The sequence below is a fragment of the Corvus hawaiiensis genome, chromosome 11 (genome assembly GCF_020740725.1).
Source record: "Corvus hawaiiensis isolate bCorHaw1 chromosome 11, bCorHaw1.pri.cur, whole genome shotgun sequence".
Lineage (NCBI taxonomy): Eukaryota > Metazoa > Chordata > Aves > Passeriformes > Corvidae > Corvus > Corvus hawaiiensis.
Window position 1 is genome coordinate 13,202,336 of NC_063223.1, and position 60,948 is coordinate 13,263,283.

At 45.9% G+C, this 60,948-nt stretch overlaps 1 protein-coding gene and 1 long non-coding RNA gene across 9 annotated transcripts; both read left to right on the plus strand.

Annotated features, from left to right (window-relative positions):
- The first annotated feature begins 11,617 nt into the window (after positions 1 to 11,617).
- LOC125331660 lies at positions 11,618 to 16,110 on the plus strand. The gene is made up of 3 exons (XR_007206150.1): positions 11,618 to 11,789; positions 14,681 to 14,892; positions 15,582 to 16,110. It is a non-coding gene; the product is annotated as an uncharacterized LOC125331660 (long non-coding RNA).
- Positions 16,111 to 31,483: 15,373 nt separating this feature from the next.
- On the plus strand, positions 31,484 to 57,683 carry SLC41A3 (solute carrier family 41 member 3). Of its 8 annotated transcripts, none has more exons than XM_048315933.1 (11): positions 31,484 to 31,554; positions 33,391 to 33,707; positions 43,972 to 44,079; positions 44,897 to 44,968; positions 45,768 to 45,912; positions 47,976 to 48,122; positions 50,704 to 50,848; positions 51,559 to 51,638; positions 53,373 to 53,507; positions 54,301 to 54,449; positions 56,751 to 57,683. In XM_048315933.1, exons 2-11 carry the CDS (start codon positions 33,417 to 33,419, stop codon positions 56,934 to 56,936), a joined length of 1,458 nt encoding a protein of 485 aa, XP_048171890.1. In that variant the 5' UTR covers positions 31,484 to 31,554; positions 33,391 to 33,416; the 3' UTR covers positions 56,937 to 57,683. The 8 variants fall into 8 exon arrangements, with proteins under 8 accessions (XP_048171890.1, XP_048171887.1, XP_048171888.1 ...); XM_048315930.1 differs by lacking the exon at positions 31,484 to 31,554 and adding an exon at positions 32,259 to 32,346; XM_048315931.1 differs by lacking the exon at positions 31,484 to 31,554 and adding an exon at positions 32,454 to 32,711.
- Positions 57,684 to 60,948: the final 3,265 nt, after the last annotated feature.

Sequence of the window (60,948 nt, forward strand, 5' to 3'; positions counted from 1 at the left end):
TGAAATGGCCACTTCTTAGCATCTGGCTTTCACAGGGAGCCAAATGCAAGGAGGGTCCTTTCCAGTACCCAGGGAAGCCAATAGAAGGACATAATTTGTTTTTGATTTGAACCTCAGACAAATCAAATGAGGGGGTACATCATGTGGCACTGTGGCATCTAGATTTCATGGTGATTTGTTTATTGTAAATACTGCAGAATAAAAATAAAAAATAGCTGCAGGCAAATTCTGTGATAGCTGTAAATTAATCTCTTTCAACCACACAGATGCAAAAGAACATCTGGAAAGAACCAAGTGTTCCACAAGCAAGAACTGCCTAACTAAATCAGAGGTGCAGTATGAGTCAGCCTCCATATTATCAGTTGAATTCTCAAGATCAGTTCAGTGGCTGGAATTATCTGCCCCTTCTCTTGGATGTGCTCTCTGTGTTTGCTTTTGCAGTGTCATCTTTGTCATTTAGATGCCAATTTTTACTCAAAAGTCTTACCTCTCTGAGATTTTTGTGATCACTGTATTAGGAACCCTGGATGGAAAACAAAAAAATAATGAAAACTGGTTTTTTTTATAACTGAGGACTATTTGGGGATAATTATTGCTATTGTGGCTCTAGAAGGTTTGCCCAGAAAAAGGATCAGGAATCAAATCCAGTAAAATGTGCAAACACCTTTGCCTTGTGTAATTGCCCTTGTAGCTATGTAAATCCAGTAGCAACAGCTCCCTAAAGGACAAAAAATTAAGTATTTATGATTTCCTATGGGCTAACATAGGCAATTCTGCACTGCATAGTGGCTCTCATGAATTTCGCTGTTGTACGTGAACCCATCTAACATCTACCCAACAGTAAGCACTGCAGAGATGGCCTTTGTTGTTGGGAAACAAAAGGTAAAATTTTCATGTTTAGCAAATGGATGAACAGGCAGAATAGTAGAACTGCATTCTGGCACAGTGTGTTCTGAAAGGAAACACAAATTGATTAGGAAAGCTGTCTTTTAAATTATTACTCAGGGAATCTGCCTTTAACAGCACTATGCATTTATTCTTGGAAGGTTTGCCCTCTTAGGGGGTTCCAGGTTAGATGCGCTGAAATTAAGTCACACTCCCCTTAGCCACATATTGTGATTTTCAAGTGAAATCTTGATGTATTTATAACTGGGGGAGGGGGAGCCCAAACCCAGCTGCGACAAATTGTTCATTTCATGATACAACGAAAGATAAACTTTAATTGGTTTATGGGTTTGCTTCCCCCTTGTCACTTGGCTGCTTCTCAGGGTCATAATCAGCACCTTTTAACACCAGAATGGAGCAGATTTGCTCCATATGTTTCATACTGAATATTGCTCCACTATCTGCTCTAGCTGTGCCCATAGCCCAGTGACTCCCATGTCAGTGCTGCAAGAGCCAGTAAACTGCAAGCTCTTGGCAATAGCAGCAACTATTCCCCCTGAAAATATTGCATTATATTCCCTGGCAGAGGAGAACATCTAATGGAGTACAGATGATGTGAATTAATCTTTGAATTAGCATTTCATTTGTTGGCCAAGATCTGATTGCCCTTTTTTTTTGTAGTATCCTCATAATGAACATAAAAAGATTACAAGATTTGTGAATGTAGTCAGTCCTCTGGAAGCTCTGGCAGCTGGCTAAGCTTTGACTTCTTTTTTTTTCCCCTTAGTAATTAAAAACGCTTCTACAAACTCAGAACACAACCATTATTAAGGGCACTTCCAGGACAAGTTGTAAGATTCAGAACTAAATCACTTCAGTTCCTTCTTGCCAGAGATGCTAAAGGAAAGTATCGTCCTGAGAATTTGTTTGAAAAATGTATTTCTTGCACAGGTCATTAGAATTGAACATGTTGGCTTGTCTACAAACATATGAATTAAAAGTATTGCTATAGCTGAGATACAGGACACTTAAATTAATCCTTCCTCTTGGGTAAACCCTGCTTTCACTAGGCTCTACACAGAACACACTGCCATGGCCTAGAATCACTCTCACTCCCAAACCATTTCCAGAATGATGCACAGGATAGTGAGAATAGATGCTAGTAGTTACATAAAGCTTTGGTTAAAAATACTTTGAATATATCTGAGTATTCACAAGCTCTTTCCCAGAGCAGAAGAGGAAGACCCTGTGTCTTTCTGTACAATGGAAAGGTCTTGCACCAGCAGTGCATTTGTGTCATGATGAAGAGTATTAGGGAATAGAGCGAGCAATGAAAGAGAGAGGAGTAAAAAATCCAAAAGGACACCAGAACCAAAGGGACATAGGCAAGACATTGGAGGCAAGGTTTGTCTTGTGTCAAAGATTTACTGGTGAAATCAGGGGGCTGTGGGTGCTGGCCTGGATCCCACTAGCACTATTAGACTCCATCCTGTTACGTGTGGGATCTCATATTCCTGATGCAGCTGAATCTGCAAGGCTCTGATCAGGGTGGGACTGGCCCTGGTCTCACCCTTCCATGTAGGGTAAGGAGGTGGAAAATTACACACTGCACCTGGTAAGGTCAGTGCCGTGGGCAACTGGGGAGGCTCCATGGAAGAAGTGGAGTTTGCTGTTCCCCATGGCCAGAAGTGATCAAGGCCTGAAGGAATGGGGATGCAATCCAGATCTTGGCATTTAAAAAAGGAGGTGGTGACAGGAAGATTTGCAGACAACAGATGTGGAAGGAGAAGGAGAGTTCAGGGACAAGGAGGACGGTGCAGTGGGTTCAGGTGCAAAAAGAAGATGGCTGGAGACAGCGTGGTGGGAACTGGGCCACTTTTGAAAGTGTCTTCTCAAATGGCTGTGGATTTTCTTTTTTTTTTTCATTGTTAGTGCACGTGGCAGGTTGGCAGAATTCAGAGCTGTGTTTACAGCCCGAGGGCTCTTGGTTGCAGAGGAAGTTTCTCTTCTTGAGCACATGTCTGCAGGACTTGTTTTAAGAGGTGAAAAAATATGGCCTTGGGCTAAAGCCAAGGAGTGGAGCAAAGATAGCTGGGGTTTATATCTGATTCCAACACGAGCATAAAGTTTGCAGGAGTCATTTAATCTTCTGTATCCCTTAATGTAAAATAGAATATCTAAAAGGATCTTTTAAGTCTTAATTCTTTAGTAAAGCACTTCTAAGGTAAAAGCTTCTGGTGAGAGGTGAAAAGCTTTGAAAGCACTGTTAATACACCCAGGAGTCCTGTCTTGGACTTTTAACTCTGCCCCAAAGGACATCCACATTTTGACATCTGTCCTCCTGTTTTACAATGTTTGTGCAAGTGTGTTTGCTGTTTTCCTTGACGTGTCAAGGTCAGATAACTTCTTGTCTGATGCAGAAATGTCAGACCGACTTTGACAGCAAACTGCAGCAGGTCCCAGCCAGGGACATCAGGTGCCTTCCTACAGATCTCCCCACTTTGTGGCAGAGTGTTGGGTATGACACAACTAGGTCTAGTTTTGGGGCAGTTTAGCTGACAATTAACTGAAAACATTGAGGAAAAGGAAAACTAAGCAGCTCTTTTACAGCAGGTAACAGTGACAATTTACCTATTTCCCCTGTGAATCTCTTAGGTCAGAAAAATTCCCAGAGGATGCGTGATTTTGCGGGATGCTGAGCACCTCTGTTTCCTTTTCCTTTCAACAGAGAATCAAGCCATTAATTTGTTAACTGATAGACTGATTTCTAACAGGAAACTACAAGGATGAGAAATGCAATGGCACCATGAGTTTCACATGATGCATTGACATGATGCAGGAAAATCTTAAACCTTTTGAAGTCCTCTTTCTCTGTCAAAATTAACATTTTTCGTGTTCACCACGGTACAATACAGTTTGCATTATACACTTTGGTTTGTGTACCTTACATCTGTCAGATATCTGTCCTCTCCCAAATATGAAAATGGCTTCAAGTACTGACTAGACACTCTTGTGTGTCAGGAGTGGTCAGTGTTGTGCTGGGCTGATAACCTCAATAGATCAGAGAAGCAGCCTGAGCCAGAATGAAGCACTTTTGTTCCTGTTATATAAATGGGAGAGAAAGGCCCAGAAATTGTGTGACTTTCTTGGGATTGTGCTGGATGCATGTGGCAGAGCTGCACTATAATCTTGACCACTGGGACCCAGCAATTTAACTCAGGCACTGAACCATACTTGGTCTCCCCTGCAGCCTCAGCAGTGGCTGGTACTTTAAAATCTTTATTCAAAACAGTTTGATTAAATTCCAGCTATCAGTATCTATTTGGCTATTAGTAGAGCTGCTAAGTGTTTCTGTGGGATTGCTCTCCTCTCTCCACCCACCCTGGATTTGCTGTGTGCAGTTACGTATCCCTTAAGTTTTCCTTGAAAACTCGGATTCATTCAGTTCCATGAATGCACGATTCACAGTGGAGCTGACACATTTCATTAAGCTCAGCACATTGCGTAGAAGTTTGGCAAAGGGTCCCTGGGCTTTATTCAACCCAGACACACTGTGTGACCAGCTGTCACAGACTGGTCGTAAAATTAGAATAAAACCATAAAAAACAGTTGAGGGAAGGGAAAAAATTGCCCCTCTCTGGGGACAGCACTTTGAGCTGTGACAAAAGATTCACAGAGCACATCAGACACAGACACACACAAAAGCTTTGTGCAGAACTCAGCTGGTTTCATTTTTCATGCTTGCACATTGTACCGTGAGTAGGTGCCATGGTGTAAAGGATTCACCTTGTTCCAGCTTCAGCACGAAGCTCTGCTTTTAGCTCAGCTGCCCAGAGCACATTCCGTCTTTAGTGGAACAGTGTTTCCTTTTAGCCAGGCTACAGGACTGAAAACAAGCGGTGAAAACTTGCTGTGTTACATGAGAGAACAGCACAAGAACGGAGAGCTGTGCAGCACTTTTTTACATAAAGGAACTAAAATCTGTTCTCCTTGGACCTGTCACAGCCCGTGTGAGGCAGACACACACACACTGTCCCTGTTTTGCAGAGCTTTCTCCCCCCATCCCATGAGGCAGCACACTGTGGATTTCCTCACCATAAAGATGCACCTGGGGATGGTTTTTTTTGCAGCTCCTCCGGCCTCAGGGCTGTTAAGTGGCCCAACCCCAGACAAAGGTATGACCCCTTGTTTTGTCTCCACAGAAGCTGGGTGGCTGCTGCAGTGCATTTAATGCATGGGATGTTGCATCAGGAAAGAGGGATCTGCACTGCAGCTGTTCCAGGCACCTTTTGGGGGGAACATCAGGCAGGAACCAGTTGGTGCATGAAGTTTAATATATCTACTTAAATGGCTAAAGAATCATTACAGAGTTGAATTGTAGACTCTCTACTGCATTTGGGAGCTCACTTGGAGGCGTATCTGTATTTTCTCTTGATGTCAGATAGAGATCTTGATTGTCTGAAACAGGAATTCCCAGATTAGTGGATATGAAGAAACTGTGGCCTGAACTGGCTACAAACAGCAAGTGAGAAACAGAGCTGGGGCAAAATTCCCATTTCCTGACTTTCACTGTTGCAGTTTAACTACCAGGTGTGATTTTTATTGTCACTGTTAGGTAATTGGATGATGTATAAGTAGGTCATAACTTTGGCAGAGAAATAATTGGAGACCTCAAGGCCCTGTTAGATGACTACTCTAGATGCTAACAAAATTAGTTAATCAACAGTGATGAAATTATATCATCATACAGTAAGTGAAGCATGCAAACAGCACGACTGGAGCCTGTTTAACGCCTGCTGTTTACCTTGATTCATGCCAATTTATAAAATGGGTTAAGCTATTTCCATTCCAGCATCCTGTTCTCCATGTGGGAGAAATCTTGTCTAATGAAATGCGTTCAACTGAAAAATTGTTTTTTGAGGCTCTTTAATCTCTTTCCTCTGTGATGAGGAGATGCAGTTCTACATCCACGCTGAATCCTGACCCCTCTGGAGCAGAGAGGGTGGCAAAGCACACAATATGGGAATTAAATGAGTGTTAAGTTCTTATTTTCTCATGTTTCTATGTGCTTCATGGTAGGACTGGTTCTGCTCTGGGATGGAGGGATGGATGGATGTATGGATAGATTTGGGCCTGGAAAAGGCCAGGCAGCTCTATTTCAGCAGGTACCCTGCATTTTTCTCTTCCTAGATGTAGCAAGAAGCTATGAATCTAATTGACAGCAGAATTTATTACGCTAATCCTGCATGGTTCACTCTGTGGGAACAAATGTGGCTTTTTGCAATATATAGACAGAGATTCCACTTACAGCATTATTTTATTCATAAATTTATTACAAAATCCCCACAAACCAAACAGAACACCTCTGTGACTGGGAAGCAGTAGGCTGGTACCTGACTCCAAAGCAAGCATCTTGAATGTGAGCATGGGGCTGATAATACAAGGAAAACTAAATTATGATCCTGGGGTTTAAACTGGCTTATTCAGAAGGAGGTGACAATGTTCAGTACCTCACAGGATTTAACCCAGGAAGAGATATCTGGCATTTCTCATCATTTCTACTCTGCTTCTATAAATCCTGAACATAAGAGTTTTTTATAAAAAATTTTCTTAATTGCTTTTATAAGAATAAATGTCAGGAACAGACACATTGATGCATTCAGAGACACTTTTCCCTAAGGAGAGCTGGGATTTCATGGCCTTTTTTTTTCTTTCCTTTTTCTATTTATTCTTTTTCCTTTTTTTTTTCCCCCCCTTATTCCAGCCGGGGATCTGAGGAACGAGGCTGTTTGTCAGGCAGTGTTTTTGTCTAACGTGGAATGTGACTGGCCTTCCCAATGAAAGGCTTTCAAATGGGCTGCCTGGGGGATCTCACAGCCAACTCACCCTCACTGCAAGAGTGAAAGAGTGGCTCTGCTGTAGCTGGCCTGGCGGGATGGATGCACAGGAGTGCAGGCTTGTGAGGGAGTGAAGCCAGCTGGAGTGTTCTCTTGACTGAGCAAATCCTAAAGGGAGTCCTTATTCTGCTGGGAAGAAGTTGTGGGATTGGCTTTACTCCCAGCCTCTGGCAAGAGGGACGTGGTGGTGTCAGGGGAGGGGTTTGTCCCTAAGCTCTTGTGATATGGCTTTGCTCTGTGTCCAGGACAGAGCTGTCCTGCCCAGGAAGGGGACTAGGGGAGACACTCTGGAGGCACGAGTGGCCCTAAAATTGCTTCAGTGGCAACATGAGCTCAACCAGACCCCAAATCTGAGGAGTATGGATATAACTTTGTGTTATTTGTCCTTCTCTCCTTTGCCTGTTCTTCACTCCCTCAGCATTTCCAGAAATCCCATCAGGCTTTGTGTCTTACTGTCCATTTGCTGCTCTTTACTTTTCCTGACAGGTGTTGTATGGATTCTGATATGATCAAGTGCTTAGTGTCATTCCCAGTCCTGTTATTAGGCATTTTTAAGTGCATAAAACGGCCTGCCTGGCCCGTGCAGCATTGCATAGCCTGTAGATTCGGACGGGTTTTTTGCATCTTCTGAAGCATCTTCCCCAAGTAGGTAGTAGATGCACTTTTCCCTTTAAACAAATAATACCTCCAGGAAAAAAAGGAAAATGCTAATGCTGCTGTTCCCTTAGGGTTTTATATCCTGAAGGGCCCCTCACCAAACAAACTACTGCCAGGCTGGGCAGGAGGGTTGGACCTTCAGAAATGTGATGGCTTAGGCCTTTTAAATGCAAATCCATGTTTCTGGGATCCCATTTAACAGAAAGAGCTTGTGTGAAAGCACCATCTTTAAGTATGGTGCACTTTTTAAAATCTCTTCACTTGAAGAATAGTTTAGCTTTGGCAATTTCTTGTTCATATGACAGTTAATACATTTTTCATGGTAATGGCTATTTTCTTCAAGCTGGACAAAAAATGTCATCATACATCTGTTAATCAGGGATACCACAGACTCAGTCTAGTGTATGTAGACTTGCTGATTTCTCAGAGACTTTAGCAAAGGACTGCTTTCTGAACTGCGAATTGTCACTAGCATTAAAGAATACTTGACATGAAATTCTGCTCTCAGTAAATTCAAGTCCTGAATATAGAGAATGACAGACAACACTTGACTTACTAATTGCTGTCTAAATAATAATCCCACTGTGCAAAATTCATGGGCACAAAATCATTTGCACAGGCCTTCAGTGGGAGTAAGGTATCCCTGGGTGTGCAAATTGCCCTAAGGCAAGAACACAGATCAAGGCAGGGCAAATGCACGGGAAGCCACGAGCTACACCTTCATTCAGCTTTCTATACCTCAGTCTTTCAATTTGTGATCTGGGAACAAGGAACTCTGCACTGCTTAGAACTGCTGTGAAGCTTCATGGATGAGAGTTTATGGAATGATTTGAGTCCTCTCCAGTGGGGTGGCATGTTATTAGGATCGGAACTGTGCCAGATACTGAGTTCATGCATGGGCCTTGGGGACCATTGCTTGACTCAGATGCTGTAGGTAAATTTAAATCTGTGCCACAGTTGCTACGTCTGCAGAGAATGGCTGTTTTCCTTTTAATCTGCTGTTCTTCAATGGGTTTCCAGCCTTTGCTAGCCTGTCTTTGTGAAATGAATTTTCACCATTCAAAAGCAGCAGTGTTTTATTTTTGTTTTAGCTGTGCTTGGGAATGCAGAGCAATTCAATCAAGAGGAAAATACACCATGAAAAGCTCTGAAAGCCCTGAGGTCAAGGATCTGAAGTTACCCACAATATTAATGACAAACCAGTGGCTGCACCATGGCAACGGACAGAAGAATACGTGGCGTGGAAACCATAAGTAGTTTGGGGCTTTGAAAGAGCACAAACGGGAGAAAAATGGAAATTACATCATGTTCTCTCTGTTCTGTGCTAGGACAGCCATGTACAGTCTAATCCCCAGTGCTGGTGAGTCCAAGACTTTCAAGAGGGCCCCATAAGAGAAAGAGAAAGGCTTTGGAGCTAGAATTAGACCAGTGAAAAGTTTTATTGAAAGGGGGAAAGGTTTGGATGGAAGCAAGTTAGATGAAGTTACTTGAAAAAAAGGATGCTGGTGCTATGGGATCTCCACTCCTGGGTTCTCCTCTGGGTTTCCCTGCTGGGCCCAAGTGAAAAATCAAACATTGGTGGTGAAGTTGATTAGAAATAGGAGCCTCAGCTCCTTTGCCTGAGCTGGGAATTAGTGGCACTAGGTTGTGCTGTTGACTTCAGAGGGTGCTGTTTCCAGATTAAGAAGTGAAGGGATTGTTTCCAAAAACTGCTCTAGATAGAATAGCTCGTTATTCTTTATTTTTACTAGAACATTATGTTTCTGTGACCATCCCTGCTGCCTGGTGGTACATGAGATAATAAAGAGCTGAAGATACGGAGGGCTGAACTGTCCAGCTCTGGCATCTTATGGCAGTGCTATTGAGCAGGGATGGGGGAGAGAACTGGAAGAGTAAAAGTGAGAAAACTTGAGCTGAGATAAAGGTGGTTTATTAAGTAACCCAAAAGCTGTGCACACAAGCAATGCAAAACAAGGCATTTGCTCACGACTTCCCGCAGGCAGGCAGATGTTCAGCCATCCCCAGGAAAGCAGGGTTCCATTGTGTGTGTGATGGTCACTGGGGAAGACAAGCACCATCACTCCCAGTGTCCCCCGTTCCTTTTCCTTCCTTGAGTTTTGTGCATTGATCACAGTGCCATATGGTGTGGGATATCCCTTGGGTCAGCTGGGGTCAGCTGTCCCCTCCCAAATTCCTGTGTACCCCCAGCTGATTTACTGGTGGGCTGGGGTGAGAGACAGAAAAGGACTTGACTCATGTGCAAATGCTGCTGAGCATTAGTGAAAACATCCCCGTATTATCCACACAGTTTTCAGCACAAATCCAAAACACAGCCCCATACCAGCTACTGTGAAGAAAATTAACCCTATCCCAGCCAAAACCAGCACACCATGGTAGAACTGAGCTCTACAAACCAATGATGATCCCCATTGCCACACTTGGCTACCCCAGTCTTGAGTTAAGTGTGGATTTTTGCTGTAGTGCAGCACGTGCTGAAGCTCTGCCCAACCCTCATGTGGCACACATTAACATCATGGCTTGGAATCAATGCTGGCAGCTGCAGCTCTGCATCTTATTTTGCACAAATGCCTTTTTTTCCCTTTTTCTTACAGCTGTACGAGCACTTCAGCCATAGAACCATCCACAGAGCTTTCTAAAAAAGTGGGATTTTTCTTCTTTTAAGTCAAGCTCCTACATTTTGGAGCACTAGTGGTATAGATGGTGACTCAAAACTGGGTCATGATAAACTGCATCACTGAACACCCCACAGTTCTGTAACATCTGTTGCTGCAGCACTTGTTGTGTACACTTGCAACCAGATGACCTAATTTTCTACGTGGGAACAGGGAGTGCACTTGGGTAGGGAGAGGGCTGAGAATATTTTGAGGAGAGCCCTATGCAGGAATCTGTCCATTCAGTCTAGCTGGCTAGATTGGAACAACTTCATTGCAACAACTGAAGGAGATGAGAGGCATATAAGGCAGCAAGACTTCATGGAAGAGCACAAAACATTGCTGACGGAGTGGGCAAGGGAAGAAAAGCCATTTAAAATCAGAACAGGAAGATTTTAAAATAAAAACCAAACTTCCCTGGATAAAGGCAAGAAAGGGATGAGCAGTGAGCTTATTGCAGTAAATGCTGCAAACGATCACTTACTGCCTGAAATATACCCGTAAGGCCCTTTTAATGGTATGAAAGGCAGTAGCTCAAGAGGTGTTAAATTTGAGACAGGAGGGCTGTAAAGCTTCTGGGCACTCTGGTGAACAGTTTCCTTTGAAGCACTCTGATGGCTTGGGAAAAGCTGGGATTAAATGACAGAAGGGGACAGAAAGTTCAGCTGCTGGGACATGGGGCTGACAAATGTGACTGTGTTTTCTTCAGTTGGTTGGCATTTCTTGAGTACCTTTTAATTTCTTGTTCAGTGCATTGTTCAGAGTCTATTCAGATGACCTTGAGTGTTTTACTTCTGAACATGAGTTGCTTCTTTTCATACTTTCTAATGCTTGTGGTGCTGTAGCCCCACAACAAAGAGAAATGAGATGCAACTGCCTAGTCATGAGTACTCCTATTTCCTGAGGGCATTCTACTTTTCCAAATATATATAATATAATCCAAATGATACCAATTTACCTCTTTTTAAATGCCTTCTTTACATGGATCATTTTCTCCTCATTCTTGTTTAAATGCCTAACATGGTTGTGAATAGATAGGAATGGAGATGAAGAGCGAGTGGAGGAGTGAGGGGGAAATGTCCATGTGTGCAGTCAGGGTGATCCAGACTTCAGTTTCTGTGGGATTGTTTTACTGACTAGTGTCTCCAGGCCAGGGCTGGATTCCTGCTCCCTTTCTATGACTCGCCAGAACCAGTTGGCAGCAGAGTTTGGTCCCCTCTGCAGGAATTCAGCATCTGCCTTAGAGGGAATGAGCAGGACAAGACTGATGGCCAGGTTTGGGGCAGAAAAGAAATGTTGTCTATTGTTGTAGGAACCTGTGTGCGTTTTGGATTTTTGTTGCTTCCAAAAATTTTTAACAAATGGGTCTTCTAGGAGGGAGGAAGGTAGAAGTAGTGGTTTAAGCCCCATCTTAAATGATTCTTTGGAAAGTTGTAACAGGGAAAGTGGGGAGAACGTTTTGTAACATCCTTGTTCTTTTTTGCTCTTGCTTTCTCTGAGGTCTGTTTTGCTGTCAAACCAGATATTGAAAACTCCAAGCTACTCTCCCCTCAAAATTGGCCCAGATGTTCCACTTGGACTAAGAAATACAAATCTGCCTCTCTCTGGCTTGACTCCCCTCATTAATGCCTTGATCTTTCTCAAGATGGTTGTGTGGCTATGGAGTCACAGCTGCCTTGTAAGTACAACTCCTCACGCATTGATTGTGTCACATAACCAGCAGTGGGGGTCTGTGGGCCTCTGAGGGCTTCTCTGTGACTTCAGATCTCTCTAGCAGTCAGCTAGGAGGTGGCTAAGCCTGCTATTCACTACACGTTCAACCTGGTGCCAACACGCACGAGAGCAGTGAGACCCCAGTGAAGCTACTATCCTCGCCTCTCCGAGATATTCCCAGCCTTGCAGAATGTGTCTTGTGGCTGTTGGCCATGCAAAACTTTCAGTATGCAAAGGAGGGTTGGCCACTGCTCCTCCAGCTGTTCCTAAAGTGTTCCATGTCAGTGGTAACCCTGTGTGTAATATCAGAAACAGCAGCTACAGATGGAAAATCACCAAAGTGCAAGTCGTGCTGACATGCTCAATGCCTGACATCAGATTCCTCAGAAAGGATCCTGAGGAATCTGGGAACTGTGGCACATGATGGATTATTTCTGGTTTGTCCTGTCTCCTCTATGCAGCTTATTTCTGTCAGTCTCTGCTCCTCTTGACAGCTGGAGGGTTGTGGAAATGCAGCTTGTCTCTCGCTGCCTTTACTATTCCAGCTCTGCTAACAGGCTGGTGTAAGTCTGACTGTGACACATACGAATGGTGATCATATGTCCTAAGGTGACTAAGTCCTGGAGTACAGTCTGCTCTGTTCTTTCCAGCAAGGATGCAAAAAATAATCATGCTTGTTTTCTGGAAGCAAAAGACATGAAAAATGCCAGCCGTTGTGTCCCTTCAGAGTTTGTAAGCAATTAAGCACCAAGAAAAACAGCTTACACAGGTTACAGAGAAAAGACAGATTTAAAGTCCATTGCTATCTTCTGATCCCTGACAATAAAACCTTCAAGCTGCTTCCAGGCTGTTCTAGCTCATCAGGGGCCATGTTCCGAGCTCTCCCATCCCAGTTCTTTCCCTGACCTTGTTGTTGCAGTCAGATGTTAGCAGTCTGCCCAGGCAGCATTGGGCACAGCTTGCAAATTGTGGAGCACGAGGTCCTCTGCCTGCCAAGCCCTCTGCAAGGCTCTCAGCACTGTGTAAGTGTGGGGTGAGACACAGGGAAAGATGTTGTTCTGTGCAAACTCAAGCTTAGGGCCCAGCCTGTCAAAGGCTAAACGCTCCCAGCTCCTCAGTGCTGCCACTGGGGTTCAGGATATTCAGCACCTGGTGCACAGAGTGGCTTGCTCAGATATAACAAGAATGGGTTTTATTCTAGGCTTGAGTGATCCTATTTTAATATGGGAGAGATGGTTTAGGCAGCTTCTTTTCTTCCAGCCTGTTTCCAAAAGGCTCAAAGAACAATACTACAGCTCTGTGAAGTTCTTGATGGTTCAGCTTTCACCCTCTAAGAATGTCTAACAGCAGGAAATAATCTGCCCAAACCTTATCCTGAAGCACAGATTCTAAAAAACATTAGAGAACAAGCAATGTTGCTGGATGATCCCACATCTGTAGTGGGTCTAAACCCAGGGTGGAAGTGAAGTTCGTAGTGGCATCTTCAGATCCAAGTTTTCTTTTAGAGTCCTATGTTTATATAACCTGAGTATGGTGGTGGATGGACTCACAAGAGGTTACCCAGTAGCTATTTTGTGTAGTTAATGCTGGTGTCAATATTAAATAGTCAGTCCCTTTTAATAACATTGAATTTTTCACTTTACTCTGCCTAGAAATTTATCCCACGGCCTATGGCTCAGTGAAGGGGTCAACCTATCTTTGAACTCATTCTCTACAGTGTGGTGCTTTTCTAGTAGAGATCACAGGAAAATAATGGCACTTGGGGGAAGGGTGATGTCACCTCGAGGATTGTTGGATCCCATTCACACAGGTAGAAGGAGAGGAGCTCACTGCAGAGACCAGTATTTTCTGGGCACTGGGGCCAAATTTGTTCTGTCAGCAAATATGCTCTCGTAGCACATGACACCTTCTAGGTATGCAAAGGGGGCAAGACAAGCCAGTAGCTCCTGCATGAATTCCAAAAAAAGAGCGAAACTCCTGCACCGCTTGTTCACGGCCTCCCTGGAGTCTGCACAGGGGAAATCTAGTGCCATTCCCCTGCCATCTTGCTTCCCATGAGTACCTGGCAAAGAATGCCTGATGCAAAAAATAAACCATGGCAAATGCCGTCTGTTTCCATTACTGTATGGGGAATGACTGGCTTATGTAATGTGCAACATGAAACCACTGCAGGGGTCAAATATAAATATTGCCCTATTGTGGAATGTACTGGCGGCATAGCTCATATTTTTATGGCTGATGAAAAAGCAAAGCTCATTATCACTCCTGAGGTTTGCCCTCTCTGTGCATGTTGGTGTGTGGGTCTGTCTATTTCTGTGTATTAAAGGCTCTGGGTCGAATCCTGATAATTCTGAGTCTATTTTTACTTTGTCACTACTCAGGCAAAACTTTCATTGACACTAATTGGAAAGCTGCCTAAGTAAAGGGTGCTGAGGGAATTGAGAAGCTGGCTGAAACTTGGCTTGACTTTAGTTTCTGAAAATCCCTTTCTTGAGATTTACTTTGTAAAACATATAATTGTTAATGCAAAAATCAGTGCAAATTTACACTGCACCACTGGAGCCACACATTGATTTTTTGCAGCTGGGATTTCATTTGCTCTGCATTTAGGGTGTAGGTGTCCTGTGTGTCTGTGGATCTGCACTTTGTAGGACTTTGCCCATGGAAGGGGCAAGGGTTTGAAGTCATCCACATGGCAGTGGAGCAATGCTGACTTTCACTGGCTGTAGTTCTGGCATCCAGAGCATTTATCTTCTTTGTTTTTTTCTTTTCCCCCCTTCATCACTGGAGTTTGATGGAAGGGATTCAAACAAATCCCCTTCCATCTCAAAGTTTTTCCTGCTCTTTTCCTTCCAGCCTGCTGCTTCCAAGCTTGTTCTCTCTGAACTGCTGCCACTATCTCACACAAAGGTGGCAGTTTGTCACTTGGCATGGAAGACCCCACGTGAAAGACACCTGGGGAAGAACTGGCTTGTGGAGTGAAATGCATATCCAGCAGATGAAACATGAAGTGCATATCCAGCAGATGAAACAATCCTCTGACAAGGAGTTGAAAATGTGTCTGCCAGGTGAGAACTCTGAATGAGGGACAGTTAGAAAGATGGATTTTCTTTTATCATTAGCCTGGTTTTTGATTTTGGACTCTCTCAAATCATGTACTTGCTTCTCAGGAAGAACTTGGTTTGAGGAAAAACAGACAAATCCATTCTGGACAGATGGTGCTGCAAAAAAGGGTGGCAGAGAGGTGGCATGAAAGCAAATGGAGGAGGGGGTGTGAAAGGAGGATGGAGAGAGGGAGTATGTCTGATACAGGCTCAAGCAAGTCTGTGAGGAATGAGGTAAACCAGCCCCTGAAGTGAGCCAGGGAGCTCGTGGCACATGAAAATCATGTCAACAAGGAGAAACTTGTGTGAGTGCACAGAGGCTTTCTTTTCCTTTCAGTGGCACTAATGAGAGTCGTCAAGTTGCAGCTACTTCCTGGACACAGTCACAGGCTTTGTTCTGGTCTTTTTCTCCACATCCTGAGCTTCCCTTTTTTGGTGCTACCACTCAGACTAGTTCCCAAACTCCCCTGGAGTCTGGGAACTTGTGCACAACCCATCCAGTTCCTTTCTTACCACCCTATGATCCAGCCTATGTTTTAACCAATTGGGTTATTTTCTAACTATTCCTAGAGAGTGTGGGTGAGACCATGCTTTGAGCCACATGGAAAATAAGCATGGGAAATATTCTGATTAATGTTATGCTTTGCTATTAGGGAACCAGCGGTGGAAGAGTTGCCAAGAGCTTACTGCTGTCCCTGCAGAGGAGAGATTCCCAGATTGCACGGTGACATTTAGTGGTAACCACAGTCCTCTTTGCTGGTGTCAGGCCTCTGAATCTCTCCAGAAAAGGGGAATATCCAGCCTGTGCTCCTGCATTTACAGAAAGGTGCCATCCTGCCAGAACAACCTTTGAGAAGAGGTGGTGGATAGACCAGGAAATAAAAAGGTTGGTTGTTGTCAGTGGCACATGAAGCTCTCTGGAGACAGCAGAAGGAGGATCTCTCTTCTGAGAGATGCTTTTACTTTGGCAATATCCATAGAACAAGAAATTTCTTCCTTGTCAATCAGCTTTACCATCAGACTTCAGGTTTATTACTGTTTGATGTGACGTGTTGTCCCAGCTATTAGCCCAGACTGCTGATTCAGCTGCAAAAAGATAAATTAGGCTTGAGATGCAGCCCTGGACTTCTGGGGAAACCATGCTGCCTTTCCTGGGATACCTGTAGGAACAATAAAATGCAGAAATCCCTTTGATTATGAGCCTTTTTCATGAGGTTGCTGACTGACTATTTGGAAAACTGAAAGGACTGTGTAATTTGGGTAATTTTGCATATGAAGGCTCTCATGTTTCTCATCTTCATTCATTACTATACTTAATGTCTAATTACAGTCAGCTATTAGCCATTAGCAGTTAATTCCCTGTTACTGATGAAGATGGAATTGATTTGCCACTTCCAAGTGTCTTATTTCATGCTTCTTAGTGTCTGAGCCTCCTCCAGAGGAGCATCTCTGAAACATCTCTGTAGAGGAGGCAAAGCATGACTTTCCTAGAACTGGGGTGGAGTTGTGTTGCAACCTAAATAAACAGTCAGTATTCAGGATTTTCTTTCAGTTTTTCATTTCACAACATTTGAAGATGTTTTGGAACCCTCCAGGAGGCTCCAGGATTCAATGAGCTCCCCAGGCAGGTGGTTTACCTGGTGTGAGGAGGGTCATCATGACTTTCTGTGTTTAGAAACATCTGTGTATGACTCCAGTTTCAAAGCCAGATTTTCATGCCAGTGAGAAAATATAAAGGAAGATGTGGTTTCCATGTGGAGCAATGACTGGATTGATCACTCCTGAGGAATGACTTTGCTTTCCTAAATTACCCTGTTGAAAGGGCTTCCAGATACAATGCTAGGGAGAATTTTGCTGATTGGTGCTAGAGGGAGAGACTCAATATATATGCACAAATCCCTGATAAACTTCACATATTCAGGTGTAAGGAGCCCTACAGAGCTTCAGTATCCAGCAAGGCTGAGTGCCTGTGAGCTCCTGTTCCTTGGGATTTATCAACAGAACTCATGACTGTGCCCACAGAGAGTTAATTATGGTATATTTGACAGGACTCATTATACACCTGAGGTGCAGGCCTCGATGGGCTTCCTCCAGATCTGTCAGTCAGACGGAACAACCCCCCAGTGCTGCAAGGTCACAGCTCTTCAGGAAGGTACATTCACTACTAACTGACACTGGAGCTCAATAAATCCACTTCATCCAGCACTGGAAAAAAATCACCAGTTGCCTTTGGATAATGAGGTGTACTTGAAATCAGGCCTGTGACAGCCTCTGCACTATTTCAGGGTGTTCCTGCTATAATTTTCTGTTCCTTCCATTCTCCAAGGCATGATGGACCCCTTGTTTTGTTATGAAAAGAGCTAGTGCCACAATGGAGACCAGATGACAGGACTAAAGGAAATTATTCATATATTAATAGATGTTAGGGCCAGAAGGGACCATTGTGACCAAATCCTCTGACCTCCATGACATAGGACAAACAATCACATCCAAAAATTCCTGGAGCAAGTCCTCTATTTATATGGGAGCTATAAAGATACATTTTAAAAGAAGGGTCGTAATTTAAATTACCACAAGTGATGGAAAGTCTCTCTGATTGTAGTAATTGCCATGAAACCATGACATCCCTCTGCCCCCAACCAAAGTGCTCAGGGGCCAACCATAACCTGATCATTTAACACTGCACCCTTCCAGGAGGAGAAGTTCAAAGCAAACCAGCAGAGTTTCAGGAAGGAGATGGCTGTGGATTGACTGTAGCTCAAGAAATCAATGCAAACTGCCTATGGAAAGGAAGGAAATGAGATTGGTTAAGTTCATGAGACTATTTCAAATTATCTAAACTTGGCTGTGATATAAGCAGAAGAGCCTGTTGGTCTTGAGCTAAAGACAGTACAAGGAGCATTGTGAGGTTTTTCCAGCCCACAGTGTGTATGTGATCCACAGGAGTCCACTGAAGAGTAAACACATAACACAGCTCTCTGCACTGAGAAAAATCCTAAGGGTGTTTTGCCCCAGAGTGAGCTTGATCCTTTTAAAAACAGGTATGTGACATGTTTAAGAGCAAAGAAAGGACTGGACATCAAATGCTTTAGAGCCTGACCCTTCCAGGAAACATGTTCCTGCAAAATACTGGGTGACCTCCAGTCACTGATGAGTGTGAAAGCCAAAGCTCTATAGCACATAGCAAGATCAGCTCCTTTGTCAGAGTGGGGTGATGTGTGTCGAGCAAACTTCCCCTTCCTGAGCCAAGAAGGAAAGGAAGCATCTTCTGCAGGCATCTCTTGCACTCTGACACACTCATTCTGTATTTCTTTATGCACCTACTTTGATCCTCTGGACAAGAAGTTTCCGACTTAAAAAACCTGAGCCTCTGTTCCCAGTCTGGTTGCTTCACAAAAAGCTCCTTCCTCTCAGGCTGCTCAGAAGAGTGGCTTTTCTGATCACTCATTTACTGGGATTGTGCCAGCCCTTTAAAGGGTTCACGTTCAATTACTCCTCTGTGCCACTTTCTGGTCACCAAGGAAATGCCTCCAACAATCAAGGAGGCAGTGCAGCTGATGAGAATGTTTCCAGCCAAATCCCTCAGCAGGAGGGTAAAAAGACACACAAGAATTGCTCAGAAAGCCACACACAAAGTAAGAAATGATCACTTTAGGAGTATCCATTCCCACCTCTCCTCCAGCTTGCCTCTAGATCATAACAATACCCTTTAAAAAAATGTATTGCTGCTACTGTTGTTTGGGGAATCTAGCAATTGCAGAAACTCTAGAGCAAAATAAATCTGAATATACCTATCAACCCCACGGGCTATTTTCATATGTAGCTTGCAAAGATGTTGTATGAATAATTGATGGCATGGTTCATATTGTGCCACTGATTAGCTAGGCACTGACTGAACCACCCACCCCACCCTTTAAGGCTGAAGCGCTAGATATTTTTGTTGTCATTATCATAATTCTGGCTTTCTCTTCCATGGACAAGGGCCAGCACTGAAACTCCAGCTCCAGCTACCCCAAACAGGGGTGGTGTTAGGAAGCTGACCATGGTGTTAGGAAGTGTGACCATCCTGGGGTCAGTCTCTGGCCTCACTTGACTCAGACTCAGTGGTGTTTTTGCCAGTGGCTAGCTTTGGAGACAGGAGTGCTGGCTTGTGAGTTTCAAGCTAGGATTGTATTTACAACTTGATCTTATCTTGAACTGGGACAGGAGGAGAAAATGTTCCTCAGCTTATACACTCTCATAAGGACCTAGGTAGAAGCAGCTAATTAAAATGTTGTCTTAAGTGTCTTGTTCTCAGCTATTGGGGAAAATGTTATGATCTTGTGCCCCATCTTCCATCCCTGTGGGATGCACAACTCCATTATTAGATGTTCTCACTGCAAACGGTTTAGCAGGTTAGCCCATCATTTCTGGAAACATGTAATGAATTTTATGTTCTGAAGGACATTTATCCCTTCAGCCATCAATGTTCCTCCGACAGCAGGCTTCCACTCTTCGGGAAATGAATGAGATGAGGGTGGAAGTCCTTAAAGGGAATGTGTTTTGAGAACCTCTGCCAGAACCACTGTTGTCTATAGCTGGTTGTAGTCAATCTAATCTGGCAATGTTGTCCTGCCTAGGGACAGGTCAGGCTTCTCTGTCTGAAGAAGACCCTTGAATTAAGGTGACTATTTTATTCTTCATCTCAATACACAGAGGATGGAGGTGGAAAGAAAAAAGAGCTACTTCCTGCAACCACCTCTGTTCCTTTTGCACTTGCTCTGTAGCCAAACTTGAGTGACTGTAAGCCACACGCGCTGCCAAAACACACTGAGTGGCCGTGCTTGGGAGCGCAGGGAGCCGGAGCCAGCCCTGCACCAGCTGTGGAGCAGCTGCTGCCCCGGGGCGCGCTGTGTGCCTGCCGTGTGACAGTGCCGGCTGTGACCGCAGCGCAGGGCTCTGACATCCAGCCCGCTCTGCAACACCAAACCATGTTAGCCCACCCCTTTCCAATTTTGCTCTCCATTTCCAAAGGCTTAAATCTTGTGATTAATTTCGAGCTTGAGGATTAATTTATTTGGGCATAGGTAATGGAGAAGTAACGCACTGAAAAATGAACGTGGTAGGAAAGGGTCAGTACTACTTGTGGAGAGGATGGATTTGTAAGTAAGATTTCTACTTGTAAGTAGACAGAGATAGACAGTGAACTTTCTGCTGCCTGGGACAGGGCAGGATATTGGGCAGATACTGGCAAGCAAAACAGCTGTGGGACAAGGAAGAGTAAGTGATCTATATTTTACTCTGGGAAACTCAACCAAGCCACATCAGTATATCTCATCATAGGCTTTGCTTTTTCCTTGCTCTAAAAGGATCACATTGTGAACATCAGGAAAGGAATGCTAAACACTCATATTTCAGTGTCTCCTTGCGCAGAATCCATTGCCATATGCAAAAGACAAAGTGAGCTGAGGCACTTACAGTGTGAACTTTGAGGATTAAGGCTGTAATGTGGGAAAATGCTGGGCAGGTTTCCCTTGAGAGGCTCTCACAGTGTTCTTCTGAATGCAAACCTCCCTGCATAGCTGCAGGGCTGAGATAAGCAGTTCTTCCAAAAGAGTAGTTAGTCGGATGAGAAGAAATCCACCTCAGTCCACAGGCATGAACCCCAAAGCCACTTGGATCTTGTGTTCACTGCAGTCTGAGATAAAAGCCTTCCTCCTTGTCCTTCCTTAACTAAAACCAGCACATCCATGTACAAGCAGAGAGGTGGGCAATGTTACTAGGCTTTGTCTAGTGCTGAAGATTTCTTCCAAGACTCATGTTGTCTGTTTACTTTAAAATTCAGTGTTTAAGGCAGATTCCTTCTGTAGCCAGCAGAGAACAATGAGCACTTTTACTGGGTCCTATCTGAAGAGATGTGTTTAAGATGGATTTGATGATTTGCTCCCTGGCTCTCTAGCATTCCTAATGTTTAATGGGTTTGATCCAGCCTGTTTCAATTTTGACATGCAGTCAGGGACTTTAGCATTACTCATCTGGGTTAACAGTGCTCACAGCTTACATTTTCCCCCTTATCTGTGAAAAGCAAAGATTTATGTAGCTCAGCTGATGTGCAGTAGCTCAGTAAACCAGAGCAACTCAACTGAGTGTCTGAGAATGAGAAAGGCAGTCAACTGCAATTTATAAAATACCAAAGGATGTATTTCTAGTTGCTTACACTTCATTGCCTTCAGAAAGTGGATAGTCGATGTTTATCATAGCTAATTAACAAACTGTGGAGTGGGAAGGCAACTCTAAAAGCCTGCTCATCCATCCTCTACTGCAGCTACCTGTGTGTAGATGTTTATGTCTGTAAAGATCTCAATTACTGGAGACATGCTGGCCTGATGCTTCATTACCTCTGTAGTCTGTAAACTCTTCCTAAGCTGAAGCCAAATTTACCATGTCCTTCTGGGTACTTGTTACCATTTCAGCATAGGTAATTAAACTGATGTATTTATGAACAACAAAATAAAGCAAAAGATCCCACAGGATGTTTAAGTGGACAAAGAAGGAGAAGGGAGGTTGCAGTACATCTGCAGACATAACTAGATTTTGACAGTGAGAAGATAGTCACTGTCTATAGTGTTAAAGAGATGTTCTAGGAAGTGCTCTGTTTGTGGAACATTTACCTTTATTTAAGCCAGTTTGCTTGGAAAAAGTGCAAGTGACTTTGAGAGCTCTTCCAGTTCAAGTTAATGAAGTATATTTGATTATATAGCAATCTGAAAAGTAAGGAGAGCTTCGGCAAGATCTTTTTTTCACCTGTACACAAGACTCTCTCCAGTACTTGTGACGTGGTATTTGTTCAATCAGAGTGATAGTCCCTTGGTGTTATAGATGGGAAGGAAGTTGTTTTAAAGCTCATTTCCAGCCAGAGTTTTCTGGAAGGGTGCAAATTCTTCAAAAGCTCATTAAATTATTACCTTCATCCTGGAGTGCACACTGCGAAACATTTACCCCTGGTCTTAATGTCACCATCCATTCAGGCTTATTATTACAGGGCAGGTCATGGGACATAATGTGCTACTGACAGTGCTGCACAGGCTCCACACACCTCACAGATATGGAAAGCTCAGGCCTCACATACTTATTATGGGTCCCATTACTCCAAACCACTTTGCTGCCAGGTCAGAGCTTCCAGGCAGGGCAGGGCAGTGTCTATTCACCAGTGTCTGTCTCTCGTGGCACAGGAGAACATTAAACACATGGTGCTCAGCAGATTGGTTCTCCTCAGCAGCTTGGCTCTCCACAGAGAGAAACCTGTTTGTCTGTCATTTCAAGGACTCTGTTTTTTTGCTTAGCACACAGATACATAAATAGATCTCATCTTAAGATATCAAAGCTGGTTTGGGTCCTATTTGTGGTAAAAGCTAACTGCTAATGGAATGAAAATCCATAAATGTTGTCGGCAGCTTTTATCACCCAAATGTTTAAGAAAGCTTTACCACAGTCTGTGCTCAGTTGTTAACTGTAATTATCTTGGTAGCATACATGAGAAGACTGAGACACAGGAGACTAAAATGCTGCTCACACAAGCAGCACATGCTAGTTTACTTTGCCTCTTCCAAACTTGCTTTTTCAGCAGCTGGGCTGTGCTGCCTCTGAAGTGCCCAGCACTGCCAATATCCTTCAGAGTCATATTAAAGCTTTTGGTAAATAGATTGAAGAGCTACTTAGCATATATCATGTGCTGTGGCTGCTCATTGTTTCTGAATCAGAAGGGCTCTGCATCTAATATAAACCTCTCACTGCTGATGCGGGCAAGCAATGGCTCTCCCTGTGGCCAGGAGTGTGTAGAGGATGGAGTAAGACTGCAGGTACAGGTTCTTGAAAAGCCAAGGCATGTGATGGCTACTCTCAGCGTGCTGGTATGAGACTTGAAGGCAGCATGTGGGTTGTACACCCCTGGGCAGGCCCCTCTCTGACCAGGCACTTCTTGCATTCAGGAACTGAGAATTTCCCTGCACCAAGTGTGAGTGGTGGGACGCAAGCAAGAACAGGCAGCCTTCTCCCTTTGTCCAGGCTGCAAACGAAAGGAGAACAACCAAGATTTCCTAGAATTATATTTATCTCTGGTGTTGTAATGTTACAAATATACACACTTGTATGTAATCAGATTTCTAAGCTACTTTGACAGAGTATTTGGGCTTGCCATGTCGGGATGAGATCTCTTTGCATGGTGGGGTATATGAACAGTCCAGATTAGAGTCTGAGTCTGGAAGGATGTTCCTAATATTAGGGAGAAGAGACTGGAGAAGAAGAGGTTAGAGAATAATGAAAAGTGGTACAATCTAGAGGTTACAGGGTTTTTTTTCTGCTTGGAGTCTTCTACAGATATGTCCATAGCTTTGTGTGAGTTAATTAGAGCTTCTTGTGTCTCAGTTTCCTTAATGCACCACAAGAGAAGTGCAGCCTAAGTTGGAAAGGGAGATCTATGTGTAGGTTTTATCCAAATATCCCCAAAGTCTCTCACAAATAGAAAGTCCGTTTCAAAACAAGCTCAGCTGGTCTGTGCAGAAGGAAATGCACAGAAATAGTGTCTCCTGCTCCTGGAATGTACCCATGTCTGGGACTGAATGTTACAGCAGTGCTTTTTTCACAGCCTGGCACAGCAGTTCACAGCAGGGTAGAGGGATCATGCACTGCATACCTTTGAAGAAGAAATGGTGAAGCAAATTTGAAGAATGTAATCTACCCAGGCTGGAACTCATAGATCATCTGTGTAAGGAACTTCTTTCCTTCAGTTTGCACCCATGTTTGACAGCCCTTCTCTCACAGTGTCTTTTGCCTTTGTGCTATGGTGGCAGGAGACTGGTTGGAAAGATGCTGTGAGGTGTTGGCAGGGCAGCTCCAGCAGCAGCTGTGAGTGCAGTGTCTGCCTGCATCCAGCTGTTTTCTGCACATGGGCACTGCAGCTCCTGCATCGCCTCACTGCATGGAGCTACTGATGAACACATGCTCAAACTTACTTTGAAGCATACATCCGCCCAGAAGATATTTTGCAGTGCTTCTAAACTTGCTGTTTAGGTGAGAATGTGCCCTTGAGTTTGGCCTCAAAAGGCAGAAGTGATCTTACTACAGTATCACAGGACAGGGGCTCATGTGGTACTGATGGCTGCAGCACAAAGCATCAAGTGTATTCAAACACTAAATCTCTTTTTCAAATATAAAATAAGAACTTGGCAAACCTTGAAAGTTACTGTCTTCCTTCCCTCTCGACTGTACAATTCTAAGTCTGGATCTTCTGTCAGGTTAAGAATAAACTATCCCCTCTCTAACCAGTAAACAATTATGCTATTGGACTCCACTCTGTGGAGGATTAGACCAGGAAATATGGTAAGTATAGTAGATAATGCTCAAATAGAACTCATCATGTCCCCAAACCCAATACTACCAGGGTTAATCTTCTGGGAACACTTTCTATTAAATATAGAAACCACTTTTCCATCTCACAAGCCAGTTATAAATAAATACCTTTTCCTTTTTTTTCTTTTCAGGAGAGCCTGGCATGGCCCCAGCGAGCCTGATCAGCCTGTGTTGTGGAGCTGAGGAACAAGCAGCTGCAAGCCTACTCAATCCATGACCAGGCTGACATGCTGCAGCCCAGCTGCAGAGCAGGGACACAAGTTTTCCCCCTCATTTCTCTCTGCCTGTGGCTGACGTGCTCTGAACAGGGCTGCAGTGCCTAAGGATGAGCAGCAATCCCTTTCTCCTGCCTGTGGAGAACACATTGATGGGGAAAAGAAACTGGGTGCTTTCCTTGGTGTGTGGGAGAAAAAGGAGAAAAGTCATGACTGAAATAGAACTGAAAGTGCTGAAAAGGTTGTTGCTGATGGTTTTCAGTGAGGAGAGTTCGTTAGATTAGGATTTGCACAAATAAATGATACCATGAGCAAGAGTTTGCAGGTGTGCAGGCCTACAGCCAGGGAAGTACCATGTGAGTGCATGGTAACTGATGGGGAGAAAAAACCCTCACTATCTGCACTTTGAAGGGGACTGAGTCTGGTTTCATAACCTGCCGTTTGGGGCCTAATAACAGCAGCATCAGGACATTTATGTAACATTTATCATCTTTTCAGAATACTACCTAACAAATAAGTCTGCTTGAGGAAGCTCGTAAATTGCTCAAGGATCCTTGGAGGAAATATGACTCTGTTTTTCTCATGCTGCTGAAATGTCTTCCCTGCCACCCAACCCACAAGCAGATTCTGCTGTTAGAAGGTGATCTGTGACACCTGTGTGTGTCTGTTCCACAGCAGTGGTAGGACATTGGTCCCCCAGGTGCCCAAGGGCTGGCTGAGTAAAGAGCACAGTCTGAGGGTGTTGTCAGAGGTGTGTACCCAGACCTTGGTGCCTCCCGTGGTTTCCAAAAGGTCTAAATGCTGTCTTATGGGAGTTTTGCATTGAGACGTCTGGGGATTAAAATATATTTGCATAATAACGACATGCAGTTTGCATATTCATTTGGCAAGTCTTGAGACAGAGTACACAAAATGCACCTGCCTTGTTAGACATTCCTTTGGAAAGGTGTCCCTGAAAGCCTGTGGCTATAACCATGGCTTTTAAGAGCCTGGTTTTGGTAATGAGTGTGTCCATACTCAGACTTCATAGTCCTCTTTACACCCCGAGTTTTCTGCTAAGACTGCCAAGCTTGAGACCATTTCTTATGGTGATCTTTGGGATACTTTCAGTGCATATTTTGTTTTGCTAAACAATATTGTTTGGACTTCCCAGATCCTTTCTCAAGAAAGATTCAGCTTTTCTGGAAAGAGTTCAGAGAGGAAAGTTTGTTGCTATTTGCAGCAGCAAACAGCTAAGAAATCAAAGGCAACAATTCATAATACAGATCAGCAAAAGGTAAGAATGAAACAGTTTCCTGAGGAAATATCCTAACAAACCAGAACATTTCAAAATGATCATTTGTAAGTCATTTACTAAAATTCATTGCAGTACAACTGTGCCCTAAGGAATAAGTGTCTATATTTAATTCCTCTTAAGCAAGAGGCATTTATCTGTAGGGAAAGGTTGCTTTGTTCGTCTTCCTTGGGGGCAGTGACACAGCTCCAAATATATTAAATAGTACCCAAGTTTCTGCAAAACTGACTGGTTTTGAAAGACGGTTTATTTTAAGAGCTATAAAAAAAAGAATTGAGTACAAGCATAGCTGCCTTACTTTAAGGTATCAGTTCCAGGCAGAACTGAATAGAAAAAATGATGCTCTTGTTACTTACTTTTGGAGCTGCTACATCCCAGCGAAAGATTTCCTCCTGCCAGCTCCGTCATACTCAGAGCACCTAAAAAACCCATCATGAGGCTGTGTTCTGTACCAGGGCACTGGAAGTTTAAGTATTCTTGAATGGTTCCTCAAGGTATCTTGAAGTGATCACTACAAACTGGGAAACAGAGATACTGAGTACAGCTTTTACCTCATGCTCTGGTGCGAGCTACAGGGAACTAATTGCAGTGCTCAGCATAACTACAGCCATCTTGTTTCTTAGCAAAGGTGCAGTTATGCTAAATTAAACATGCTGAGATGACTAAGAATAATTATTCATCATGTTATCTTACTGAGTTTCCAGGGGTCAGGAAGATGACTCCCTTTTTAATACTAAAAATAGCAGTAACTGAACAGAGCATATTTGGTGTTGCCATGAGTAAACTTGGGAGGTGAAGCAGACTGAGTAACTACCTTTTGGTAGCTAGAAAAAAAACTCTGCCCATGGCAAGGGAGTTGGAAATAGATGATCTTTATGATTCCTTCCAACTCAAACCATTCTGTGATTCCATGAAAACACTGATTTTATTTTTTTTTTCTCGCTCTTACTCAGTAGCCTGAGCTGTCGGTGGTGGTGAGAAATGGACCCTGCAGGGGCAGCAAAGCACAGGTATGTTCCAGGAGAACAGGAGAAAGGCCATGCTGTGTGTCACTGTTTGTGACAGTCTTATTAGTCAAAATAATGGGAGAGCTCAGAGGTGACTCATGAATGAAAATAACTGGGTAATTGACGCCAGTGAACATTTATTTAGGAAAAAACGGGTCTCTTCAAATTAATCGGGGTAGGCTGACTGGTTACAGGCAGAGATCTATTATTGATTGGCTGAGGTGACACTGTTACACACTGACAGGCAAACAACCAGCACTCAGTTATGAAAATCCATGGGCCAGTGTGCCAGTCTTTAAAGGTCTAGCAGGGCTAAAATGGTGGCTGGTTTGACAAACAAAGTCGTTTGCTGGTGCAGATAGTTTGGTTCTCTCTGGATTCAGCATTACTGGCCAATACTGGGCCCCGTTGTTTTGCACACTGTGGAAAGTTGTTAGTTAATTGGAGGAACTTCTGGGGAGAGCCAAACGAGTGAGTGGAAGCTGATCTGCTTGCCCTAATGTGAGGGACTCAAGGAGAATGGCAAGAAGGGAAAGGGCAGCTTGGAAATGAGCTTATGTAGTCATACAGACGTAACAGCATTCAGGGGCTGAAAGCTGAAATGGGTCAAATTTAGCCTCATAGAGAAATCCTAACAGAATTTCTAACAGAAATGCTCCAGTTCAACCAGGAGCTAATCTAAAGACGTGTCCTTGGAGTCACACAGGACAATTGTTCTCTCTTGCCTTGCAGGATAGCAAACATAGATGGGCTGATACCACAGAGTTCCAGTCTGGGATCTGAGCCGTGTAATCAACTTGGTGAGGTTTGGGTTAAATAAAATACAAAATGAATACATTATAATCTGTTTGTTCCTCCCATTTTGCTTCAGGACACTAACTGTGGGAAAATCCCAAAGTGCTTGGCTTCTTCCTGAGCTTGGGCAGTAGCCCACATCTCAGAGGCAAGATGGCACATGAAACATTTCCTCTTTCCAAGCATTCCCCATTGGGCTACCAGGTGCCTCTTTCCTGCAGTCCTGTAAGCTGTGCTGCTAATTCAGCATGGGTAGCACCTCAGAGCTTGGTGAGGAAGGACAGATTCCCTAATGCATTTCTGTGTTCTCCTTACTGTACTGCTCATGATACTTGAGAGAGCCCAGTGATGTAAACATACCCAGATGTGTGAAACATGCCCTTGGCCTCATCTGCCATCCTGCTCTGGGAGTGCTGTGCAGCATTTCCATTCTGGGTTCCCAGTTTCCATGGGAAGGGGGCTGTTTGGGGGAATAATAACCATGTATGCAGCAGGCCTGGGTGCGTGTCCTTGGAATGAGGCAGCTGGATCCCATCCCTGGCTCACACCGGCATTTTCTGTTGTGTGGTGGCACTGGCACCATGAAATGTCAGGTCTCAAAATGGAAATGGCTGGCATTGTATAGGACCGATTCCAGCAAATGCCTTTTGGATAGAAGCACTCTTTTGCTGCCCCTTCTCCATGACCTCATGAGGAGAAGTATCTAAAATAGGTCATTGTTATGCTCGGAGAGAACCCTGTTCCCTAAGCTCCCTTGGTTTCCAAGTAAACGAGCTTTGGAGGTAAGTTAGCAAAGGAGGCTGATTCATTAGCAGCAAGGGAAATCTGTGCGTTGGAGGGGAGCCCAGCTGCCCAGAGGGATTTACGTAGTGACATGCCTCTCAAATCTTTATAGAACAAGCTGACTGATACACTCACAGGCTTGAACTGTATCATGATCACATGCTTGCTAGGCTCATTTCTTATCTCATGGGTTTCTCTGGAGAGTATCAGTTGCTCCAGTCCTTCACAGGGCTTTAAGTTTGTAAGGGAAGAAGTCACAGTGAGGTATCCTCTAATGTGAGAAAATTCTATATCTGTTTTCTTTTCCAAATTAGGTCACCTTGTAAGGCAGTTCTGGATGGAGCTTGTCCCCACAGTTACAGAGGCCGTAAATAACATAGGTATTACAACATGTTTGACAGGATTTCATTGCGCCATCACTACTCTCTCCGAATATCATGTCTCAAATTAATAACAAATTAATTTTATCTGCTGAAAGACCCCAACTGTCACCCTCCTGTCCGGAATGAGATAATTTTGGGCAGTTACTCGCTTAGAGGAGGAATGGGGCCAGCACATTCTTCTGGCATCATTACTGAGGGCAGGCTTGTGCACAGGGATGAGTGCTCCCCTTTGTCCAATCATATGGAGTTCAGGGAGGAGAATTCAGTCTCTTTGGAGCATCTTCCGCCTCTTTGTTGGTTTGTCATCACTGGTGCCAATTAGTGCCAGTGATGAGAAGGGCACTCGTCCATAGGATCAGAAGCGGAAATGCACAAACTGCTCTCACAGAGGACACTGAGCAGCTGTCGGATTATAAAGATCTCTGGCCCCTCCTGACCTGGGCCAGATTTGAACCATTGACCTAGAAGTGAAAAGCTTGAAATCCCTGCAGAAGCCACGGGATAAATAGGAGTTGCAGAGCCTCATTCGCATTCAATTGCTGCCATCTAATGGCAGATGGAGAGTGGGAAGGCCTCAAGCAATAGAAAGCAACATAAATATCACCCTTGGGATTCTAGTAGGTGGTAGAACCTGCACAGACAGTTCTCATCAGAGAGCTGTGGAAGTGTGGTGATTTAGGCTGGTTTTATTCCTCCAAAGAATAGTCTGACAAAGGGCTGCTGCGCTGCAAGTCAACACAGAAGTGTCCCACTACAAACACCAGGTCTTCACACTGCTGGGTTATTTCCATACAGGAAACCTGAGGGAAAGTCTGTGGTTGTAGCCTGGCTTAACAACTGCCCCAAGGGCAATGGCAATTGGGTGGTGAGTGCCTGTGACAAGGGGAGGTGATGAGAGAAAGAAGGTAGGAGATGGCACTTATAATTTCTCTTAGTGTCACTGGTGCACACAAAACATCTGGACTTCCCAGAACTTTGTATCAGAAGGAGAAGAAGGTGGAGATTAGAACAAAATTAACTATCTAGAAATTATTTGGCCTGGCCTAGCAGACAATAAAGCTCACTTTCCTTCAAATATTACATAAAGGAAAAGCAAAGAGAAGAGATGTCTCCTTCTCTCCCTTTACCGCCTCCAGGAAGTTTCTTCCTGCTGTTTTCTGTCTCTAAACCATCAGATTTATAATGCAAAAAGTATTGATCATGTATCAGTTTTGCACTGCCTGTTTCTGTCTATGGACAAGTCTCCAAATAATTTTTTTAAGCCATGCTAACACTGTCTCACAGAGGAGAAAGGCTAGAGAATGCTTATTCCTTTATGTATCCTTGAGCTGCAGCGGGTGGGCATCCAGAGGCATGTCCCATGATGGGAATGCAGCCTGATGAGCCATGGAGTAGTCTCCAGCAGCCTTAACACAGCCCCAGTGGTGACATGGGAGCTTGCATGGCCCAGTAGTCCAACTAAGTCTGTGACCAGGGCTAACTGAAGTCATAAATCAAGATTTATATTTGAGAAAGGTCTCCAGAAGTCCCTAGTCACCCAAGAAATGTCATTTTATAGGAGAAAACTGGGAAGGGAAAAAAAAAAAATCATGTCTTGAGATGGAATACCGGAAAAAGCTGTAAAATTCCGCTCTTCTTGACTGAGGGAATAATTGCTGGAAAGAAAGTCCAGTTGTGAAGCAACATGGAAGGGACGAAGGGAATACCAATCTTATTCTTTTTTTCCTGCTGAAGGAAACAGTCTTCAAAAGCACTGTGGAGAGAAACAGAAATGAGTGTATTGAGCCCTCAAATGCCCTTGCAGCTGCTGGTGCTACCTGCACAACTGCGAGAGAGCAGAGAAAAGCAGCACACGTGAGTTGTAGCTCAGGGGGGAGATAAAACATTTTAGCATGAGGCTGCTCAGCTTTGTGCCAACAAGCACTTCCCAGGCTGCAAGGAGCAGCTGAGCCATCCTATCTGAAGGGTCACGGGAGCTCTGTTTGCAATCAAGGTCCAGCCACCGTTCCCTTACGTCAAAGCCGGGACCTATCCAAACAGGGCTGCTGCACTTCCGAGAAAGTGCAGCTTTCTGCCGCTGCTGAAAGGCAGCCCACTCAAATAAATACCCGCTGGGGATGCTCCAGGGACTGCAGCCTGGTGCATCAGATCATGGCACAGGAGCCAAACAGGTCCTCTGCTCACAGAGTGAGCTCTGGCAGGGAGCGGGGGGGCTCTCGTTGTGGCTGCTGCTCAGACCCAGGTGTGAGAGCCCTTGCAGAACAGTTACATTCCTGAGCTGGAAGCATTACCAAAATGCCCTTGTCAATCAAGTTCCCCGGGAGACTTTGTGCTTGCTCTGCAGATATTTTTCTTTGAAGCTCAGTGGTAAAATGATGGGAGAATATATTTAACAGGTCTAAAACTGTCCTGGCAACATTGTTACTTTTTAAAACCGCGTTCCTTCACCTCTTATTTCTGACACCAAGACGCTGTCTTCTTGCCACTCTCAGGGAAGCATCGGTTGCAAAGTAAAGACGTAAAATTACACCAAGTGAGCTGAAATTTAAAGCCTTGCCCTTATAGAGTGACGTTCAACAGTGACCGCGCACCCTCGACACACAGCAGCTGCAGGGTTTCATTACTGCCACTTACAGAAACCTTCAACTCCTTTTGGTGCGCCCTGCTTTGAGCCAGAGGCACCATTTTATCTGTAAGAGCCCTTTAGCATAGCATGACATCTGAGAGACTTCAGCAGGATATAAGTTTGCTCTGGTACTGAGGTATGATTTAATATCCTCAATTGTTTTGGAAATTTGAGCTGCATGATTCAGGAGACTTGCATGAGTATGGCTACTCCAGTGCTTAATGAGATTTATGTGCTTAAGTGTGATGGATGCTGTAATCACATTTCTAACACACTGATTCAGAACGGGAGGGGGAGAAAAAAACAAATCAACAGAAGTTCTGCTGTGCCGGTGGTGGAGGCAGGCTTTTGCACAGGAAGCGTGCAACACGAGCTCTTGCAAATGCCAAAATGAGGAGGAAGAAAACCCCAAGAAAAAATATCCCGACAAACCCAAACAGAGGAAACGTCTTTCCGCAGCTCTTAATTGCAGCCTCCTGTTTACGCTGCCCACGCTGGAAGCTGTCACCCTTTCCCTACCATTTTCCACGGGCTCCGGGAGCGGGGCGGGAGAGCGGGGGACGGCTCCGGGCCCCGCAGCGCCGCCGTCCCGGGGGCTGTCCCCCGAGTGGGACCCGTCCTTGCTGGGACTGCCCCCGCTGTGGCCGGGGGGCACCGGGAGGGGGCCGAGGCTGCTGCCGGCGTGGCGGGGCGTGCGGCGGCCGCGGTGCGGGCACGGCGCCGGGGCAGGACCGGCGACTGCCACTCACGGCGCCGCCTCCGCCTCCGCGGGCGGGGGCCGGGCTCGAACCCGCGGCCGCCGCGCAGGGCGGGCGCCGAGCCGCCCCCGCCGCGCCCAGATGTGGCGGGAGCCTCCCGCGCTCGCATCGCCCCGGCCGCGCCCGCGGGCCCGCGGGGACAGCCCCGGCACGGGCAGCGCACGGAGCCGGTAAGCGCCGCGCGGGGACGGGGCCGCGTTTCCTCCGCCCGCAGAGCGGGACTTTGTCTTGCCCATCCTTCCTCCCACCCCTCCCCAGCCGTGATTGGGGCCTCCCAGCTGTTTCCTCTGCTCCCCAGATGTTGGGCAAGAAGAGGATTGGTCCTACGTGGGGTAGCGCAGGGCCTCGGGGTGTTAGGGGTCCATCCTGAAAATGAGAGCATCAGAGAACATCTGGCAGAGGCTGATCCAAATGAGGGCTGGCAGGAGGTGATGGGTGAAAGACTTGGGGCACTGCCTGGGCCAGCAGTGGGACAGGCAGTATGAATGACAGTTCTATCAAGAAATGAGATCTGATGGCAGCAAAAGGACTACTGGTGAGAGCTTTGCATGTCTATTTTTTCTTAAAAGATGTTGTGGGGTCATGGCAACTTCCTTGCAGATAGATGAGTCATGTAGTGCATGCGGGTCAAGTAAGGCACAAAAGGAAGGAAAAGTATCCGGATTAGCATGAGGATCAAAGAACTGTTTTGTTATTGAGGAGAGGTGGACAGCTGTGCTAGGTAGTATGCATAGCACACACCTGGATGTCAGTCCTTTGCTGGACTGTGGGATGCTAGGATATAAGGAAGTCAACTGCTCCCATTTATTGGCTGGGGGTCAGGTCCTGAAAAGGGTTGGATTCTGCTGGGCTCATAAGTTCGTGTGACTCCCAGTGTGAGAGCTGGTGGGTCAAGAGTTCAGGCCATGTGCAGCACCTTCTGCATTCTTCTAAGTGTTCTCGGGGGAAGAGCCCGGATGCACAGCAAGCACTGCAGTGTGAACACAGGCCTAGGAAGAGGTGCAACTACAGAAAGGGAGATTGGTTTGACATTGTACAAAGTTGAAGGTAAACTAAGTACTAGTATTTGGACCAGCAGAGCATCTTGGGTTTGGGGAGTAGGTGGTAGTTTGCTGTCAGGTTAATGGAGTGCACAAAGAGCCAAAGGATTTCCTGTCTCTCACCTACCTGATACTTCTTTTTGTTATCTCATTGTTTCTGACTTCGTTTTTCAGAAAAACTGTGATTCAAGAAAGCCACCATGAAAGGTGAGGAAGTTCGGCAGAGGAGAAAAGAGGGAAGGTCTAGGAATGGAGAGCGATCCAGGCACAAAGGAAAGAGCAAGGGTGAACACAGAGAGAGACGACTTGGCAGCCAGGAAGCAGAGGATGTCTCTCTGCATGCACAGCAGAAGCTGCTGGCTGAGGAGAAAGTGGCCATGGCAAAGTCACAGGAAGAGTCAGCCATCTCAATTTGCCTGCAAGTGCTCCTGCCATACCTCCTAGCTGGGCTTGGCATGGTCTTGGCAGGCATGGTTTTGGATTATGTTCAGGTAAGGGAAAGAAACTCATCTGACATACCCAATATGGGATAATTGGGGGACTTTCCTTCAGAGGCAGGGGATTTGCTCTGGGAATGGCATAGTAAGGGAGAATTTGCAGCAGTTTCCTATGACAGCATGTCCCTCAAAGTCAGCTATTATGCACTGTGCAGCTCTCAAGAGACAACCTGTGGTGCTTTTCTGGCACCTTTCCTCCTCTGGATAAAAAAGAGAACGTGGTCCTAAAGAGTATCTGAAGGATGATTAGGAGCATGCAGTCCTGTGCAGAGATCTCCCTTTGGTCCTGGGAAGAGGGTGGGTGAGTGCAGCCCCAAGGCTGGGGTGGCACAGTGCTGTCCTGCAGCAGATGGAGTGGTGATACCACTCACGGATGTAGCTCTGGACAGCCCTGCATCTGCTGCTTCCTTGCACAAGGCGTCCAGCACTGTTAACACTTCATACAGCAGCTCAGCCCTGCCTGTGCACCACATCCTTTTATAAGGCCTCACAGCTGATGACTTGTATCCTTTAAGTCCCATTTCTGACTCTGTGATGGTCAGGGATCTTTCCTCCTATGCTGCAGCAATACAGACCTTTAAGTCAGTTGTCAGCACCTAATTTTAGACAGTTTAAAGCTGCAGTTAATTTCCAGATTATAAATTGCCGTGCCTCTGCACTCTGGGTTACTCTCACTGCATGCCTCTTTGTTAACCTTGTTATTTGACTAGCTGTGAGGTCAAACTACCCTGACCTATCTGATACAGTGACACTGAAACTACTGTGCTTACATTGACACCTTTCACAAATCTGGAGCTGTGTTCCTTTGTCATTAACCCAGGGCTGATCTCCCTGAGCAAGAAGAGCTGTAAAGGCTTAGGAGTGACACAGTATCCTTAACTGACCTTAGCATGTACTTGGTACCCAGCAGAATGTCTAGTCAGGTCACAGAACACCAGGCAAATCGAGAACACAGTGTCAAACCACTTTTTGTGTCCTTAGACATTATTCCCAAGAGTCTTGAACACTGAGCAGCCACTTCCATTTTTATTTTTTAGACTTTTTAGACCTGCCTGTTCCTATGGATCTCTGACATTAAATGTATGTTTCTTCCTACTGTGAGTTATTAAAGTGTGAAATGGATTGCAGATGGGTTTACGATGTTGGAGGAGGACTTTTCTTTCAATGTTTCTTCCCTGGGAGTTTTTTTTTTCTAGGAAGAACTGAGCCACTAATATGAACAAAATGTGAGGCAAACCTCATTCTCCTCTGAAACTGCAAAAGTCTGGTTTCTGTTTTTCCAAATAAAGAGCTCACTAAAAGCTATCATATTAGTGCTTAAAGTATGGGAAATCAACCCATGCAACATCTCATAGGAAACGTGGCTTCTGGCAATTAGCACAGCAGCTGTTTGTGCATGACCATGGACTGCTTGAGCACATCTCATCATGGACTTGCTGCTGCCCTTCTTTCCTGGCCTTTGCCTGGCTGCTGCTGCTGCTGTTTCTGTGGAACAACAGTGGGTCCCTGAGAGTCCTGGAGCCCCAGGCACTCTCCATCTGCCTGCTTTCCTTCTCTCCACACAAGTTCTCTTCTCTGCGCTTTCCTAAAGTGGGGAAGAGAAGAGCAAGGTTAGAAACAAAAATAGACTGCTTGATGTGACAGAGGGCTCAATCAGGAGTAGTAGTGCTCGAGCAAGTGGGATGTGCAGTCCCCAAAAATCGTTGTCCTCCTGTGAGTCCGTGGTGTTGGAATAGAGCTGCCTGTTGCTCACACTGCCACGTTGTGAGAGCATGCACAGGCATTTCTGTCTCTTCTTTGCAGGGATGATAAGGTACATATGAAAATGTGCTCTCAGACACTTGCCATCTTTCCGTTCTGTTTTTTGTACTGTGCCAGTGGATGGAGGCCCCAGATCAGGGTCAGGACTCACCAAAGAGTCTGTTTCTGCTTTGGCTCCTCCAGGACAATGCTACTCGTTGAGTGGTTGGCAGCGTGGGGATAGGGTGTATCTGCGTGCAGAGAAGGGCAGCAGTGCACCTCCCCAGGTTTTACCATCTTGAGTGGTACAGCCGTGAGCTGTTGGGGATTTTTTTTTTCATTTTTTCACTAGCTAGTTACAATCTTTTTCCCACTGTTGAGCAATGCTGTCTTTCTTCTCAAACCTGCTGTGTCTTTTCTGGACAAATAAGGTATATTTATTTGCCAGGAAAATGTGGTGCATCTCCTTGCTCACAAATATGGTGTAGCTCTTTATCAGAGGCTCCTTAAATGCATAATAAAAGGACCCAGTGTACACACATGGGTCACCTGAACCAATTACCTTCTCTGCATACTGATTTATCGGTTGAGGGCTTTTTATGGTGCCTGCTTAGAAGGAGAGAGATGGAGCGTGATAAACTCATAAACCCTGTCAGGCTGACGTTTAGTACAGGATGTGTCGCTGCTGTGTTTTTTAATGTCATTTGAGTCATTTAGGCTCATTGATATTTCCTTTACATTAATGTTTCTGCCTGTCATCAACCCAGTTAGCTGATACAGTGACGTATGGGACTAGGTAGGCACATTATTTGAACTTGAAAACCTATGGTAGTTGTCCAGAAATTGTCTTTTATTTCCTTGAAGCCTCTGTGAATGACTAACCAGAACTGGGCCTTCATACTGTCATTTCTCTATTCCCAGCTGGTATAAAGAGGTTGGGTCATGTGTGCTTATTACAGGATTTTTATTAACCCCCCTCTTCCAGCTATTGTGGGACCTTTTTCCAGTTAGATTAGCTTAAATGTACTCTCCTGTTAGCTTTCAGCTCACTGGGCCATTGTTAGGTGGTGGAGACACATGTACACACCAAGGCAGCTGGGATTGGAGAAGGTTTTAGGGGCTGTACCAAAATAACAGCCTAGAAAGCAGCGAAGGACAGAGCCTCTGTAGCCTGGGTTTGTTTTCCACCCTGCCGTGCTTCCAGGGAGATCTGCTGTCACCTCAGCCTGTTAGGCTCCGGGCTTTGGTTTGTGTGAATTCAGACCAAAGAAACACTGTCTAAATGGCTGAGAGCTTCCTCAGTTCCCTATTTAGCTGCGAGCACATCACGTTCTCTCCAACTCCCCCGCAATGCTGGGGACCCTGTCACAAGGACAGAGTCCACAAGCCATTTTTCTCTCTGCAGAGGGTGTGAGGGAAGGGGTTGATCCGTCCTAAATTGTGGTTTTTAGAGATTTTTGACCCTCTGATTCAATTAGTCTGCCCAGATTAATTATTAGAAAGGAGCCCCAGCAAAATACCACGACTCTTTTCCCTACATCCTTGACTTTGAGCTGAAGCCTTTACGGAGCAGGATACAAATTTTTTTTTGGCCATATATAGCTGTGGTGTAGCTCTGTTTTTTGACCTTGTATCAGCTGCTTAACCATGAAGCCTCTGGGGTGAGACCCCCTCTCAAAGGCGGTGCCTTCCCGGGAGCATGCAGGAGCAGCGTGTTTCACTTCAGAGCAGGAAGGGAGACCAGCTCACAGAGTGCCCTTTCTCTCCCTTGCCTGTAGTGCACAGAAATTATGGAGCTACCTTAAATAGGCTTCGGCTATGACTCTTATCTTGGCCTTTGCAAACTAGCAGAAAGTTGAAGTGATGACAGCAGATAAGGGTGTTCGCTTTTGAAGCTTATTGGCTGGCTCTCGGAACCTTTTTCCCCCTGAGAGCCAGTCATTCAGAGGTACAGCTGGCATAGCCCGATTGTTCTGTCCCGCGGAGCCCATGGAGCGGACACGGGGGGCCGGGGTCTAGAGGGCAGATCTGGTGTCAGCAGCCGGCTCAGCTGTGTCACCTGCCCGGGGCTGAGACCTGCGTAATGCCGTCAGCTGAGACAGACGCGGGCTCGTGCTTTCCTTGACCTTTCTTCACCTTGGAGAAGTGCAGAATGGATCGTGGTCGGTAACTCCCCACCTCCTCGGCCTCGGGACAGTGAGGAAAGTTCAGCAGTGCTTGCGGTGGGAGCGAGGGAGCTGGGCTGGTTTGCAGCAGGCTTACACATTAAACCATCGTATCAGACGCACGCCGTGCTCTGACAAGAAGTGTAACCCGAGGAGAAAGGACACCAGTGTGTTTGAGCATGCTGAGGGATTCTTGTATGACCTGTCACTCTTTCAGTGCTGTAGCCTGAGCAGGTCTTACTGGTTTTTACCGAAGTGGTGGGAGCTGAATGGGGTGTGGGCTCATTTCTATTCATCCACAGACATCTCTGCAATCTTCTCTTCTCTTTTTTAATTCCCCCCTGGACATAAATCAGAGAAGTTGTGTCCATCAAGTTTGCTGCCACCTGGGCTCAACCCAGCTGAACCAATTTTGGAGGATACCCTTGCTGCAATCATCTGGACGTGCTCCTCAGAGGAGAAGAAACTAAAGCAATTTGGCATCGTTGCTGTAGTTTGAGGAAAAACATTCCTTCTGACTTTGGAGAGAGCTACAAGGAGGATCTGTCTGATGTCCTGATCTCCCTCCATTTTCCTGCCGAGCATGGGGTAACAGTGTGTGACCATGGTGGTCACCCAGTTACAGTTGGAACTGTGCTTCCATGGCAAGAAGCTGAGAGGTTTCACCTGCAAGTTGACCAGGTCAGCCAGTGGATTTCTCCCAGAGACTTCATTCTCCATTGCCTCCCAGATTTTTGTGCCGTTCCTTCTGGCTGGCTTGGGAATGGTAGCTGCTGGCCTCTTGATGGATGTTGTTCAAGTAGGTACCTGTGATTAGGCAACTTGTGGTGAGAGGGTGGGCTAAGGCTCTGACCTTGAGTATTTGTGGTTGTTTGTTTTTAATGAGTGCAGTCCTAGAAGCCAGTCAGTAGTGTGACTGTAGGCTTTTGCTGTGCTAGAAGGACACTATCCATCTCCTTTAGATCAATAGCTGGGCTCCTTATAATGTGGGATTGTGGTTTTCAGACTGGCTGCCTAACACTGTGCTGGGTGCATTAGACTGGCTGCTCCCTTTTCTGTATTGAGCTAAACACTTTGGTAAGGACTGCTGTGAAGCAACTGGATCAGACTGCAGCATATTCCCCAGTTGCATGATAGCATTTCTTTCCTTCAAAAATTGCTGATAAGGAGATCTAGGTCAGGGTTGTTACTAACTACCTGTTTTACTTAGAGGCAAGTTCATGCCTTCAGTTCTTTGGAAACAACTTAATGTAATCTTTGGTCTAGAAAGCATTTAGATACTGTGATGAGAGGCATGCCACCATAAGATGATTAGCATTGCCTACAAACTGTGTGCTTCTTGGGCAGTTTCTGAGGTGGGAATTCTAAATTGAATAACTTCCACTGACTTCCAGGAAGTGCTGCTGCATTTACACCATTGTGCCCACAACCAGGATCTATCCCATCCGTCTTTCCTTTGTACCAGTGGCACAAATAGAAATGTAAAATTTGATCTAGTTTGGGCATCTCATGCCGGTGGATTTACAAATCAAAAGGCTGGCAGAGTTTCCCAAGGATATATCCTGCACTCTGAGCTCACTGGAGTACATTGGATTCTCTGGCATTAATACCACAGGAGGAGCTAAATATGGATACTTGAATGTTTGGAAAGACAATACCTTGCTTGTTTTTTTCTTGCACTGGAAGAAACAAAGAAGGCAGAGAAGTTGAATTAAAGGGAACACAAGGAATATCAAAGAAGGGTTAACTGGAGTGGCACAGGCTGTTGTGTGCTGTGTTTGTCATCTCCACCTTGTGCTGTGCTTAGGCACAGACCTGTCTTGCAGCATTACAGAAGTTCTCAAACTACCCAAGATGTTATGCTAATAGTTAGCAGTTGTCTCAGACAAGGAGAAAGACAGAACATACCCACTCTGTACCTTGGAGTGAATAGGTCTTTGTCTGGAAGGAATCAATTCGCTTGTTAAGAACTGGGCTGTGTTCAAAAATGTAACTGTATCCAAACTGATGGAAACCACAAGCCATGCATGTGTGCATTGCACCTGTCCTTTGAATAACAATGTGCAATCTAGTTGGTATATTTGCTCACTAGGCTCTAGAAATGGAGTCAGGCATGAAGCACAACCAAAGGAAGTGTATTTTCTGGTGAACTGTGTTGAAATAGAAGCCATCAGTCCATGAGTTCAGCTCCCAGAGGAGGGAGCCCAGTGCATTGAGAGTCACAACTGGCACAGGAGAGATGTTAGTGAGGTGAGCTGCCATGCTATCAACAACCACATAGCTAAAAACAAAACCAGTAGCTGGGAAAGTGCAAAGATCTTAGCCTTTAAAGGTTTGGGATATTCTTCTGTGCTTCTTTGTCTTTGAGCTGTTTATTTTCAACTCCCTGCAAGTGTGAGAGCTAGAAACAGTCCTGTCCAACTAAAACCTGACACTAAGTTTGTTTGCTTGAGGCCAGGTCCCATAAGACTCATATTGCCAGTCATGAGGGCTCACATTCTGAAACTACAGGTTTTTCAAGTCCAGGAGTCTGTGATTTGCCCGTTTTCTAGTGCTTTGTCTGGCTGAGGAATGTTTTGCCCTATTTGTAGTGACTGCAAAACATTCTTAGGAAACTGTGTCTGCCTTGGACAGGGAGATATATGGGCAAGCTTAAGGATGGTATCTAGAGCATAGATAATACTGAGTTTAATCCTGCTGCCCTTCTTTTATTACATACAAAATATCTTGAAATAACTCGGTTCTGTGTTGTGAGTCCAGCTGATGCTGTCTTTTGCAGTGCTCATATTGCTGTAAAGAGAACAAAGTGGAATTTGCTCATTCATATCTTATCAAACTTCTAAGGATTTTAGCAGTTTCTGATCTGCCCTGGGATGAAACCAAGAACTGTTCATGTTACTGTTTAAAAGAAAAATAAACAAAAGAGATTTATCTAGCCCAGTTGACTCTAAGGCTCAAACCTGGCTTTCCCATGCTGTAGGAAATGGATGCCCAAAGAAGTAGATGTTTGCCATTTTCTCTTTCTGTGTGTGCAGGTGATGCAGCCTCTCTGCAGGGCTGATGGCATGGCACAGGTTTTTTTCTTCTGGACTCTTTTTCTGCCTCTGCTCCAGTGATCCCTGGCCAGCTGATCCATCTGGATTTTGGGCTGGCTGGTGTTGCTGGAGACCTTGAAGGGCCCTGCCAGTGTTTGGCCCACTCTTTTACAGTAAAGTGAAGAATCAGATTGAAGCTGGATGATCAGATTTCGAAGCAGAGAATCCAGGAGGAAAGCTTCCCTTTCACTTTCCTTTTCCACGCCACTGGAGTGGGACACAGTCCAAATAAAAGTCACAGACATAAGATATCTCTGTCCTTTGTTCACAAAAGCCCATGAGATGATCAGCTTTGAAAAGGATTTTGAATTGTCTTGCATTTTGTACTCCAGTATGTTTTGATCTTTCTGTTGACTTGTTCAGAGCAATGGAAAACCTCTGAGGCTTCTGACCTGCTGCCACGGGAGATGGATGTCCTGGGGAGGTAACAGGTCGTGTGTGGGTCTGTGAGGACAGGGTGAGGAGCAGGATTAAAGCACTGCAGCTGGGGAAGCTGGCTCAGTGCATCCATCATGACCTGTCTGAGGGACCCCACAAGCAGATCCAGCCACCATGGGTAGATCACCTTCCTCAGAGCTGAGTTTTAGGGCTGAAACTCCAGTATGAAAATGTGAAGTGGCAAGGAGTCTCTTTCTGGCTCTGTGTCACCCTGTGTGGGTTTGCAATGCTGCATGGAATGTTTTTGTTCTTTTGAGGCCAGTTTTTGTCTCAAAGGACAGAGACATTTCCTAGACTTTGTTCAGGTGTCTTCATTCAGGTCATTCCTTGCCTGCATGGCTCCAAATTGCCCCACTCACCCACTCCTCCAGCTGACAGTCCTGCAAGTTGATGGCACAGAAATCATCTGTTTATTGTGTATTTCTGCAGTCACTAACACAATGGAGTCCTGGATGCTGTGGTATAAATCATTATGAATCTGTCCTTGGGCTCGTGATGAGTCACTAATGAGACTCAAATAGAGGCAATTAAGTCAGCTTTTTTTATTAGCACAGTTGTGTGATTATTAATTGTTCAGAGCTTTTAGGTGTAATTATATGTAAGGCAGAGTCCCAAAAAATCATACCTCATATGCTGAAACTTCTGTTATGATGGCTTGAGGCCTGCAAAATCTATTATGTCACAAGGATTGGAGCTTACCTAGATATACCAAAGTCATTTTTCCTGAAGGTGGAGTGCAGAGAAAATACAAACAGTCGAGTTTTCCTGTTGCTTTCCATTTATGTCTTTTTATGTGCAAAATATGCAAGGTCTTAAGTATGAATTTCTGCACGCCTCTGTGCTTTAAATGACTGGGGGTTTTTACCTTGTGACTACAAAGTCTGTTTTTTCTCCTCTTTCTTTTGAAAGTGTCAAAGATATGTTTGGATCTTTATTCTTAATTAAAGAGAGAGGAGGGAGGAGGATATGAATCTTTAAAAAAGGTGTCCGCCCCTAGCTTTTCTCAGGTATTTAAGTTCCATGTTAACAAATTTAAACAAAACTGCAGTGTGTCAAATGAGGGGACTGTTGTAGTGTTGTTGGTTGTTTACACAACAGTAATGTACCTTTAACATTTTCAAACGTGCCTTTTTCCAGGTCACCACTGCCAGGAAAAGTGCCTTTTTTATATTGATAATAATGTTTTGCCTGTTATCTGCACTTCTGAGAGGTGCCTCCCACAACGTGCTCAGGACTGGCTCAGCTCCAATTTCATTCATCCTGACTGAGAAGGAAGCTGTGAGGTCTTCCCAGCAGACAGACACCACCACCTTCCCACAGCTTCCCACAGCTTCCCATGGCACAGCCAGAGAAAAACACCGAGCTGTTACACCCCGTATATATTTCCTAACAGGCTGGCAGCTGAATGTGTCAACATTTATTGAGTCTGTCCAACTGCCTGGATATTCAGGTTTATAGAATCCCAGTGGATGTGGAAAAGGTGGGTAGGGATGTGTGGTTTGTTTTGTCCTCTAGTGCCAGGATTCAGGACCACCATGGGTACTAGCCAGTGACAGGTTGGAAATGAGGAACAAATTGATTCTTCACATGGTGTGTAGCTAAACTATGGAAATTTTTGCCACAGGATGGCACATGGGTTGGAGGGGGGAGTTTGGATGGGGACGTGAAAGAGAAATGCTTTCAACACTGATAAGTGTGCAGAAAACACTCACCAGCTCAGTACCCTGTGGCAGATAGTCATAGTCTGGAAAATACACAGGAGAATTATCCCATTGACTTGTCATTTTTGTAGATTCTTGTTTTATACACCCAAATTTGATTATTGGCAGAGCTAAGGATGGGTTAGATGGACCTTTGACCTGACTCATTACAGCCACCCTTTTTTCCTTGTATTCTGCTCTTAGATGTTGGGCTCATTACTTTTCCTTCGTGCTGAACTGCCCCATTCTGTGATCTCATCCTGATTTAAACCTCTCTGGCTACAGCAGGACTTTGTCAACACCCTTGAAAGCATGGAAGAGGAATTAATTATATTCCAAGGCACTGCATGGAACAGAAATTAGAGAAGACATGTCAGTCAAAAAAGTTTCTTAAGTTTTCAGATTGTCTCTGGTGTTGCAGCTGATTCAACAGCTTTATACAGTTCAGCTTCAGAGGAGCAACAACAGACAAGATATTGGCCCAGCAGTTTGTCTTATGAGATATCTTAATTCAAAACCTTTTTCCAGCTGTACTGGGAATGTACTTGGTAACAGGAAGATTTAGGAGCTGCCTGTGGAGAAGAGATGCAGAAATCTCATTCCCTCCCACCATGAGCCTTAGATGCTTGACTACAAGTTTGGTGAGAATAGACAGACACAACTTCTTGTTGTTAGATCATTTTCCAGATTTTTGTTTTTGTTCTTTTGAGTTTGGTTAGCAATAGAGGTTCCTGTATCTAGTGTCAGTGCAAAGGCTGGAGAACATGCTCTATTTTGTTTGGCTTGTGAACCTTAATTATTTTCCGTGTTGTTCTTAGCTAATGCTAAAGGCACATTTTAATTTGTGGGTTCCCAAAATCTTCTGTTGCCCCCAGAAAGAAAAATCTTTCCTTGTTAGGGTAGTGCTTTGTTGTGCATGAGGTGGAAAAAGAATACTGCAAGCTGAAAATTCCTTCCTTCACTCCCAAAATGCAAACCACAAAATGCATCAGGGCAGCATCTGCCCCCATGTGCACAGGATACCTGGAGGTGGTGAGCCAAGAACCTGCTGCCCTGGGGTGCAACAGCATTGGACTGGTCAGCATCACAAACTGAGGTCATTGCCTTTGTTTTCTTCCAGCACTGGGATGTGTTTCGGACAATTACAGAAGTGTTTATCCTGGTTCCTGCCTTGGTTGGCCTGAAGGGTAATCTGGAGATGACACTGGCATCCAGGCTCTCCACTGCTGTGAGTGTTAACAAGCTGGTGGGGGTGTGGGGAGGGGGGTGATTAACAGGGGGCATCAGGAGATTCTTCATTTATATAATCACACTGTATGAGAGATGCCCTTTTCTGCTAAGTAGAAACTAGTGGGGTGTCAGCATTAAAATAATGTGTTTGCCCTCGTTTTTTAACTGGAACAGAGAATTACCATCCGCACTTTGAAGGTGAATTAATCCCTGAGTGGCCACTTGCTGATATTTGGGGCCCTGTGACACATGAAGGAGACAAAGCCAGGGCTCCACAGCTGTCAGCTGCAGTACTGGATTGCTTTTCTGTGGGTGTTGATCCTTGAGAGCTTCCCAGCAATCCTACTTCAGGGGGAGCAGACCGAGGCTTCTTGGAACCTGCAGCAGCTTTTGCTACTCTATATTTGATCTCTTCTATCTCCCTAAGCAATTTCATTTACTTTGGCCTCTTTTTGTTGTGCCTCAGGAGAAACTGTAGCTTACCAAAGCAATTTAGGGGGAACAAAGGACAAAAAATGGTTTAATTTGTTCAGCTTTTTCTATGTGTGGGACGTGGTGGATATGCCCACTCCACCTTTAGCCGGGTGCCCTGCAACACCTCTGCACCTCCAGTGTGAGCCTCTGATGCCCCTGGGACACTGGGCTGGGGCATGGTGGAGAAGTGTCAAGAGGGAAGTGCAGGGAAGGCTGGGAGATGGTGACCTTCATTTGCATCTCTCTGACAGCCCCTTTCCCCCAGGGACCAGGTGAAGCTGCCTTCAGCAGCCACCTGTAGCATAGAAACAGCTTTACAGGATGTCTCTCTTGACTCCTAGGCTAACACTGGCCAGATGGATGATGCTCAGAAGCAATGGAAAATGGCCACCTGCAATTTAGCCCTTATCCAGGTAAGTCACTTCAGCTGGGAGATGAAAAAGTCCCTTTTCTCTTGCTATACTGCAAACCAGCAGCATCTGTTCCAGCAGTGCTGAATGCAGAGCTGGTGATTTGGGGCAGGTATCCTCAACACAGTCAAGCAGAGCCAGGACTTGACCTCCAGTAAAGCTCTGTGTGGCCCCAGAGCTTGTAGTTTAGCTGTAAAACACATCTAGACATTCATTGCCTTTGTGGACAAACTGAAATAATAGAACTCCTTTTGCAGCAGGAGCTGTGGCACAATCCCTGTTTCACAGCAGCCCCTGGATAAAGCCTGTCGTTTACTGGCAGTGTTTGGGAATCAGCCTTGGGCAGGAGGGGAGAGATGGGAGAAAATGCCTCTTGTAGCTCCTTCTGCTTGTTAAAATCCAGGAACCAGCCTAGAGTTTGGACATGGCAAGACCACAGGGCTTGTGACATGGGTCTGTATGCTTTCCCTTATCTCCCTCCACAGCTCCCAGCCTCCTAGGAGTGCAGTGCTGATAGGGAGCCCAGTTTTGTGTTGACCAGGGCTATTCCTTTGCTGATGGTGTCCTATGCTGAAGTGTTATCTGCCCTTTGCAAGCCCACAGAGTTTTTCTCCAAACTTTGTCAGGATTTGTTTTTTGATCCAGTGGAGCCTTGCAGGGATGCTGTTTAAATACATAAACAATCAGCATCTGTGCCAGGCTTTGTCCTCCAAGCTGTGTGGCAGTGCTGCAGTCGTGTGGAGCCAGGGCTCCCAGGGAGCAGATGTGGGCGAGTGCTCACCAGCTGTACTTTGGTCCCCAGGTCCAGGCCACTGTGGTGGGACTTCTGGCTGCTGTTGCTGCTGTGATCCTGGGAGCCATCTCCAAGGGCTCTGTGGAGCTGAGCCAGGCTGCTGTGCTGTGTGCCAGCAGCGTGACCACGGCCTTCATAGCTGCACTTTCCCTCGGTGAGTGGCTCTGCTTCCTCAGATCAAACGTGCAGCACTCAGGTGGGGAATGAACTGTCCCTGCCACCAGGGAGGCCCAGCTGGCATCCCTCTGGTCTGGCAGAGGAAGGAGGGATGCAGGGAGCTGTGTCTGCTGCTTTCATCCTCTCTGCATCCTGCCTTTGCTTCTCTTCCCCCATCATCTGTTGTTCACTGGGCTCTCAGCATCCACAGGCAGCAATCAAATCACATGAAAAATGCCACACACTGTGCATGGGTGTACACACACTCCCCCCACTTCGTGTCCTTTGGGTGCCCCATGTGCCATCTACACTGGCCCTTTCCCAGGGGAGGGTGAAATAATGTCACCCAGGAAATGGAGGGTCTGTTAGCAGACAAATCCAGACCACGCTCGAGATAGACTTGGGTCACCTCATACCCTGAGTGGGGTTGTGGCCAGTGCTGTGTTTTACCTGGTGTGAGCTGGGAACCAGGCAGTCCTCTCCCCTGGCTCTTCCTCTTCCAGGGGAACTCACGGGCTGGACAGCAGGAGCTGTTCTGAGCGGCCTGAAGATCTCCAGTTTGTACGGCTGCCATACGAGGGCAGCATGGTACCCCGAATAGAGGCAGCTGGCACATCGGATACAGCAAGTTTTCTAAATGAAAAGGACAAGTTAGAACAAGTGCATATCCCGAAGCTGGAGTCAGAGGGTGATTGTAGATGCCTTTGATGAAAAACGTGGGATGAGGCAGTTGTTAAAAAGCAGCAGCTCAGCTTTCATTACCCTTCCCTACAATCTCCCTGCTTGGTGTGGTGCAGAGAGGCTTTGCTGCTGTACTGTCTCAGGTTTGCTGCTGACATTAGTTTTTTTCCCTGGACACGGTCACAGGCAGCCTGTGTGTGGGTGTGCACGATGGGAAGCTGCTATTTTTATGGCCAGGGAGAGAAGCAGCATGAGCTGTGCTGTGGGGAGGGGAGCGTGGGTGTCTGGGAGGGCCGCTGTGGAAATGTCATGCTGTGTGAGGATGTGTTTTTGCATGAGGGATGTTGTATCAGAGAAGGTGCACATGTGGCATTTCTTGGGGTAGAGCTGATGCTCCTGTGCATGCTCAGCTTTGGAGGGGCTGTGTAGACAGGGACAGAGAGGTGGGGAGCTAGAGGGAATCACCATTTCTCAGGCTTCCTTTGGTGCAGCCTGTCAGCCACGGAAGGACTTTGAAGAGATGTCTTATGTCTTGTCTCAAGGCCGCCCATGCTACTTACACAGCAGTGGGGCCTGGCCAGGCAGGGCTTATTCTAGGTGCCTCTTCCACAGGCCTGTGAGAGATGTCATAGCTGAGGAATTCCCACATGTTCATCAAGGTTTGGGGTTTGTGCTCCTAAACTTACCTGGGCAAGCAAAACTTCCCTCCTCCCCTACAATGCTGAAAAGCAGCTCCATATTCCAGGTGCACCTCAGAGTACGAGGGAAGAGATGTGGGCCACCTCCATAACCCCTTGGCTCTGGAGCTGCTCACAGCATCAATATGCACCCTGTGCAAATTAAAGCAGCTCCAAAGACTCTGGGACATGAGGGCTCAGTCTGATGGCTGGGCTGACAGGCTAATGCAGGCTCCTGTAAGGAAACTCATTGCTCCTTGGTGATTCAAACTTTGAGGAATTTTGGTCTAATATGGAAAATATCTTTGTGCTATGGAATCCAGAGGAGGGGATGGCACCAGGAAGCTGCTGTATGCCTGCTGTGTGCTTATCTATGAGTGTGCTTCGTGCCTGGTCCTGCTTCAAGGCAGTAAAGATTAGGCTGCTCAGGAGGGGAGCTTCTACATTTGGGCTGCCTGCTGGTATCTCCTTTGATCCCTGGAATTTGCTTGTGTGCCTCTGGGCCCTTGGTGCAGTTCATAAGGGCAGAGTCATACCCTTCAGGTTGGTGAAAGCAAGAGGACAAATTCCTGGGGTGTCCAACCTGCAGCTGCGTGGTGCTGCTGTGGGTAATGTGCCTCTCGCTTCTCTTAGACCCCCACGTCCCTCTGGGGCAAAACATAGCAGAATGCTTTCTCTGATGCCTGCTCTGTGTCTTCTCTAGGTCTGGTGATGATTGGAGTGATCATCGGAGCAAGGAAAGTTGGGATCAATCCAGACAATGTCGCCACACCCATAGCAGCAAGCCTTGGAGATTTGATAACCCTTTCCCTCCTGGCAGGAATCAGCAGTACACTCTTCAAGTACATAGGTACAGTGTTGAGCAGGCAATTGCAGCTCAGCAAGGGAGCTCACAAATCCTTGTGAAATTACTGCAGGCTGCCTAAGCATTTCTGGCGTGCTTCAGAACGGAGGCTGTCATGCCACTGGGATAGAAAAATGACCAAAGAGGCTTTTTCCAGACTTTCTTTTAGTAACAAACTGGGAGGCAGAGCCTAATAAACACAACTGGGATTTGTCAAAGAAATGACCAACATGTATTGTGCAGCTTTGGAACAGCAGGTTGACATATGTGACACTGACTCTGTTCCTGGATCTGCCACTAGCCAAGCAAAACTACTTCCTGTGCATGGGTAATAGCAGGTCCTTCTTCACAAGGCAATTTCAGGGTTTTGGCACTTGTAAAATATTCTTGTATCCTCTCACATGGAGAGTCATGGATAAACAAGCTATCCAGCTGGAGGGAAGCAGTCTGCAGTGTTTTGTGCTTGCAGGACTCTGAGTAGGAGTTGTGGCTCTGGGGTTAGCTGTGCTGCTGGTTGCCAAAGACTTGAGCACCTGCTGAACCTCAGAAGCTCAAAACATTGGTGATATATGTCTGACTTGCTTTTAAGGTATTAGGCTACTTACTGTGAGCCTAACCTAGAACAGAAATGGGAAAATAAAAAGATCCAGCAAACTCAATACCATTTGAAACCCAAACTGTTGCTTCAGACTGTGAGCAGAAGCAGTGAGGCAGCTGTTCTCAGTTTGCATAACTCATTCCATGTGCAAGCACAAGTGAGGGAGTGAAGGAGCACACACTGCAGGGAGAGGCCTATGAATTGCTTCCATCCAGTCCTCCTTGAGCTTCAGAGGTGCTTTTTTTTTAATAGGATTTTTCCATGATGCCATCACACCTGCCTCTGTAAAGCTGATCTGTCTTTCAGTTGCTATGCCTCAGATAATATCTCCCAGGGAGCACACGGCAGAACAACTGATAACCTCTATGGCCGTGACCAGAGAGCATTTGTGGGGTTGCCAGAGTAGTTTAGAGAGCCTTTTGAGATGGAAAATAGTCAGCACCCAAGTCATTGGGACCATGAAGTGAGGCAGGTAGGAGGATGGCACTGCTGATGGTGCTTGAACAAATCCATTTCCCTCCCCAGTGTGTAGTAAGAACAGGTCACACTCTAAAAACTTCTGAATCCTACCAAAATATATATGTATCCTTCAAAAATAATGATGAGTCTGTAAAGTTTGATGCAGCATCATCTCCTTCTGCAGAATATCCTCTTGCCAGAGAAGATTCTTAACTTTTTAAAAATTGTCTCTGGTCCTTCTTGGTCCTGCACAGTGGAGATACAAACTGTGCCAAAGGGTTTCAGCTTGCTTATGCCTGTGAGAGAATGTGGCAGAACTGGAATGTGGAGCCTGAAGATCATTCATCCTACCAGGAGTCTTTCCGTGGGCTCTGATAAGGTTTGATAGACTCCAGTGCTCTGTGTCTGCATTATTTAAGAAGGAATTAATTGCTGGAAACAACGAGGGGTGTGGGTAAGAGACCCAGTACAGCAGCTAAGTCTGTCATACCCACCTGTCCTGGATGACTCCAGGGGTTAAAGTGCATTGACAAAACTCTTAACTCCCCAGGAGCTGCATTTCAGCGCCCACTGAAGCCACTCCTAAAGAGTTGCACCGCTTTGTGTAAGAGCCTTTGCTTCACAGAAGATGCCATCACGTCAGTGCTGTTGCATCCAGGTAGCCCAAGGCCCTGGCAATGACGTTTTTAAAAATGCACACTTGGAGCTGCTTCATCTCCCAGATTATCTGCAAAGTCGGTGTTACATCCCACTGCCTTTGGCCCCAGCTCAGAGACCAGATGGAGAGCTTTGTTGAAGAAGCATTTTTGTATCAAAAGGGTTGGCATCAGCCCCATTGCTCGAAGGTGTTTCTCATGCTTCTGAGTCATGTTTATTTTCTTTTAGTGCTGCACATCTACTTTTTTTTTTTATTTCTTTGCTTCTAAAGATCACTCCAAGGCTATGCCTCTGCTGAATGGAAAAAGCACCTAATGGAAGCACATGCAAGCTAGCACAAAAGAAATCCCAGATCTTAAGTGGCTTATACATGCCAGAGAACATTTGTTCCTATAGAGCAGACCAGCTGCTCAGCAATTCTGCTAGCTTGCCTCCTAAATTACCTCTTACCTCTTGTTTTAGGTGAAAGTGTGAGGTGTGAGCTGTGCCCTAAGTAGGATACAGCTTCCACAGAGGAGTTTCCCCCTTTCCCTGCTGTTTGATTTGTACCCTGAAGCCAGAAATTTTGTGACTTTTTGTCTTTCTTAGTTGGAGATGGAATTGGAGAGTTGTTCGTCTTCAAATATAACTTGCTTTGAATCCTGCTGATTTTCAGGCAGCATCCTCTAGCAGTGATTTTCAGGGATTAATTATGGATTTCTGTGGTGGAATGAGGTGGCTTTGTGGGGACTATCATGGTTCATGTGATTTTTCATCTAACATAACTCGGTTGGAGCAAGAGTCCTGCTGCCTTTCTTCCCATCTTTGTGCAATACGATTTTGGCAACCAGTGAAGCTGCGGGCATTTAATTCAAGATTTCTTTTCCTTGCCAGATGTGAAGTACCTTTCTCCTCTGATCTGTGCTGTCTTCATTGTCATGATCCCTCTCTGGGTTGCTATAGCCAAGCAAAGTCCTTCCCTGGCCGAAGTCCTGAAATCTGGGTGGCAGCCAGTTATTGTTGCCATGAGCATCAGCAGGTAAAGGAGGCACTGCTCCCAGCCCACCCCTGTGTGCACACTGCAGAGAGACCCCTTGCTCACTTAGGCCATCAAAAGTGACACTGGAAGGGACGTCAGAAGGGTGTTTGCCCAGAGCTTCTCAGCCCTTGGTGACTCTCCAACAGGCTGCAAGACAGCAGATAAGGAGCCCCCAAAGGACTGAAAAAAGCAAATCATTTTAAGTCTCACTCGCACATCCAGGCACCACATGGGTGACAGCCAGGAGACTGAAAGCACAGATGATGATCATCAAAAATTGTCAGGCTTCAACCTCATTCTTATCCAGCTGCAAGGGGAAAATATTGGTAAACATAGAGCCAGGTAGTTCATTCCTCCTGTGCTACATCTTTCACAAGCAGCAGAGATCTGGGAGAGAATTTTTAAAAACTGCTAAGGCCAGTACAGAAGTGTAACAAAACTTTGTGTGAGAATGATAAAGCTTTCCTAACTACTACCAGTTTTGCCTGGGGGTGGCCAAGGAGGTCCTTCTGAACTCATTATGCCATTCACAAAATGTGTAATGCTTTCTGTTGGTGAAAACTGAGCTGTAAAAGGGGTACATGGTGAACAGTCCCACCCTGGCAATGGGGAAGACGCAGTAACCCACCTCAGTGTGCTATTTTCACAGTGTAGGAACTGCCCTGGGAAAAGATTGTTCCACCCTCATTTCCTGTCCTTTTTTTTAACAGCATTGGTGGGCTCATCCTGGACAAAACTGTAACTGACCCAAACTTTGAAGGCATGGCAGTTTTCACACCTGTGATTAACGGTAGGTTGGGCTTGGAGGGTTATGCATGCTTTTATTTATCCCTCCCCCTCCTCCCAAGGGTTCTGGTATCTGCTGTTGCCCCTGCAGAGAGATCAGTGTTCAAGATCCTGCTCCCATCATGAGTGGAACTACTGGTCCCCATCACATCCCTGCTTATGTTTTGAAGTGTCTCTGGAGCAAAATAGCAGCGAGGACAGAGCTGTGCAGAAAGGTTAACAGCATCTCTGAGAGCTATGTTGACACTTCTCATAACATCAAACCTACTGGGATGTCACAATAAATCCATTTTCCCTTGTTTCCTTCCCTCCACTCAGTAATTTGTGCTGTGCAAGCATCCCCTATACAGATTGTTGATAAATATTAATATAATAATCTTATATACATGTATGTATCTAAAAGATTATATATGTGGATTGGATATAATTGGATTTTTAATATATATGTCTCAACATATTTTGTGTATATTTGTGGTTATATTTATATTCACAGTACTTTTATACACACACCTATCAGTACAATCTGCTGGGAATCCTTGTATCACTGAAGATCCACTGGCTTTTTTATCTTATTATAACATTCTTGTAGGACAGGCCATTCCAGGGGAAACCCAGGTTCCTAGGGCAGGCTTGGCCTCATGTCACCCCCAAAGCATGGTGTCCTGTTGCAGTGCCAGAGGGTGTCACCCAGCTGCCACCTTACTGGATCTGCATAAAGACAACCACCTTGCTGACAAACCCTTTCCAGCAGGGTTAGCCAAGGAACCTGCTTGGGAAAGTCAACAGCCTTTTAGTTGAGCAATGATTGACCCAGAGGTCGCTCTGTGGGGACAGGTGACTCGTTTGGCAGAGCTGGTGGCAGAGTTATGCAGTGCTCTGTGTCTTTGCACAGGCAGCTCTTCACTTTGAATGTGCAGAGCATGGCAGTGCATGGCTCAGGTCCCACCTTGAGCCACAGTGAGACAGCCTGAGTATTTTCACTTTGATTCCCGTCTGGAAAATTTCACATTTAATGATGGTTTCTTCTCCAGGGAAGGGAAAACATGAGAAGCCTGTAGCATCTGGCTCACTGTTATCTTTTATGTGGCATTTCCACCCTGAAAATACTTAGGGTGGGGATGGTTTGCTCCACAGATCATTATCCCTCTATTTTCTACTGGAAAATGTACCGGCTTTTTCATGTTTGCTAGAATTAATCAGTCTGGAAGGAATTAATTTACTTTAATTAGCTAACATATTTGGGTTCTAATTCATTCTCATGATTCCTTCTCATTTAACAAGTGTGTTAGGTACCTTCAGACAGACATACAATCACTCTCTGTGATGTCTGTTGCCTTTTAAATAATAATGGTTCTCTGAGTGAGTAAATCCAAGAAGTGGCCATGAGCAGCATCTGCACTGCTTTCCCTGGGTGCTGTTCACAGACTGTGTCAAACCAGGTGCAATTACATCCTCTTCAGAGGCCACATGGCATTTACATCCAGTGCTGGGGAGAAAGGGAAAATGTTTTCAGTCAGCAGTCAGAAGGATACAATTACTGGAGCCTTCCTGATTTTTAAGAGCTGTTCCTGCAAAGTGAATAGTGCAGCACCACTAGGGATGCAGGGATCAGGTTTTCTCTTTCTCTCCCTGCTGCTCTCAGTGGATGCAGATTGACTCACCTTGGGTTAGGTTTTAGATTGATGTTTCCTGCTGTGGTGAAGCTGGTTTACAAGTTTTCTGTGTTTTGGCCTCACAGGTGTTGGAGGGAATCTGGTTGCCATCCAAGCCAGCCGAATTTCTACATTCCTGCACTTCTGGAGCATGCCTGGAGTTTTGCCGTACAAGATGAGGCAGAATTGGCCCAACCCATGCACCACATTCTTCTCATCAGGTAGACCCTGAACCCTTGGTGTCCATGTCTCAAGGCCTGTGATCACAGATAGCTCCTTTCCCAAGCCTGGTTGGTGAAGGACTAGGTGGGTTTCAAAGGCAGAACTTCCCCCTTCCACAGAGAATTCTCAGATCTGAGAGAAAACATCTTTGCAGTGGGCAGGTGAAAAAAAGGCTTATGGCATATTTGCTCACTGGCATGCAAAGAAAGTGGCCTTCAGGGAGCACTAAAGAAAGTAATTGAAAAAGAATCTTAGATTTGATCTAACAGAAAGTCATTTTAATGGCCAGCCTAGAGCTGTCACCTGTGGACAGAGCGGTGAATAGACCATAATCTTGCTGAAAATCAGCAATTCCTCCGTCTTCAGCACTGGAAATACTTAAGCATCAGCAAAACTCAATTTTGGGTCTGTTGTCTTTATAGAGTTCCTCTTGATTTTCCCTGTTAGGTTGAGAGTTAGTGCTAGATCAAACTATAAACTGGGAAAATCTGTTGCAGCAAGGCAGAGCAGAAGTTGTAAGAGGCAGAGAGCAGCTGAGAGGAGTGTCTGCAAGAATCAGAGTGGATGAGCATGGAGCACAAAGTCTTTGGCATGTAGTTTCAGTGCTAGACAAAGCTGCTGGGCTGATCCTGCAGATGCTTCCCATGTCTGTGTGATCTGGAGAAGGCATTAGCAGTGTGGTTGGTGGGAGGGGACAGCCCCAGGTTTATGCATTAAAATATGCACTGTGTCCTGCCCTCCTGCACCCTCTGCAGCTGCTGTTACCCCTGTTTCTGTCTCTGTGCTCTGCAGGGGTGAATTCCAAGTCAGCCCGGGTCCTGTTCCTCCTGGTTATCCCAGGGCACCTCGTGTTCCTCTACACCATCCACCTGCTGCAGGGAGGCCACACGTCCCTGTCCTTCACCTTTGTGATGTTCTATCTGGCCGCTGCTTTGCTGCAGGTAAACCCCAAACTCTCATCCAAAAGGGACCTATCAGATAACATAAAACCAGCATTCTCCAGGTTAAAAAGGAGTCACAGTAAAACATCCAGCAGCAGCCTCTGTTTCCTGTTGTCTCAGGTGTGCTTCTATCTATCATGTACCTTCTGTAGGTCCAGTAATACTTCACCCAAATTGCCAGGCTCTGGTTTCCCACATGAGCATGACTGTGCTTTAGGGTGAGAGGAGGAACAAGTTCTCAACGTCCTGAGCTGCAGGGAGTGTGCAGAGACACACTTAGCAAGGAAGTACCTTGTTTTAAAGTGTTCACTTCTTCAGTCTCTAAGCTCCAAGTATTTCTAGGCTGCCTCTAGTCACCCCAGCAAGAGGCAAGTGAAAAGCAGTGAACTCCAGCCAGCAGGTTTCCCCACCCTTTTTGGAAACCAGTGTCACATATTATGGTGAAGACCTAGAGAATCCCTGCGGGCAGGGCCATGTGGGTAAAAAAACAAGGGGAAAACCCAGGCCCTGAGCAGTTCTTCTTCAAAAGTAAAAGTTCCTGGTAGGCAATGGGCAGATCATCTGATTTGTCCTGCTTGTTCCCTTTTGCTGTTTTTCCTGCCCTGTAAACTTTATTATTCTCACTCAGAAATGCATGTGGCTGTTGCCTGAACTCACAGAGGCTCTGACTTCATTTGCCCTTTTAAATCAGTGATTAATTAATTTGCACGGTGAGGTGGCTGACTCTCACTTTGCCTTACAAGCAGCCTTGTCTCTGAGGGTGAATTCCTTGTGTGTGTAAACAATCAGTTTTTCTCGACCTTTGCACAACCCTGAGCCCAGCAGCACAGCCATAGTTGTAAAGGAAAATATTTATTCTTCTCTTTATGCATCGAGGTAACTCCTCAACCAAAGCCAAGCATGAAAATACGAAGAATAAATGACAGCATAAAGAGCAGCATCCCAGCAACACCACTGACCCCGAAAGATTCCCGTGGAGGCCAAAGGAGGAGAATACACTCAGCCTGGTCCTTTTTTCCCCGTTATACTTTTTATAAAGAAAGACAGTAAGAAAGAAGGGGTGGGAAAAGTTTGGGTCAGTTGGAGGAAGCCCAAAGAGAAAGATCAGAGGCCCAGAAAAAATGACCTCAGGGGAGTGATTGAATGGACTGGGGTTAATTAGTCCAAAGTAGAGAGGCTTGAGAAAAATCTGGTTAAACTACCTTTAATCTACCAAATTTCTGTAGGGAGGGACAGAATAATATTTGCTGTGTGGTCACTAGGGGAGGAAACATGAAATCATGGATTTCAAATGGAAAAAGGTAGATTCATGTTAGGCTTTGGGAAAAACAAAAACGGGGGGAAAAAAGCCAGGGGGTTGATTGCTTAGTGTGGCATCTCCATCTCTGAGGGTTGTTCAGCACAAGTTAAACAAATTTTCCATCAGGAAAGATGTGGATGTATTTGATCCTGAATTGAGGAAGACAAATGATCTTGGTAAAACTCTTGAATTTCCAGCCAGCTTTAGTTTCTGTGATTCTGTTATTTAATTTGCTTCCCCCATCTCTCCTCCTCCCTTTCTCCCAACCCAGCTTGCAGTCTTCACCTTTAGAAATGCTGCCTCAGGCTTTGGTTCCTGATGTGCTGTGGTCTCCCATGGAGGGACCACAGATGTGGGGCGCAAATTCTCTCTCCCTTCTTAGTTCAATTAACTAGACAGTCTTTAACCAAAGTATTTTTTCCTCCATCTGTTTATCAGAATTGGGAATGAAATAAGAATTAAAAGAAATCACAACAAAGATTTTTAAAATGTTGAGGTGAAAAAAAAGAAATTATTTTATTTTTCTAACATGTCAGTTCTGCTTGGGATAGCTTTGATGTAAAAACTGCCTCAAACTCCAGTTGTCCACTGAGACTTTTAGGAAAAACAAAGCAGACATGACCTGAATTTCTGATGGAAAAAAGAAGGTTGAAGAGAAAAAAGTCTGGCAACGAACTTGTCCTTTGGGGTTGCCTGCATATTCACAGGAGCCCTTCATCTGGTGGAGTGAGTGGGAGCACTCCCATTCAAGGCATGGGAGGTAGGAACTGCACCTTTGGGAGATGCTTTTGGTGTGGCCAGGCTCTGGTTTGGGCAGGCGGTGCTGGTGCGCAGTTCAAGCAGGATCTCCACACCAGCTCTCTGGGGAAGGTGCAGCTGCTCAGTGCCCCCTGTTAGCTCTGATACCCTGGCCATGGCCACATCACTTTGGCTTTGAGCTGAGGGTTTCTGGGCGTTACCTTCCCGCTGCCTCACAGCAGGGCCTGTCTTGCCTCTCTCAGGTGGGGATCCTGCTCTACGTGGCCGACCTGATCGTGCGCCTGATGTGGAGGAAGGCTCTGGACCCGGATAATTTCTCCATCCCCTACCTCACGGCCCTGGGTGATCTCCTGGGCACTGGATTCCTGGCCATCTGTTTCCGCCTCGTTTGGCTCATCCACGGCACAGACATGAACCTGGGGAACTGAGAGTCCACGTGCTGCTCTCATCACGTGTGATACGGTGCTTTCCTCAGGACAACAGGGTTCCTGGCGATCCACACTGGGTCACCCGGCTGGGTTGGGCCTCCCCTGCCAGCCCGACACCCCACCTGCCCTCCCCATGGTGCCTTAAAGCCAGGCTCACCCCCCTCGAGGAATCAGCACCCACAAACTCGTGCCCTTGCAAGTGAGCGAGACGATTTTAAGCACCACCTACTGCTCACACCTGCACCTGGCAAACAAGGCAACAGGGAGCATTTGGGCCACTGGAAGGAAGGAGCATTTGGGCCGTGGTTTCAGTGCCCAGCCCTGATACGGCCCCGAGGCTGCTCCAAGGCCTGCCGAGGTCACTGTGTCTGATCCTGCAAGTGGGTGTTGCAGCCCCTCCATCGGACTCTGACTTTCCATCAAGGGAAATTCTTGATTCAGCCCACTTTCCTCCTGCTGAATCCCTGGAGTAGGAGAGCAACCAGGTCTTTAAACTTGTCTCCTCTCCATCGCTCAGAGGCTCAGGATCTGAGGCAGTGAGCTGCTGGCTCATGCCCAGTGGGAGGTTATCTAGGGATACCACCTACCTGCCCTGGCAGCATTGCTGGTGTCTGACCAAAAAGCTGGTTAGATTGCATTTTGGGGGCAAGAAGGTTTGTTTTTACGGTTTATGAAATGTCCTGTCCAGTAGTTAAAATGTTTATAGAAACACACACATAAATAAAGTGGGTAAAAAAAAAAAAGTAATGCTGTGGATTTGCAGGTTGCTTTTTTGTTGCCATGACTCTGCCTGTTTCTAGTTCTAACTTGTCAGGTAGAACTTGTTGCTTCTTTCTTATCCACTCAGTGTTGGACAACAAAATTTTAATAGGGCTTCAGGAAAATCAGTGTTTCCTAACCAAGAACTTTTTGCCACCCACATGTTTCAAGTTAGAACTAAAGCCCATTCCCTCTCCCACAGTCGCCATCCACTCATTAACAATTGCTCTGGGATGAGTCCAGAAGCCGCCTGTGTTGGTCTGGGTGACGATCAGGCATAAGGCTGTGGCCAGTGACTCCTCAGGTCCTTGCTCCAGGGTGGCAATCTGATGCTACCAGGGACATGTCAGGGAGGCTTGTGGGACTGAAAGCAGCCAATTTCTCTCTGAAATTGAAGAAGCAATAGAGTCCTCCAGATAATAAGATGCTGAAGAGTCAGGAGTCGAGGACACAGATCAAACCTTTGAAAAATGTCACTAGGCCTCACCTTTATTAATTATCTGCCTCGTTGTTGGAGAAGGGAAAAGGGGAGGTCAAGTCCCCCAGTCTGCTGGCAGACAGATGCCTTATTCAAGGACCTGCCATCTCTAAACCACTTATATCTGAGATGTGTTGGGTTCCTGCTGGCCTTGGGTGTTTCTTTGCTCCCAGCTCTGCTCTGCTGTCCCAGAGCTGCTGCAAAGCTGAAGCCCCTGCATGGGTTTGACACATGGCTGAAGGTCCCTAACAGCAAAAGCTGTTCAGCTCTGGGCTGCCAGGCATGGAGAGAAGCACTCCCTGAGAAAGAAATAAGCTGTTGTCTGCCCTTTCTCCAAGCTTCCTCTTCCTTTTATTGTCATGAGGAACAAATTGCCCCATGCTGCTGAGCTGGAGAGGCTGTGCACGGCAGCTCCCTGGCAGGGAGGTTTCAGGATGCGAGGCACACACTGCCCTGGCTCGGGTCTTGCTGCTTTATCTTCCCCTGCAGCCTCTGTGTTGTTGGCTCTGCTCGGCCAGAGCACCCATGGGTGAGAATTGCAGCAGCAGCAGCAGCTGAGGGGGCCTGTGGGGAAAGCAAAGCATCTGACTGCCAGTCCCAGTTTCAGGGGCTGCATTAGAGCAGATGTACATATATATTTTAATAACTTAAGCTTAGTGCTTTACTTTGTAAACCTTTATTAGCTCCAATTTGGCACTGGCTTGAGCAGTCCTGGCAAATAACTCCTCCTGCCTCAACACCATGTTTCCTCCTCCTTGCTGCATTGTCCCCACCACCTCAGAGAGGTCCTCTCTGGAGCTTGGTGCTTTTGCTGATCTTGTGAATCAGGTAAGGCTGGTGCTAAAGCCAAGATGCTGGGGATACCCCAGCCCTCTACAGGATCCTGAACACATGAAACTCCTTCTGCTTTTCTCTTACTAACACAGATTTGCCCCTGCTTCCTCCAATCCTGCGTAAGACTTAGACTGGAGCAGGTGGCTGGTACAGACTACAAGGGACCCGAGTCACACTCCTCCAGCATCAAATCCCAGTGCCCAACGCTGGCTGCTTCTCTGCTGTGTGCTTGCAGCAAAGCCCTGGCACTGGTATGTCCCTTCATTGGGGGATTTCTGGGCAGAACTCAGCTTAATCTGCTTGTCACTGTTGACAGAGGACATGGATGGGAACACGTAATGGATGCCATCTGTGTCCTACTTGTGGGACACAGCTGCACCAAGGTGACCTGTGCTGCACCTTGTCCATGCTGGGCTCGAGGGTTGCCACCTTGCAGGAGGCATTGAGGCTCAGAGGTGATGTGGGGAGATGGCAGAGGGCACAGCAAGACGTGCTGCTCTCCAGGGCACCCCTTGGTGGGCAGCCAAGCATCAGCCTCGTGCCCGCGCACTTAGTGCAGGGAACGCACTTAAGACTTAAAATTGCTTCCAGCCTCAAGAGAAATGATATAACCAAAGGAAATAGTTTCAATAAAAGGGGATTTTTTCCTTTTTTTTTAAGGGCAGTGAGAGGCTAGTTATTTGGCTGCTCAGCCTGTTTACTCTTTCTCTTTCCTCCTTTTTTCTTCTCTCTGCAAATGAGAAAGGGCCTTTGCTAACAAAGCTTATATGTAACCCCGGAGCACAACTTGGATCAGCATTCCTGTAACTCCATCTGAACTTGCTCCTCTAAGAAAGCACCCCCAGCCCTTCCAGTGAGTGGGCAGCACTGCTCTGTCCCCTGGCACCAATTGCCCCAGCAGGGCCAGAAGCCCCTGAGCTGTCCAGGCATCCTCCCCCTTCCCTCCCCTTAAAAGCAGAAATTTGATGCTTAAATACCTGCAGGCTCCTCAGCTTTTAAGAACTTTCAGTACATCACAGCAGGTCCTACCTGGTTTTATGCTCCCTGTGGTGTTGTGTTGGAGTGATTTTGTGAGGGAGAAGATTTGGGGAGGGGATTGTTTTCCTCCCTTTTCCTCCACAAATTTCAGTTTCAGAGCAGACTTGTGTGGGTAGCAGAGCCCAGACAGGGTGGGGACATTTCATAGTGATTTCTGTCTTCAGTCTAACCCAGCAGGAAAGTCACTGCCAGCAGTGGGCCTGGCTTCTCTGCTGCTGTGTCTGTGTCATTACAGTGCCCAGATTTTCACTGGGCTGGACCCACCCTGCCAGAGTCACCAGCACCTCAGTTCCAGCCAACAGTGGCTTTTATTTGTATTTAGTCCTCATGGCTCCCAAAGAAGCAATAGCCTTAAAAAAGGAGGAGGTGGGAGAGGAGAACTTCTTTTTTGCTGCTCTTTAGTCCTTGGCTGCTGAACTGCCCCTTTGGGCTCAGTGCTGGCCCTGGCCTGAGAAACCCATCCAATGCTGTGAGATGCTAGTGGAAGGCTTACCTTGCTGTAACCTTTAGAGGGAATAAAGGAAAATGTGGAGTGTTGGTAGAGAATGAGATTGGCTATTTTTGAGCCCTGTGCAGCCATCAGCCAGCTGATCTAGACTCTAGTAGTGGGCAGTGAAACAGTATAATTTTTCCTAATGTCCCATGGTTTTATTTCCCACTGTATTAGCAGTGCAGGTAGGTTCTCTCCTGACATCAGCCACTGGTTGTCCCCCAATAAACTAAATCTCAGGTTCATGTCAGTGTTGTGGGATGGGGACTGAGGAAGAGCACTGGAGTTTGGGAGAGGGTGGGTGCCTGCCCTGCACCACCACATGTGTTGGGGTGCTGGGGTGGCTGCTGGGACCTTCAGATCCCAGCTGAACTAGAGAGGAAGGTTGGTCAGGGGCTCCCCCATTCCTGGAT

What these genes read in the sequence shown, in the direction of transcription:
- SLC41A3 (XM_048315933.1), top strand. Translation starts at nt 33,417, where the DNA reads ATGAAAGGTGAGGAAGTTCGGCAGAGGAGAAAAGAGGGAAGGTCTAGG. An exon ending in TGGTTTTGGATTATGTTCAG is followed by an intron (nt 33,708 to 43,971) that starts GTAAGGGAAAGA and finishes GTTTTCTTCCAG; the next exon opens with CACTGGGATGTGTTTCGGAC. An exon ending in CATCCAGGCTCTCCACTGCT is followed by an intron (nt 44,080 to 44,896) that starts GTGAGTGTTAAC and finishes CTTGACTCCTAG; the next exon opens with GCTAACACTGGCCAGATGGA.